The sequence below is a fragment of the Abramis brama genome (genome assembly GCF_963993115.1).
Source record: "Abramis brama genome assembly, chromosome: 4".
Lineage (NCBI taxonomy): Eukaryota > Metazoa > Chordata > Actinopteri > Cypriniformes > Leuciscidae > Abramis > Abramis brama.
This window is the reverse complement of record NC_139966.1, coordinates 31,392,804-31,464,892: the sequence shown is the minus strand read 5'-3', so window position 1 is coordinate 31,464,892 and position 72,089 is coordinate 31,392,804. Positions and strand designations below refer to the sequence as shown.

The following is a 72,089-nucleotide window of genomic DNA, read 5'->3' as shown; positions in this document are numbered from 1 at the left end:
CAAGATGGCCACCATTTCTGTCAGAGCTCAATTTAATGTGTTAAGGAAAGTTTTGTTTAATAGAGTGAACGTCATTACACAACCAGGGAACACTGGTGACTTCACTGCTGTGGAACTCAGCATGGGGTTCAGTGTCAGCTGATCTAGTTTTACTTACACTGTAGTTCTTGACTAGTAGTAATAGTATAGCTAAGTTTAGTGTCCCAAATGCTGCCTAACAGTCCCTCATCAATTAGCTAGTAATAGACGTAGTTAGATAGCTGCATTTGAATTGACAAGTTGTGCCAGCGCGGGAGAGCCGAGCCAAGGGTAGGCGGGGCAATATATGACTTGTTCATGTATGCTTACTTGGAAGGTGTACAGATCACACAGGACTTAAATGGCACTGGATGAATGATCGGGCTAGGTGTAGGTGACCCGTACCTAGTTGTATCCCACATAGATATCCATATAAAGGCTAGATGTCTTAAGGCGGAGTCACTTCCGGCATCACCGGTGGCCATCTTACCACAGGGAAGCTGTGCATTAAGGTGAGTGATCAGCACGCACACAAATCCTCTTATCTCACTGAAATCTTGACGGATTTACAAACGGTTTGGTTTCTTACAAACGTTATTAAAGTGGCTATAATTCTTTCATATGGATTTCATATATAATTATTCATATGTATGCAGTATCATAACTACATCTCTGACGTTTATAACAAACCAAACCGTTTGAAAATCGGTAGAAAATTGAGCAAGTTATGGTTATTTAAAAGTACATGCACCATGTTACGAGTGAGTGAGCACCCTGTGGTAAGATGGCCACCACGTGCGGACATCGACCTCCATTGGCCAGCAGCGCGCACAAGACATCTAGCCTTTATTATATGATATCTATGGTATCCCATACCTGAATGTGTACTATGTCTATGATTGAGGTGGTAAAAGGATAACCCCTCGGCCTTAATCAGACAACAAACCCCCAAAATGGCAAATGAAAATCCCATGTCAGCCAAGAGTCCAACTGATTGGATGAAATGTTGTCTTTGTCAGACAGACACAAAGGAACCCCTCCAATCACCACCTACCCATCATGTTTCTCAACATGATGGCTATAAAATGATTGCCACCAACATTCCACTCTTTCACAAGATGAACAAAATGCCAATGACCCTGGACCTGGAACGACTGGATGAAGGTGGGGGTATAGAAGCTACTTTGAGAAGGAACCAAGCGAAGTATCACCACAATTGTCGACTTCGGTTCAACAACACAAAGTTACTTTGTGCCCAGAAGCAACAATCCGATGCTCAATGTAGTGAGACAGATGAAGGCCAAACAAAGCATCGCAGAACCATGATGCAGAAAAGTCTAGATGATCAGGTTTGCTTTCTTTGTGATAACATATCTCCTGAATCTGACCTACGTAATGACACTGCAACTGAATGACAGACTACATGAATGTGCACAAACACGGAATGATGCTAAATTGTTTCAACTAAGTGGTGCTGATGCCATTGAACAGGAGCTGAAATACCATCATTTGTGTCTCATTCATCTTTACAACAGATAGAAACTCCACCACAGAAGGCTTGAGAAAGAGTCACAGAGTGAAACGATTCAACTAGCTATATTTCCTATGGCTCTTTCTGAACTGGTCGCCTATATTGTTGAAACCAGTCTCAATTCTGATGGTCCTTCCGCCTTCCATCTCGCAGATACAGTGGGGAGAACAAGTATTTGATACACTGCTGATTTTGCAGGTTTTCCCACTTACAAAGCATGTAAAAGTCTGTAATTTTTATCATAGGTACTCTTCAACTGTGAGTGACGGAATCTAAAAAAAAAATCCAGAAAATCACATTGTATGATTTTTAAGTAATTAATTTGCATTTTATTGCAAGACATAAGTATTTGATACATCAGAAAAGCAAAACTTAATATTTGGTACAGAAACCTTTGTTTGCAATTATAGAGAACCTACGTTTCCTGTAGTTCTTGACCAGGTTTGCACACACTGCAGCAGGGATTTTGGCACACTCCTCCATACAGACCTTCTCCAGATCTTTCAGGTTTCGGGGCTGTCGCTGGGCAATACGGACTTTCAGCTCCCTCCAAAGATTTTCTATTGGGTTGAGGTCTGGAGACTGGCTAGGCCACTCCAGGACCTTGAGATGCTTCTTACGAAGCCACTCCTTAGTTGCCCTGGCTGTGTGTTTCGGGTCGTTGTCATGCTGGAAGACCCAGCCACGACCCATCTTCAATGCTCTTACTGAGGGAAGGAGGTTGTTGGCCAAGATCTCGCGATACATGGCCCCATCCATCCTCCCCTCAATGCGGTGCAGTCGTCCTGTACCCTTTGCAGAAAAGCATCCCCAAAGAATGATGTTTCCACCTCCATGCTTCACAGTTGGGATGGTGTTCTTGGGGTTGTACTCATCCTTCTTCTTCCTCCAAACACGGCGAGTGGAGTTAAAGGTCCCGTTGCATGCGATTCCATGTTTCAAAGTTTAGTTAGTGTGTAATGTTGTTTTTAGAGTATAAATAATATCTGTAAAATTATAACGCTCAAAGTTCAATGCCAAGCGAGATATTTTATTTAACAGAAGTTGACTACAAAAAACGGCTCGATTGGACTACACCCCTCTACTTCCTTCATTAGTGACATCACCAGAACCGTGTTTAGACTAACCTCCGCCCACAGGAACACAGGCGTATTGATGGCGAAATGTCAACAGACGGTTGATGTTTATCTATAATCGGATACCGCAAAAGTTTAATTCGAAGTTGTTAGTTTGCTCTGTCCATTTCACCACGGACTGTTTTTCTAACCTGGGATAATATCAAGCAGGCTTCTCTCAGCGTTTCATACTGATGAAGGGGGCAATTTCAACTAAGTTATATTCCAGCAAGCGGTAAGTAGTGATTTAATATGGAAGTAGCGATCAACTTAACATCGTTTCTCTTAGTAGGATGAAAATAATCTTACTTAAACTGTGATTAATATACAGAAAGCGATCAAAGAACAATCCCTTTCCAATCGTCCAAGCTGTCAATCAATCACACAGCGCGAGTTTATCTGGACACTTGCCAAAACTCGTTATGAAATAAATGACGCTGTTACACTGCACAACGAAGCTCTTACTGTATTTATATGCCTCATGTTTGCATTGGTGAAATCATTAGTGAGTGCAGAAACTGCGTTGCAATGATAAGATCTTTTTTCACGCGATCAACAGGCTGTCATCTGCTCAACACTCACTGCAATTTTTTATGTGATTGAAATAGATCTAAATACTTAAAAAACTTCTCACGATTCGTTAATCCCGATAGTTGTAATAGTAAAAACGTATAATAGCTGTAATAGTAAAAGTTTTCCAGATAGTTCCACATGTAATGCCAGATATTTCATATGCAAGCATGTCAGCCAATCACAGCAGAGGGCGTTTACACTGAAGTCTCACAGCAGACACGCCCCTTCAAACAGAGTGTTCAAACCAGGGAATGAAATCAGGCTAGGAAATATGCCTTTTATTTCTAAATTATAACAATTTTTGATCTAAAAAACATACTAACATTATAAGGGCACCCCTGGAAACATGATAAAATAATAAAAATAATCCATGGAATGGGACCTTTAAGACCAAAAAGCTCTATTTTTGTCTCATCAGACCACATGACCTTCTCCCATTTCTCCTCTGGGTCATCCAGATGGTCATTGGCAAACTTCAGACGGGCCTGAACATGCGCTGGCTTGAGCAGAGGGACATTGCGTGCGCTGCAGGATTTTAATCCATGACAGCGTAGTGTGTTACTAATGGTTTTCTTTGAGACTGTGGTCCCAGCTCTTTTCAGGTCATTGACCAGGTCCTGCCGTGTAGTTCTGGGTTGATCCCTCACCTTCCTCATGATCATTGATGCCCCATGAGGTGAGATCTTGCATGGTGCCCCACACCGAGGGAGATTGACCGTCATCTTGAACTTCTTCCATTTTTTAATAATTGCGCCAACAGTTGTTGCCTTCTCACCAAGCTGCTTGCCTATTGTCCTGTAGCCCATCCCAGCCTTGTGCAGGTCTACAATTTTATCCCTGATGTCCATAGCTCTCTGGTCTTGGCCATTGTGGAGAGGTTGGAGTCTGTTTGATTGAGTGCGTGGACAGGTCTTTTATACAGGTAACAAGTTCAAACAGATGCAGTTAATACAGGTAATGAGTGGAGAACAGGAGGGCTTCTTAAAGAAAAACTAACAGGTCTGTGAGAGCCGAAATTCTTACTGGTTGGTAGGTGATCAAATACTTATGTCATGCAATAAAATTCAAATTAATTATTTAAAAATCATACAATGTGATTTTCTGGATTTTTGTTTTAGATTCCGTCTCTCACAGTTGAAATGTACCTATGATAAAAATTACAGACCTCTACATGCTTTGTAATTAGGAAAACCTTCAAAATCAGCAGTGTATCAAATACTTGTTCTCCCCACTGTGCAACCTGTACCAGCAGCGTATCCTTTTTTAACAGTGGCACTTCCTCTCTGTGGACTACACCTTGCCGTGGTGGAGAGGCTTGTGTGCTCCAATGAACCTGAGACCTATGCCGGAGGGGATTTTATATCCCTGGCAAGTTTAACTAAGCTGGACAGGTCAAAGGAGAGGAGGCAGACAAAGCAGACATTATGACTATTTGACAGAAATGGTGGCCATCTTGAAAATGGTGGCCATCCTGAATTTTTTAATGGCACATACCTTTTTCCAAAAGAGTGTTCCTTGAAGAGTATTTCTGCCTAATTTTATGCTTGCATCACCATTTGAACACTTGAAATAATTAATATTCGACAGGAACGGTGGCCATCTTTAAAAATGGCAGCCATCTTGAATTTTTGAGGGACAAGCATCTTTTTCTATTAACTTTCATCTTTTTCTATGTCCTTTAGAGAGTATTTGTATCAAATTTTGAAAAATGGCCGCCATATTGAATTTTTGAGTGGCCAATGTCTTTTTCCAAAATAGTGGCCCTTAGAGAGTATCTGTGCCAAATTTCATGCTTCTATACCAAAGTGAACGATTTTTTTACTAATCTGCTGCACTATCACAAATGTATTTACATTTTAGTACTGTGACTTTGTTAGGCTATTGTAGAACATTCAAATGTTAAATCATGACTTTAAAAAGATTTTTAATTTTATTTGCTTGTTTGGCTGGTTAGCATGGCAAGCATAGCCCCTGCTGGAGTAAATGTCATAAAAAAGAGGTTATCATGGCAGAGTTATTGGATATCTACTCAGTTTATTTCAGACCATTGGACTATATATTACTACATAAACAAACCCAGACAGCGTTTTTAGACAGATTGGGAATAAATGTACTAAACTTAAGTACTGTATGTAAAAAATAATGAATGTGTTTTTAACATTAAAGCCTGTTAACCTATTATATCGCACACAATAAAAAAAATAATGGACTAAATAGCATCATACGACAACTTTAATTTTAGTCAATCAAAAAATTTATTGAGATTCGGGATCCTCTTTGATAGATGTAGATCTAACATTGGTTTCCAGCAGGTCATATGCTGCCTTCACATGATTTTCTACTTTCCCATTTCTGAAATTGTGATTTTGAGCTCGTTGCATTCAAGTGTTTGTTGTCAGAAAGAACAGGAATGGTCACAATTACCAGCTGGGGTGCCCTTGATAGTGTGTAGCAGAAGAGCAGACAAGCTTTGGGATGAATTATCACATCATACAATTGTGTCTGTAACGACCTGCCCTTTGTCGCATCCTGTACATTGATCTGCAGTCGAGGGTCTTTCATGCAGAGACTCTCCTCCTCATATTCATACATTAAGTAATTATTTTTTTTAATCAAAGGTTAAACTTTGATTAGTCACTCAATCCTCTATCTAAACATCTCACCAACGGTCGCGCATATGTAACATGGCTGATGTTTTGTAGTTTTTTAACACTTTTTACTCGTGTTTGTAGTTCCTCCTCCAAAGCGCAATGGGTTGTGGGCAATATTAGCTTTTAGGGTGTGCATGGATCCACACTTCAAAAATCCACCAAAAATTGTAGACCATCCGGGGACTTCTGGTATACTCTTTTCAACATACTATACTTTGGGACACACTTATTTTAATCTCACATACTGTTTAGGATGGATACTATGGACACTGAGACGCAGGGTATGGACTTCAGTCCCCATAATCCTTTGCCCGGACTCATCAGTACATTGCTTTCAGCTGTGTCTCATTTACCTTGTTATCTCACCCTTTATAAGCCTGATCAAATCAATCACACATCAGTAAATACGACTTGTCACGGATAAAAAATATCTCGTCATGGAGACTTGTGCCCGTTTCACACATAATACATTTGCAGTGTGTATGTGGTGCGTATACAGCAGTGCAGCGATCGTTTCCACGCTGAGTCTATTTTTGCTGTGCTGCACGTGGTTCGTGGTCAAAATGAACATCAATTGACATGAAAGAGCGAGAGCGAGCTCATTTCCAGTTTTCAACCAGGAAACTTTTATTTACAATAATGCCGATAGCATGTGAATGCAGCAGGTATACACAATTATGCTATATGTGTCATTGTAATATAACCTGACATAAAAGCCAGTGCTTTTTTTTTATTTATTTTTTTTTACATAATGATAAATTGCATTTTAAGTAACTAACTCATCATGTATATCATCGAGAGAGTGATTCGCGACAACACTCATCAATGTTTTTTATATATTTATAGAGCACATTTAAACACAACCAAGGTTAACCAAAGTGCTTTACAAAGAATAAAAAAACACAATGAACAATAAAACAAGACAAAGAAGAAAAAAAACTAAATAAGTAATTAACAGTATGCAAGTGAAGTCCAGAATAACATACTAAGGAGTGTTAAAAGCCAGGGAGAGTAAATATGTCTTGAGATCATGGAAAGGATATTTTAATAAGAGTGTTTTTGGTGTTTGGTCGGAAATGTGTAGTCCGTGTGTTTCTCTTCGCGAGACACAAATAACTTCTTTTGTAATGAATTCATCAAGTACATGAAGAAAAAGACAACTCTTTAAAACTAACAAGTGTAATTAAGTAGGATTGAGTAATGAGCATTTTAAAATGTTTTAAGGGGCATGATGTTGCATATGTGTTTGTGTCAGTGTGAGCACCTTGCTTAACTGAGTTATCATTTGCTCATGGAAAGCAGATGTGAATAAATTTCATTGGTAATGTATTTGCTCTTGACGTACGTGCATTTCTCATTTTGTGTGGGATTTTTGGAGGGCGAACACCCACCCACAGAAACCTAAATCACCGCCTATGGCTGGAGCTAAACTCTTCAGGTCAATTTTCCAATAATTATAAAATATGCACAAATATTCTTGCTCTGTTGTTACACAGATACATTAATAAAAAAAAAAAAAAACTGGTAACACTTTATTACCAAGGTTCACTTTAGACATTCTACTAATTATATATGTAACCTTGCAATTACATGTCAACTATACCAGTCATTAGAGTATTTGTCTGCTTAACACTTTATCTTGATGCTCCCCCAACAGACATTTGACTGACTATACATAACTTTGCAACTACGTCAACTTATTGGAATTTCCCGACCACTAACACCTAACCTAACAGTCTACTTCAGTCTACCAATACTCGAATGAAATTTACTTGACATGAAGTTGACAAGTTACTTATAGTTAGTAGAATGTCTAAAGTGGACCATCAAAATAAAGTGTAACTTTTTTTCTGTTAATTTCCTGTAGCACTAGAGAATTAAAACTTGCTTGAGTAATCAGAAGCAATAATATGTGATATTAATTGAATTCCTTGCAAGTTGCAAACTTTAGATGGTAGGATCTCCTCACTGTGACTTAGTTTCCCTGGAAGTAACAGACACAATATGTTAGTACACAAGAGACTAACAAGATCCACACACCATAAAGAGTGTTTTATTGGTATACTGTGATAAATAACCAAATGAAAAGCCCACTGCAACCCAATTAAACAGTCTAGCAGTTGGGAAAAGGCTGTAGTGTACAATGAAGCATGTTGTGATTGACATATAAGTAGTTCCTGTATTGTTTTTAATACAGTCTTATCTGCATTTTTTTTAAATACAGGAGTAAATGAGATATGTTCTGTAGCATAACTACATTGTAACAATACAAAATCAAAGATAGTTTATTGAAAATTGTACAGTTTAGACCATTGTAGACCTATAGTTTCAGACCACTGAAGTTAAAGACAGTTTACAATGGAACATATTCTGGTCACTTTATACAGTATTTCCTTTTCATTCTGTTAGCTTTACCTTTGTGGTTGTGGCTTACATAATAACTATTGGTTGTTGGGTTAAAAATATTTAATACCAGCACCATAAATCATTTACCTGGTTTAGTGCCACATTGACCACTGTAGAGTCGGTGTTGCTGGTGGCTTTGCAGGCAAATCCTGAGATACAGATGGAGATGATGAACTGAAGGATGGAGAACACCAGCAATATCCCACTGGTCCCCAGATTATAGCTCTAAAAAATATTCAACATGATCATATGAAAGTAGTTTCACAAATAATATCCCATCAATTATATTAAGTGAGTTTGCATTCAATACTGCATTATACTATAAGGAGGCTTTTGAACACTTGAAACATAGCAGTCACATGGACTACTTTGTAATTTTTATTATACTTTTATGATGCCTTTTGCATTGAATTTTGCAAGCATGAAATTAGTCTAATCTAAAAAAAAAAATGAAAAAAAATCTGGTCATTGTAATAATATGGAAAACAATGACCAGCACAATCTTTATTAGTAGTTAGTAAATGATGACACGTTTGTGTAACTATTCAAATAAAACAGCAATTAAAAAACAAAAACAAAATGTAAACAGATCACATTAATATAATATTGTACATTTAGTACCTTCAAAGTTGAACAGTCATCATAATAATAACTGCAACCTCTATCGCCAATGAGTAGTAATTCTATGGACACCAGAACAATGGCGCCCCCTGCAGTTATGGCACTGATCACATTCATTATAAGAGAGGCTTTCACCTACAGGAAGAAAAAATGACATGTGAAAAGTGACTAGTAGTAATGGTACACACTTAATAAAACACCCTGAACTCAGTTTTAACAATGTAAATTGATAATGATTTGGGTGTCCCTTTAGTCCACATCCATGTAAAAGGAGGAATGTCTCATTGCTCTTAGAAAGCTGAGATTAAGGTGCAAGTTATTAAAACTTGTAACTGTTGAATATCAGATGAGTTAGGCAAAGTCAGTTTTGCACCTGAAGCAGCTTCTAATTAGAGGTCCAGTTTTCTTGGTCCTTTTACCACCATTTAAATGCTTTGCTACAAAATTTTGACAGCTTTTAGTGGTATAATATTGCACATTTGTTTAAAATAAACAGATTTTACTTATAAAATTAAGCATAAACAGCTTACAATATTTTGTAACAACTGTAGCTTTAAATTGAGTTTATGGTTAACTTGTAAAAATGAAGAAACACAACAAGTGATTGTGAGTAAAGTCAGAATCAGAAGAAAGAGCTTGGTATTGAAGCTTTCAAAATACACATAAATATAACAAGACACATTATAAAATTCAAGAATAAAAAATATAAAAAGCATAAAGACAGATTGTTGGTTTAGTCAGAATGAACATTTACTGATAATGAAAATATTTACAGTATTGTGAATAATAATATGATTAAATATAACTCAAAGAATTTACAAAGATATTGCACTAAACATTGTGGTATTGCACTTGGAAGGCATTTAACTGTTGAAGAGAGAAATAGCCTGTGGATAGAAACTGTTCCTGAGCCTAGTCATCTGATGCTGTCATGATTTTACCTGCCCTCTTTCTCTGGAAGAGTACAGGTCCTGGAGGGTGGGCAGAGTACACCCAAAGTCAACATAATCTTGAGTTTAGTCAATTTAGCACAATTTTTTCAGGATTTTACAAAGCATATTACCTCATGATGCATAACTTGATGGATGTTGAATCAAACATTGTTTAAAAAACAAAACAAAACAATGGCTTTTAAAAGATATGTCAGTGCAAGTTGCTTTCATTTAAGACAACTCAAACATGCATTAGGCTTAACATTTATATGCCCTTGCCTGTGAAACCGGGCATATAAATGTTGTGTGAATAGAGTAGAGCTTTTCTCTATCACACACTCTGAAGTTACACATTCCTGGTCTTTTAAACAAGTTTAGTTGGCATCTGGGCAATTTACTAAACATCGAATGTACACTGTTAAAGGGATACTTCACCGATTAGCATTAAGTTTTGTATCAGTAGAAACCCGGTAGTATTTTCGAATGACCGTGCTTCCCTCCCTCATGTCCCCCTATTTTTGCTGTGCTGCACGCGCTGAATTAAAGTGACAGCGCATGGTTCGTGGTCAAAATGAACACCAATTGACATGAAAATATGATTTCGTAGGGCAGTGAAGGAAGGTGCATTCTGGGAGTTGTTGTCTTTCATCCACATGAGCCAAAAATACATTTTCTGGCTTTTCACTAGTTCACACTTACAAATAAGTCAGATAGAATAAATGCGTATTTGGCGTGCTGTCCGAGGAGAGGGCTCCGGGCTCGGTATTCGGCCCGAACCCAGAGTACTCCCCCCGTATTCCTGGCTGTAAAAGATTGAGCCAAGAGTGAGGAGTCGGGGTGGTGGAGGGATGCTGGAAAACTGTCAAGGAATATTAGGTGAGTTGACAGAGTGGATATATATACTTCTTGTCATGCTGATTAGGGTAGACATAATTGTTTGATGACGAGTAGATTGGATTGATTATTTGAACGTGCTCCTCCCGAACTTTGTTTATAAAACATCATTTCTCAGTCTAGAACATACCTGTCAACCCTCCCGTTTTTCCCGGGATTCTCCCGTATTTTACCTTGCTATCCCGTTATCATGCCGTTTAAATATTTTCCCGTATTTCTCCCATATTTTTAATCTTTCTATAAAAAATAAATTAAGAAATCCTGCCCTGCAGCTAATTTCATTGGTTAAGGTTATAATGACGGGTAGGTTTAGGGATCAGTGTTTGGTGTAGGCCAGCGGTTTTCAATAGGTGAGGCGTGCCTCCCCTGGGGGGCGCCAAAGAGCCGCGCAGGGGAGGCACGACACGCAAAGAAAAAATAACTGTATGCAGCTCTATTGATATCGGTAATTGTGTGTGCGAGTATTAGCTTTAAAATGCGTCATTTCCTTGTCCCAAGTCAACAGAAGTCAGCATTAAGGGAGGAGACAGGACCCAGCAAAAAAAACGTAGGAAATATGATCCTGAGTACTTAAAGATAGGTTTCACCTGGTTGGGGTCCGAGGCTGCACCTCTGCCGCAGTGTGTGGTCAGCAAGGAGGTGCTAGCAAATGATAGCATGAGACCATGCAAACTTCGGGCGTCACATTGAAACTAAGCACACAAATTTAGTGAACAAGCCAGTTGAGTTTTTTGAGATGAAACGTGATGATTTGCAGTCCCAAAAAAGCTTAATAAAGTCATTTGGCACTATTAACATGAAGGTGACAGAAGCATCTTATCGTGACGCGCTACGTATAGCGAAGGCAGGCAAACCCCATAACATTGCCGAAACATTGCTACTCCCTGCAGCTAGAGATATCTGTTCAGTGATGCTGGGAGAAGCAGCTGCTGCTAAACTTGACACGATCCCTATCTCTGACAATACCATCCAGTGACGAATATCAGACATGGCTTGTGATGTCAAAGAGCAGGTCCTGGACTGTGTTCGTGAAAGCCCCTTTCACGCCATTCAGCTGGATGAGTCCACTGACGTCGCACACTGTGCTCAATTGATGGTGTACGTTCGGTTTATCAAAGAGCACAGTGTACAGGAAGATTTTTTGTTTTGCGTTCCTCTACCCGCCTGCACAACAGCTGACGAACTTTTCAAGGCCTTGAATTACTTTTACCAGGCTAATTGCCTTGACTGGGGCCGGTGTTGTGGGATATGCACTGATGGGGCAAGAGCAATGACTGGCCATCACAGTGGTCTCGTAAAACAGGTGCAGGCAGTTGCCCCTGCGGCTGTCTGGAAGCACTGCATTATCCATTGCCAGGCTTTAGCAACAAAAAGTATGCCCCAAGAATTGCGTGCCGTTCTTGATGAGGCTGCCAAAATTGTGAACCTAATTAAATCGCGTGCCTTAAACGCCTGTCTGTTCTCAATCCTCTGCAATGAGATGGGCGCTCTCTTCCAGCAGGTGTTCTTGCACTCCGAGGTAGGTGGCTCTCTCGGGGCAAAGTCCTCACCAGGATGTGCGATTTGCGCAAAGAAGTCCTCTTCCTCACCGAGATTAACTCCCCACTGGCAAAACATCTGGCAGACATGAACTGGCGTGCTATGTTAGCCTATCTCTCCGACATCTTCGATAGGATCATCTCCCTCAACACCTCTCTCCAGGGCAAAGAGTGCCATGTCTTTTCGGCACACGACCAAGTGTCTGGGTTCAGGAAAAAGCTGGACTTGTGGTGTGCTTGTGTTGAATGAGGTTCGATGGAAATGTTCCCAACCCTGGAGGATGTTGCGGAGAAGACAGGGCTGCCTCTTAACTCTGTCCAACCGGTCATCACTGCGCATTTGAATGGGTTGCGTGACCAGTTTGGTGAGTATTTCGGAGAGGACGCAATGGGAAATCAGTGGGTGAGAAATCCATTCTCTTCCCCCCCCACACCCCGTGATGGACTGAGCCTGCAGGAGGAGGAGGCCCTGGTCAAGCTCAGCTCGAGTATGGACTTGAAGCAGAGACTGGGAGAAATGCCGATCACACGTTTCTGGTTGTCTGTGGAGAGGGAGTTCCCCCAGATCTCCACTAAGGCTATGAAAGTCCTAATCCCCTTCACCTCTACCTACTTGTGTGAGTGTGGGTTTTCCGCACTGACCCTGATTAAAACAAATACAGATCAAGGCTGCAGGTGGGGGACGACTTGTGTTTATTTCTCTTTGAAGTGCAGCCCTCCATCGAACACCTCTGCGCATCAAAAGCGTGGCCTCATTGTTCCCACTGATATGGACGATTAAATTGAAACTCGTTATTACGGAGCCCGGGAAGTCACCTGTGGGAGGAAAAAAACAATCCATGGCGGCGGTTTTGCAATCCGTCCGCTCAGTTTATTGTAGCGTCTGGACCAATCAGACACACACAAATTATTCATTTATTTAACGAATAATCCAGCAAACTCACTCTCCCAACCAAGGCCTGTGAAACTTTCCCCAAAAACTAACATCCCAAATGAAGCTAACACACTGGCAGGACGCGGTGTCTTGTTACAGGACACACAGAGACTTTACGATCCAAAGGAATGTGGCCACATGCGCAAGAGAGAGACAATGGGAAGACAGAAACATTCCTTAATACAGACTTTGCTGGATATGAACATGCATTCCAGAACATTTTGTGAATGATTTACTGCCCCCTCCTCCCCACTGGAGCCCAAGGGCCCCAGAAGGCCTGAGCATTGTCTACATGCTTTCATGCTCCCAAAGGGAGCTTCAATCCAGGAAACTGCAACTTACCATCACTGAACAAGCGACGATCAACTCTTGGCCTTCTCGACACTTCAGGGTGCCGTGCTGTCCAGCATGGCCTTAGCAGGCCCCGAGGGTGCAAGCTCCGACCCACAACAGCGTCGAAACCACCATGCAAGTCATCATCATCTTCTCCATCAAGCAGAGAAGAAAACGATGGCAACTTGCACCATGACTTTTGACACTCACGGACTCATCAACAAACTCAATTTTCAACCACTTCAAAAATTGTCCACGATTGCAACTGACCATGCAAGTATCAATTTAATGAGGTTCTCTGAAAATGATAATCTGATGGTTCTTTTCATAGTTAAATAGATCTTTTCCATAGTTCTATTTCCTGTTTCCGGTTCCATATCACTCACCCTTTTACCTATGCATGTATGTATGTATGTATGTATGTATGTATGTATGTATGAATGTATGTATGTATGTTTGTTTAGTTTAGTTATGTTTGTGATTTAGTTAATAAAACTTGTGCACAACAGGTATTTGGTTTTGATTCCCTGCTTGCAACAAAGTCCCTTTTACGATCTTGATCTTGTTACATGCTCTAAGCACTGTACATGCTAAGAAATAATTATTTTTCGATGGCCATGAAAGATTTTCTTAGAATAAATGAATAATCAAAGAGTTTGTTGGAACTGATTAATTGATTGTAATATTAATTTAGCTTACCTCAAAGTTAATCTAATTAACTGACACAAATATTAATAATTAATCATAATTGGTAATTATGGATTATTATTAATATTTCCCCTTTGAGCTAATTTGTTACATTATAAACCGTACTCACGAATTTTCAAACTGTTCCCTCGGTTTAACAAATCGTGCCCACGGATTAATAAACCGTATCCACGAGTTTCTAATCCACGCTCTCAGATTTGTAAACTGTGCCTTTGTAGTACTCCCATTAGAAATAAATGAGAGTGAGAGAGACGAAACTGTTATTTCAGTCAGTGGTCATCTCTGTGTTGGTTTTATTACTTAATCATAGTTTTCCATACCATAATTTTCTTAACTCTCAATAAATAAGTAAACAAATATACACACAAAGAAAACAACAAATATAAATATAATAAAGTGCAGGGGGGGGGGGGGGGTATCTGTACTCTTGGGTTCAGGCTTTATTTTGAGCTTAGATCCCTCCCCTCGGACAGCAATCCAAATACGCATTATTTCATTATTTTTAAGTGGGAACTTTTGAATGGGAAAATAAACCAAGATGACCCTGCAGAGCACATACTGAAGACTGTCACCAGAGGGGGCTCTCCAGATGGCAGTCCTTAAATAAAAAATTTAAAAAAATCTTTTTATTATAAAAGAGTTATCTTATCTCTTTCACTCATTTTAATGTACAGCTAATTTGAAGTAAATGACCAGTACCTTTTAATTATTTTAAATTCAAGAACTTAAAATTATTAGTTTAAACAAACTTAAATTTTACAATTGGGTAAGACTTTAAATAACTTTAGTAATAAAAAAATATCTTAAAATACTGTGTTGGACCAAGCAATAAATTTAAGCAAAACTGTTTGTTGTTTAAGCACTGCTAACTAAAGGTTTTTACATAGCTTAAAAATCCATGTGAAATTCACTTGTAAATATACATATTTTTAAATAAATTCATCATGTTATTTTCGTGTGTGAATAATAGTGTATGAATACATTGGGAAATATTTGACAAAAGAAGAGTTATAACCCACAGATTTCTCACATTATATGTACATACCACACACAGGTGAGGTTTATTCCGCGCAGCAACAGACAGAGATCCAGCACTGATGTACTGAGAAAGAAACACAGGACATTTCAAAGTTCATTCTGGAAATTAAAATCAGAGGCAATAAAGCAAAAGTTACAAACTTACAATTAGGGATCCCCAGTAGGTTATGCCACTAATGACAGAAATAAAGTCGTAATGGCGTTTAGTGGTGCGTACGATACCAAACAAGAACCACACCACTCCAATCATTATTTGGACAGTCTAGAGAGGGCAGATATGGGTCAAGTGTTTAAATTTTTGCATTATGACATATTCTTGTTTGGATATACTCACACACAAAGAAGCTATTAATGTTTTATACTCTATAGAGTCTAAAGGTAATCATACCAGCACACATCTATTAACAAAAGGACATATGGCAACAGCTTTTTATTTTCTGTTCATTTCATAACAAAAGAAAATTATATACTAAAAGTATTCCCAAAATCATAATTATAATTCATCATTAAATGCATTACCCCCAATGCACTTGGTTGTGCTTTGAAAAATTCAGCAAGATCCATATTGTGATATACTCCTCTGGTCTGTTGTCCATCATCACAAATAACAGCATTTTGTGCCACCTGTGGATTTACTTGGATGACAACTGTAGCTTTATCAGTAGAGATGACCTTGCTGGTTTCCATTAAGTTTTCACCTGTAATAAATCATTTAAATTCTGCAGTTTCCAACTCACTTAAGTTTGCCATTTTTTGCATTTCATGTACAGTACATGATTTATATGTAAAGTATTAGTTAATGTCCTTGTCCAGAGTGACTTAAAGTAAAAGTAAAAAATTACACAGCTAAAAATGTTGTCACTATCTATCTATCTATCTATCTATCTATCTATCTATCTATCTATCTATCTATCTATCTATCTATCTATCTATCTATCTATCTATCTATCTATCTATCTATCTATCTATCTATCTATCTATCTATTCACAATCATTTGGTTTACTGAGATAAAACAGTTAAATGTATAGAGTATTTTTTTTTTACAAGAATCCCCTTGGGAGTTTCTCTCAAGACCCCAGCCAATAAAATGTGATTTTAAACATATGTAATATCACTCATTGTATTAATGTTTTTACACAAAAAATGTTTTTGCAGTGGCAAAATAGAATACTTTTTTATATTTGTCAAATGAAAACAACTAAATCAGCCCCAACACAGAACACACATACACAGATGTGAAGTAGCAACCCTATAGCACATCCACATCCAGTTTGGTTCTCGACCACCTCGATTAAGCTGGGTTCTACTCACTGTAGTGAACCTCGGGCAGGCTCTGGTAATAGAGCAAGAAGTAAAAACTCTCTTAGGCAAGGAGGTCATAGAACAGGTCCCTCCTCACGACAGACAGTCTGGGTTCTACAGCTGGCACTTTGTTCCAAAGGATGGGGGGTTGTGTCCAATATTAGATCTACGTCATCTGAATCCTTCAGTCAAGAAGCTCAAGTTCAAAAATGTTTGAAGCAGACTGTGACCCAAATCAGATCCAAGGACTGGTTTGACATGGTAGATCTGAAGGATGCATACTTCTACATGTCCATCCTTCCACAACACAGGAAGTTCCTAATGTTGTTGCTTTATCACCCCACACGTTCACAAAATGTGTGGATGCCGCTCTAGCTCAGTTGAGGCTTCAGTGCATTCGCACACTGAACTATATAGACGATTTTCTGAGTCTAGCTCAATCAAAGCAAGTGGCAGTTCGGCATCAAGATGTCGTTCTCGCCCATATGCAAAAGCTGGGGTTGAGGTTAAATGCCAAGAAGAGTGTGCTTTCTCCAGCACAGAGGACCACTTTTCTCGGTGTGGTGTGGGTCTCGTTGACAATGCAGGCTCACTTATCGCCAGCTCGTGTTGCTGCTGTCCTCACAGCCGTAAAATAAATAAAGCTAGGCCAGTCACTCACTGTCAAAGAGTTTCAGAGACTGTTGGGTTTGATGGCAGCTGCGCTCAACATGATACCCTTTGGCCTGCTGTACATGAGACCCTGCAGTGGTGCCTCATGACCAAGGTGTTTTCCCTGAGGGGGAACCCACTCTGCATGATCAAAGTTAAGAGCAGGTGTCTTTCCGCTAGGGGTGTGCGATATTGACAAAAAAATGTATCTCGATATTTTCTGGGATTTTCTCGATAACGATTATTAGACGATATTTTGCGGAGTGTGTTTATTGTGTTGGTACTTTGGCTGGTTTAGGACTGTCTTGGACAGCTGACTTCTAAAGTTTTTGATATTCTTCATACTCTGTGTGATGGTCAGTTCACAGCAGTGACAGAAATAATTTTTTCCAATATGTTTCAATTGATTTTTACCTAATATGGTCATTTTTACCTTTATAAAGCCATTTTAAACCTAATTATATGCATGCATCATCTTTTGTGTCAATTTCATACATTTAATCAAATTAAATTATAAAAATAAGACACAATAGGGCTGTTACCACTCAAATGAAATCAGTATCAACAAAATTCATCTTTGAAATATTGAATATTGATATTTAAAATGATTTAAAACAAGAAAAGATACTTTAAATGTGAAATTGAAACCGCCAGTAGGTGGCAGCAAGTCACTGTTAATGAGCGAATCATTGAAATTCAACCAATTCATTCAAACGGCTGATTCATTCAAGGAAAGAAGCATTTGACAATCCTAATCTATCCTAGTCAACTGATTCGTTCAAAAAGCTGATTCACTCAGTAAGGAAACACTGATGTGTGTGGCTTTGTTTTGAACTATTTTCGTTGGTTAGATCAAAAACAGGCAATATGGTGTCTCTTAATATTAACTTATTGTTTATTAAATTTGTATAAAATCAATATCACATTTGTTATCATGCTGATATTTGGAGAAAAACTGCACTCTTGTGATATTTATTACTAAATTATATAAATAAAGAATAAATCATGTAGTGAAAGTGTGCACTCTAAATGCGCACCCGCACTAGTCTAATCTACAAGAATACATCACGCAGAGTATGCATACACTCTCTGAGATATATATCGCACAACCCTAATTTCTGCCTTGGTTATATCTAGGAAACTTTGGTTCTTGTCCCAAGGTTCTGTGTTAGGAGCTAAATGTCACTTGCAAACATGTAGAGTAAAAACATTTATAAAGTGAGTGATATTGCATTTGTTTAAAAAAAAACAAAAAAAAAAACATAATTGTTACAAAATCACATTTTATTGCCTGGGCTCTCTGGAGACCCCAACATCCTAAGTGAACATTAAAAATTAATAGCGCATAAGGGTTGAATGGAATTTTATGTACCACAGTATGATGAGCAATAGCTTACACTAAAACTATTACTGATCACAAAAGTCAAAAGATAATGCTTACACTGGTCTACAATTGTTTTTAGAGGTTGTCTGTTTTAGAGATAAAATGTGCAAATATTATGTATTTTTGATGTGCGGAATTCAAATCTGACGATTAAAACAACTGATTGGCTACTATTTCCAAGATATTTGAGTTTTTATATTTTACATTTTATTTTACATGTACATTATGTAGATAGTACCTGTCCATGTAACACTTTAAAAAAATAAGCAAAATGGTTATACAAGATGTATTATGAAACAAAAGGCAAAAAACTATTATGTACATAGTTTAGTCCTATTCAGTGTCTACTCTGCGCTTCTTGCCTTGTCTCTTGTATTTATTAAATGGAGCATCCCTTGTCACTGTCTAGCAATAGTCTGCAAGGATTGATGGGCTCCGTTTGGAGTTATCTGCACTCTTCACACAAGTACAAGGCATTCTCTACTCACTTTGTCTAAACAGTTATGTGTGTTTTTGCAAAATCAAACACTGACAAATTAGAGAGCATGATGCTGTATGACAGGAGTGCAAAACTCCATTACCAGCTTCAGATTGCATCAATCATTGTTTTGCCTAAAAAGTGATTAGGTACTGTCCAAATCCAGTCATAGATTTATTCATAGATCCAGTCAAAGAGGTGTTTTAGTCATTTCTGGTTAAATTGAGACCCCTTCCCTTTATTACTCACTTATCCTCCTTCATTCAATGGTCATATATATACTGACCCAACAGCATATCTGTTGATAGCCAATCAACAATTTTAAGCATAATTTTCATTCTTAGTCACCCAGCATTAGTAAAGTTTACCTACATTTATTTCAGAATCATTTTGACTGTAGACCAGTGTTATTTTTAATTTAAGCTTGTCAAAGTGTGTAATAAATGTAGGCATTATAATGCATAGATGTTATGATGCATAAAATATTTTACCTGAAATTAGATGCTGATGTGGATGTCTGATCGCTCTTTTGGCCTATCTTTGTGTTTGTGGACTGTGAAGAACCACTGAGGAGGAGCCTGCTTTAAATGAGTTTGCTTTATACTTATACTATAGGTGTCACAGTTTCCCTTTGTTGTTTGGACTTGTGTTCGTTTTGCACTGTCAACCTGTCGTCATGGACACTAATGTGATTTGTTTTTTAGTTCAGGTGTGTGTCTTTAATTATCCTCATTTACCAGTGTATTTATGTTCCCTTGTTTCAGTTCAGTATTGTCGGGTCTCGTCTGTGTGTAATATGTTGTAACCTTCTCTCTGTGTTGGATTCACCTTTGGAATTATTAAAAGACTGCCTTTTGCCTTCATCGTCATGTTTGTGTGTATTCTACAACACAGCAGTGACAATAGGGTTATGTTGATACCCTTCCCCCTAAAAAATTTTCTATAAATAGATAAAAACTACAAGAAAGCATAAATTATTGTCATTGATTGAGGTCAAAAATATCAGTGCTTAAAGGCACCAGCATATGTGTCTGTGTTCAAAACACTTTTATGGACACTCATGTTAGGAACTCATTTATCTGTTAAAAAATGATGGAGAAATTAATACAGTTATTTATAAATTAAGGGTACATTTACACAACAACGATATGCTTAAAACTGAGAGGTTTTTCCTTTTCCTCGTACAGACGACACCATTGTCAAAACGATCCCCATTCACACGGATCCGCGAATACGACTAAAAACCCTGTATTCTGGTGCCAGGCCATTAGATGGCGATGAAACACTATAGACTGAACACGTAATGCGCATGTGCATGACGTCATCATCTTCAGACATTCGCGTGTTTGTTGTTTACATGGAAACCGTTTTCAAAAACTTGCACTTTGAAACACGTTTTCAAAAGTTTGCGTTTTCAGGCACCCAAAATGGTTGTCGTGTAAACCAATGGCCAAAATACATAAAACTTTTTTATTACATTTTTTAATTTATTTTTTTGTTTTTATTAGCGATGCTAATATCGATAAAAGAACAATCAACACAGTTAAACTAAGCATCATGTTTATAGTCTTGTGGAGTGATTTACTAAGCATAAGATGGAGCGTTATTGTGTCTATGGATCAGCTAATGGTCTACTGTTTGTATTTCTGTAAGTAAATGTTGTCTAAGCTATTGATGAGAAGGTTAAAGTAAAATAAACCTTCACATTCAGCAGGATCACATGTTAGCTGCAAAAAAATATATATGACACGTTCTTTTATTTAAAGGGTAATGTTTTCTTTAGCTATGCTTAACATGTTTATGCAGCGTCAGAGCTCCTGTCATTCATTATCGCTTCTAATGGCTTTTCATTTATCATAAGAGTATAAGGGTTATGTAATCATAATCAAATGACTTATTGTTGATACTTGCTCAGGTAGTACTGGGTTCCTATCTCTATCAGCTGCAATCTTTTGCTCACGAGAACACATAACATTCATTTCTAGTTCTAAGTCGGTCAGCAAGGTAGCCCAGGCACACATAGATAGTAAAACATGCAACCCCATGAAAAAAAAGGCTTTGCATATGTCCATATGTCTTTGCGATAGATCTGCTGTTATGTTTTTTTTGTTTGTTTTTTTATCCCTTCCTCCTTTCTGTCTCCTTTCTGTGTCATCATTGTGCAGATATATGCATATCTGCTGATCCAGCAGCTTGTTTTCTCACTCAACATTCGGTGAACTGCACTATTTTTTAGATTTACCAAAGGAACAAATGCCAGAATGTGTTTGGTAGCTATGAGTGAACTGGATGTTCAACAGAAAACGTAACAATATAAGAATTACTGGTCCCACTTTATAATATGGTGTCTTTAACTATGTACTTATGTCAAAATAATAATAAATATAGCAGTGAGCAGCAATTATCAGGGTTCAAGCACTTTAAGGCCCTTTAAGCGCATTTGTAAAAAGGTATTATGTTTTATTTAGCAAGCATGTAACCACTTAAACCATAGATGGAAAAGACCATTTACAGCATCAAAAATGTAACTTTTTATACCTCACGGTCGCACTAGTAGTGACGTCATAGGCTGTCGTCGGTCAATGCAATGGCAATTGTCACGTTTAAACACCTGCTTCAGACACTGGTCACACTGAGGCCTTCCCCATTAACGTCCTAGGATGCAGTGTGAGTTCCCATTTGAAAGAGAACTAGGCTATCACTGTTCCCATATAGATCCACCTAAAAATACACTTTTTCTGTTGTATTGTTTATTTAATGGCATAATGTACACCTCCTGTAATAATCTAAAATACTGGCTAGTACTGCACAGTAATATGTAAGCACACTTCATCACTGTCGTCTCTGTAATATTTCACTGTAACAGTAAAAAGCTGGAACATTAAGCACTTATATGATAAATAAGATTAATATGAATATGATAAAAATTTTATAATACTACTATTGTTATTTAATTTCATTATTTGATCTTCATTTACAAGTAAAAACTTAACAATTACAGCCTTGCTGATCAATTTAGCAAATTGTAACAACCTAGCCACCAAGTGGTGATTTCACTGGGTTGGATTTAACGCCACGGCGGTAATAAAGCGTTTTAAAATTACAACCTACTGTAATTTGAGAATTGAAAACACTTCAAATGACTTGACTTGAGATGATTGCCTGGAATAAGAATTCTAAGGTCAATGTCCATTAAAACCAGGTTTCTATTCAGTGAACAAGAAGCTGCTCCTATGCATGACAAGATATCGTTTGTGGTGAGTTCATCTTCTGCATCCGTTCTCAATAATTCTGACCAATGTTTTGGTAAACAGAGTAATGTGAAACCTCAAAAGTATAGATATTGATCAAAATGTTGCATCTTGTATGTTGCTGACATTTTCTTATGTTCATTTTAAGATTTTATAGATAAATATCTTGCATTACCTTAAACAGCAAAGGTACAGCTAGGCAACCGCAGATGTGCAGTGGTAAACTTTAACTTGATTGGTGTGAAAACAGGGCAGTTTGCTGTTGTCTGAACTTGCAAAAGGTGACTTGTGTTAGGGTTAGTTCACCCAAAAACTTTTTTAGAAAGTCCTTCTAGGTGTACATGACATTCTTCTTTCAGACGAATACAATCAGAGTTATATTAAAAAATGTCCTGGCTCTTCCAAGCTTTATAATGGGAGTGAATGTCTGGAACAAATCTGAAGAAAAAAAATTACTCCACACGGTTCCAGTGGGTTAAAAAAGCCCTTCTGAAGCAAAGCCATGGGTTTTTGTAAGGAAAATAGGCTACCCATATTTATAACTTTATAATCTAAAATAACTAGCTTCCGCCAGACAACCGTACGCATACTACACAATTCGACTTACGCCACAAGAGTAACCCATGGCGAATGTATGACGTAGGATGTAGGAGTATCGTAAGCTTAGACGCCTCTCGGTTTAAACAAATAAGGCTATGCAACAAACAGAAGCTCCTCTTCTATTATACAGAAATCCTCCGACATTTCTCTTCAAAATTGCTAATTCGTAACCAGGGTTTTGTTTAGCTCTTTCCTCTGAGCTTCCACGTTCGTCGTATTACGTCGTGTGTCGGGTCAGGGGTTAGTCTTCCACCCTAAATCGATGCATACGATCATCTGGCGGAAGCTAGTGATTATAGTTTATAAAGTTTTAAATATAAGTATTTTCCTTACACAAACGCATGGATTCACTTCAGAAGGCCTTTACTAACCCCCTGGATTAGAAGTGGAATACTTTTATCATGGATGGATGCAGTTTTTTGGGCTTCAAATTTTCTCCAGCCATTCACTGCCATTATAAAGCTTAGAAGAGCCAGGACATTTTGTAATATAACTCTGATTGTATTTGTCTGAAAGAAGAATGTCATAAACACCTAGGAGGACTTGAGGGTGAGTAAATCATGGGCTAATTTTCCTTTTTGGGTGAAAAATCCCTTTAAAGACATACATCATTCTTACGAAAATACCTGAGATAGCTTGATGAACAGATATATTATCGCTGTCATCTGTTTGTCTTCATGTTTAATCAGTCAAAACGTCAATATTTGCATGTTATTATATCCATATAAGGCATGTACTGGGCTTCCAGTATGAATGAAACAGATGACATGAGAGTGTTTAGCGCTCCATATCGCTATCATCTCCCCATTTTAGGTAAAAATAGAAAAATAATACTAAAGTACTTTGTAACGTAGTTACTTGAGTAGTTTTTAAGCAAACTACTTATTTACTCTTACTTGAGTCATATTAGTTTTCAGTACTTCTACTTGTACTCAAGTAAATTATTACTTAAGTAGCAATACTTTTACTTAAGTACAATTTGTTAGTACTCTTTCCACCACTGCCTATGAGCACACGGTCTGGGCTACCCTCGTGCATGTCCATGAGTGCCCTGGCCTGATAGACCTGTAGCAGCGTCATGGCACGAAAGAGGAGGTGGTTTGCCCACAGGCTTTATAAGCTCTGCTCATAAGAACGGACGAGAACTCACGGGCCTTAGGGGGGAGACGAGGGGCCCCCGTCCAAAAGGCAACAGCCAGACACAGGTGCACCTGTGTCACGACAGACCGCTCCATTGGAGGGATAGCCTCGCAACCCTTCACCGCTCCTCTGTCAAGGGTAGTGAGGGGGGAAAAGCTATTCGGGTAGTTTCTGGCAGAGAAAGGTGCCATCCACTACCTGGTAAGCTCTCCATGCACTTCAGGAGAGAAAGGCACTGGGGCGACGAGCAAAGAACCAGCGCGGCCTGTCCCAAGATACCAATCATCCAACCAAGACTGTTCGGGACACGGTGGAGGATTGCCCGACAGCCTCGGCGGCCCATTTCAGCATAGCTGATGTTTCTGGATCTGGCTCGGGCAACGTTACACTCCAGAGGGAGAGAACGCAGCTGAGTCATGATTTCCAGAGGTCAGCTCACCCTCCGATGCTGCAATCGACATCCTGTCCTCTGTAGGGGCCCCGAATGAAATGGCTGGTCGGTCCATTACAGAGGGACCAGCGCCCTCAACAAGGGGCTCCACCGGCTGCGATGCAATAGAGGAGTGAGGGGCCCACAGGGATTGGTTACCGGCCGGGGAAGCCTCACTATGATCCTCTGATCACCCATCCCACACGGTGCCATAGCGGGGCGTGGTAATGGGGACTCCACCTTCACGCATGAAGGCGAGTCTCAATCTCAACACTGCGATAGTCATATTCTCGCAATGAGAACATGAACTGTCCACAAAAGCTGCCTCAACGTGCTGTGTGTATATATGTATATATGTGTATATATGGGACCTGTCACCAGTGCCGAAGCACACAGGGGAATGACCGCGGCAACACTGAACAGTGAACTGAAACAGTGAAGCACTCACTTTTCCGCCCTCTAACCAGCTGTCAACAAACGGTTTAGAGCTCAAAGCTCACGATCACCGCTGCACTCGCGCTGTAGAACCATCAGCACTGGGTGAGTCTTCCTAGAAGAACATCGACACACTCGCTTGTTGTAAACAACAGCACTCTTAGAGACATCGACACCGATCGGCTCCAAAGCAAAAAGCAAGTGGTGCGTGTATGCACGGAGTGCGAGATGCAGTTCACGCAAGCCAATGTACATCGGCTCGTTTTAACAATACTCGAAGATGACAGGCTCCTAAAGTGTATTCCCAATCAGTCGTAACGTACGACTACGTCGAACGTGAGTGCCTGAAAGGGAACTGTAACAGAGTACGTGCTCTCCCTTCCATTTCTGCCGTGATCAGTAACGTTAGGCCTATCGCTCCAGAGTCTGTTAGCAGTCTTCATTTACTTAATTTACTGTACCAACTGTTCGTGATCCAGCTATGTTCATTCTTACATTTAACAACAAAACGCCTCAGTCGCTTAGGAGACATTCTTGAATGGTGAAATAATGGCGAACTGTGTGTGTGTGTACAGCTCACTCAAGGCGGGTCTATGATAAAACTGCAGTGTCAGTCAACAGTCGTGGGAGGGGCTTGTGCAAAAGTACGTCACATTGCCCCAAATCTGAGAATGGCTTGTTCTGAGACGCTGCGTATGATTTATGGGGATTTTAAAAAAAGCACTGGGTGGATTTGTATCATTATAGGGTGGTTGTGAATCCACACTGCCAACACACATGTATGTTCAAACACCATGTAAAAGTGAATTTTGCATAATAGGTGCCCTTTAAGGATGATTCCTAGATCTGAACTGAGCAAAAATCTAATATTATAGAGATCAAAGAGTAGAGCATGGCACATCCGTGTTAAAGTCATGGGTTCAATTTCCTGGGAATGCGGGGACCTGTTTTATGTCTACTTTAACATAAGTAACTTTTTTTGCAAGTTCAGACAACAGCAAACTGCCCTATTTTCACACAAATTAAAGGAAGTTTATCATTGCCCATTTGTGGTTGCCTTATAATTCCTTTTCAGTCTGCTAGCTGTACCTTTGCTGTTTTAAGTAATGTGAGATATTTATCTTTAAAATCTTAACTTGAGCATACGAACATGTCAGCAACATACACGAAGCAACATTTTGATCAATATCTATACTTTTAAGGTTTCACATTACTCTGTTTACCAAAACATTTGTCAGAATTATTGAGAACGGATGCAGAAGATGAACTCACCACAAACCACAAAGACTAATAACGTTATCTTGTCATGTATAGGAACAACTTGTTCACTGAATATAAACCTAGTTTTAATGGACATTAACCTTAGAATTCTTATTCCAGGCGATCATCTCAAATATGCCTGGACTTCAAGTAAACGTTGTAAATGAACCAAAGATTAAGTGCAAAACCTTATAATTAACCTTAGCGTATCTTCATTATGTTTTTGTTTTTTTAATGTTACCAAACAAGAATAAAAAAGTAAAAACTCTTATGTGTTTTCAATTCTCAAATTACAGTAGGTAGTCATCGAAAGTGCCTAAATTTTTACTTGAAAATTTTTTAAATTAAATAATAATAGTAATATTATATCATTATAACATTTAATCTTGGCTAATTGTTTATCATAAAAGTGCTTAATGTTCCAGCCATTTACTGTTACAGTGAAATATTACAGATGTGAACTCACACTGCATCCTAGAACGCTAATGAGGAAGGCCTCAGTGTGACCAGTGTCTGAAGCAGGTTTAAACGACCAGCTTCAGGTTTGTGACGTTATTACTAGTGCAACCGTGAGGTGTGAAAGGGGATAACAGCAGATCTATCGCAAAGACATATGTCAGGGGTTCTCAAAGTCTACATTCAAGGGTCCAAATCAATCAAATGTCAAAGATCCGGAACTATTGGTTATTACAAAACTTGTTTTTAATAAACATGCATAACAAATCTACACTCATTTTATGAAAAAAATAAGGTGCCTTTTGCATTCAAAATACATTAATAACAAGTGCAAAATTGGCAAAACAATTCATTTAAGTGTCAACGTTTTTTCTTAACAAAACACAACAATAGGTAGGCCAAAAGTAACATTGTGCAAAATACAGAGCAGTCTAATGTGAGAAATGGCACTGTCTGTCTCCCATCAGCTGCCGAAACCGTGGCACAAAAGGTGTGGTTGCTAGATGGAGACACTGGCCTAAATGTTTATTAGTCAAGCTGCTGCGGTATGAGTTCTTTACAGCATTCATTGCTGAGAATGCAGACTCACACTGATAGGTCAACCCAAACATGGTAAAAACACAGATGGCTACTTTCTGTAGATTGGGGAAATTTTCAGCTGTGACCATTTTAGTCCAAAAGGTAACAGTGTCACAGTCCACTTCCTGAAAAGCTACATTTTCCTGTAAGTCAATGAGTTCAGTCTGCAGAGATGCCATGCTTGCCCATGGGAAGATGCTCTTGGTTTCTTTTGAAAACTCCTCAACATTCTTGACCAGGAATGGAGATGGAATGCAGAGCAGCACTTGTCTGCCTACATTGAAGCCCTCAAAGCACATCCTGAAATTTTCAGCTAGCGAAAATGGTGACGATGGTGATTGCCATGAGTCTGCTGGAGATGAGTTGGAAAGTGGATATGTGGCCCTGTGATGTCACACTTAAAGATCTCCAGCCGCTTTTCAAAGGAGCGTACTGCTGCCATCGGATCACACACTGTGTTGCCTTGGCCCTGGAGCTTCAGATTCAGTTCATTTAGATGAGATGTTATGCCAACTAAAAAGGCCACAAGCTCCATGCTGTCATCATCCCTCAGAAAATCCAAGTAATGCCTGGCTTTGACATTCGTCTGCTGGGACAAAAACATCTCCAAATTTTTCCTGATGGCCCAAAACCTTTCCAAAACTCTTCCCTTACTCAGCCACCTAACATTGTTATAGAAGAGTAAGTCGTCATAAGCAGCATTTACCTGGTAAGAGAAAGAAAAAAGATAAAAATAAATAAATACATGAACTTTTTATGTTGCATAAATATTCATAAAGTGAACACAAACACCTTTGTAAATGCTGTAAATGTAAATGGTTTAAGTCTGTTGTAAGTAGATTTTGATGACAACCTTTAATACTTCCAAATGCATATAATTACATTTTCTCCTACATTTTATTAACAATTAAAAATGATTATATCAATAAAAAACATCTGTGAAATAAGGATTGACTTATCATCAGTCAACGGGGAGATATTCAGCATTTCCTTAATTATGCCTTAGTTTCCCATTGTTAAAAGATATAAATGCTTTGGCTCTGAAGCAATATTTTTATGTGTGCAGTCTCTATGTGTCAAAACAGTGTCTCTAAGACAGTGCTGAAGGGCAGAGGATGCTCTCAGGTAGTTCACAAGCTTCATAATAGTTTCCATGACGTCTTAATATTCTTTTCCAAGGTTAGCACACAGCACGGACTGGTGTATTATACAGTGGTATGTCATCAGGTCAGAGTGCTCCTCTTTCAGATGTTGAACAGCTCCCTTCTCCTTCCCTATCATGGCTGGAGCACCATCTGAAGTGATGGACACAATATTCTTGACATCAGTTCCCTGTTCATTAAGCATCTGCATGATAGCTTCATAGATGTCCTCTCCTCTAGTGTGAAAGAGTGGAGTAAGGCCCAGTAAGTCTTAACAGAATGTCCACTTTGCCTTGCTGAAGTATCTGACAAACACACATAGCTGGGCTTGGTCTGTGGCATCTGTTAACTCATCCACCGTGAGTGAAAGGCAGGGTGCATCTTTGATATCATCAGTTAACTGCTTAACTAAGTCATGGGCAAGTACCTCTGTCCTCCTGGTTGAAGTGTCATTGGACAGTGGAATTTTCTTTAATTTCTCTGACATCTCCTGTCTCTCCTTTCCCTCAAACAAAGCATCTGCTATCTCCACTAAACACTCATTAACTATCTCTGATTCAGAGAATGGCTTCTTGTTTTTGCCAACCTGACCTCACAGAAATACGTGAAATGAACACGACCGCTTAACCCCAATTTACGTGGTGGTGGCACGTAATGTGTTCAAATTACGTGTCGGCACCACGAAAACAACACCCATACAAAGTCAGTGAGGCTCATTTATCGTGGTGGACACACGGATTCCCTGGTTCAACAACTTCACACAGTCGGCGGTAAATGTCGTTTTCTAGTTTACGAAACGTCCTCCTTTTATCATTTATTATAGTGTATTAGTTTAGATTGTTGTTGTCTAAATAACAGTAAATTGTTTGTGATATAACTATCAATTTATAGATGGAGTAGTTTTAAAGAATGGCCCGAGGCTGTGTTAAATAAATTGTTCCCTTTACGTTATTAAACCCTTTATGATATTTTATTCTTTTCAAATGTATTTTCTGTCATAGCAGTGAATATTATTAATAATTATTATTATGAATCAGAAGACTTTCAGTCGTTACCACGGCAACGATACGATGCGATACGTCACGCCACCTGACTACAGTAAGTATCTCAACCCAAGGGGTGTGTGTTTGTTAAAAAGCACGCAAAACCTTTGCTGTTATTTATTTAGTTGTAGCCTGATCTGTGTAGCGTTTCATCAAAAAATATACTGTGGACTTGTTTGTTCATTCTGCAACCATCCACAAACCCAACACGTAAGACTCCAAAAAAAAGCTGGAGAAATTTCAAAGTCAGCAGAAGCAGTGGTTGTCATCCATGAAAAAAAATAACATAAAGTCCCACGTTCTTGATGATGCTACCATTCTGGTATGTAGTTTTCCGATCATCTCATTCACCAAAAGTGTTTTATTATTTTGACATAAGCAAATAAATTAACTGGTATAATATATTGCCTCACATCCACACTATTAATAAGAATATAATTCATGTTTACTGTTTTTTACAAACTAGTATGTCTAGGGAGTTCATACAAATCCTCTAAACTCATACAAATCCTCACATTTATCTATCCAGAAAATTATGTAAAATTCATTGTTTGATTGTTTGTAGATGTTTTCTAGCTTTGATGTAACTTCAGATCAAGCTTGAGGACAAATTCAGCTGTAAACTACAGTTTTGTTTATATATCTAATTGATCTCTCTTCCTCTCTGTTCCAGCTTGAGAAGTTGTATGCCCTTGGCATGAAGTCCCTGCTGCTGATTGCACATCCTCCTAAGGTGGTAACAGGGACATGCCAAATTCAACAAATGCTGCCACTGCATGCCCACCTTAGCACATCCGCTAAGACATGCCTTGACAATGTGGATGCCATCTACAAATTGATGGTTAAAGGTGAGATTGCATTTATTTAACCTTGAAATGCATACACATGCATATATTCACTATCCGTTGTACAATTGTCGGTGTTGTCCTGTACATTTCCAAACAGCAAAGACTAGAAATTCTGATCTGGCTGTAGCTTAGCTGCAACCTAGAGTCATTTTAAAGAGCTGGTATTGTGGAAAACAAGAACAAAAATTGCTTTGGGATGATGGCAGGAGTCACCTGTGCTTTAAAATACCTCACTTCTATCTCCTTGGTAGTTTTAAGTTATTGGAACTTTTGAAATCCGCAGCTAAAGTGGGAGCGCCGTTGAGGCTGAACTTTTTAATGAGTCACACTCACTGTCAAATCAAATATGCTGGAAGCTTTAGCACAGGCAGACTACCAGCAGACTTATGTAGTCACAGTTTGCATTTCAGCAAGATGACAAGCAAAGCAGGACCCTGGAAGTGTGCTAAATCTTAATTAGTGACCTCCAGCTAAATCTGATCAATAAAAATGTCAGTACTTGGATTATGTAAATTGATGCAGCTGTATGTCGATAAGCTTTTGCAGGGTTTTTCCTGCATAGAGGCTGCATTGTTTTGACTGGGCCTAAACACTCAGCTGGGAAGCTAGCGCAAATGGGAAACAGGACTTCCTGCGGTTTCTCATAAAATAAAAGCCGGGACTCTGACTCTATAGTAACGTAGCAACCAGGTTACATTGCTGTCTCCATCTCTCTCCTCTGTGTTCTGTCTCTGTCATGCAGGTCTGTGTGCTACACCCACACTTATAGCAGACCTATATTAAAGGCTGACGGTGGCTTCGGCTGTATTCACACAAAATCTGCCAATGTGGCTCCTTCCAACAGGGTTCTGTGGAGGTGGGGTCATGTTTATTTGTGCTTTAGAATGTAACCGAAGTGAAACAATCAGAAGACCTTTTATTTCTCTGATTCACTGCTTTGTTCTTGCTAACACTGCTCACTCTATTCAATCGCTTTGGAGCTCGCTCAATCGCCGCTCTCTCTGCATCTGGGGCCAACTTTGAATCATGTGTTTACAAACAGCAAGAGACAATCCTACTAATTTTGCCCTTAAAGACTAACTTGTGTTAATGTTAATGTATTTTTTAAAAACAATGGGAGTCAAAGTAAATCTACTACTTGTGCCACTGCGAATAGAGATTGGATGTGCAAAAAAGTACCTAACGGCATGAAAGTCACTGAGACCACAACCAGTGTTGGGCAAGTTACTCAGGAATTGTTACCCCTCCTGTAAAAGTCATAATATTACTTATTACAGGGAATTAAAAATTACTAGTTACGTTACTCTTCACGTTACTATATTACTTTTACTATCCCGCGCCCCGCCCCTTTCTAAAAAGTGACAGATAACCTGTTTAGTCCGCTTATTTTAGAAATGAATCCACTTTACTGGAACAATAATTAACATTAGGAGTCAACAGTCAGCCAAACTTTACACATTGCTGCCTCTCCGACCAGGTGATGCTATACAGAGAAGCAATGTGCATATTTAAAAATAATAAACAGTCTCTCCCAACTAATACCTATCTAATGCTATTTAACTAATAGCATATTGATAAGATTGATAAGAGGTTTTTTTACAAAACATATAACGTTTCCTAACATCACTGACTGAAATAAAAAATAAAGCAAGTCAACCCCGATTTTTGAACTAATGTATTTATAAGAGCAGTATTCAGTGTTTTTACAGAAGATTCAACTTTGCTTAACCCTTTGATCAATATAACATGAAACCAATTCATTTCAAAATGAAAATATTCCATAAGGACTGGAGGCAGGGAAACTAAGCAAAAATTATTAAAACACAACACAAATAAGGATTATCAGTCGCATGCTCTTAAACTACTGTATCTTATATATTAGTGAGAACATTTTCCACAAACATTGCAACACCATTTTGTCAAAGTGGTATCTGACTCTAATTTTAGAATACGTGTAACCACCAAAACACTATTTAATGAATTATCTTTATTCTTAGATACAGTAATCATGTTTTAGTAAAGAACAAACCTGATACAGGACAGTGTGTTTCCCGACGTTTCTCATGCCTGCCTGTGACCAGTGGATTAGTGAGGCATCTCTTCCTGCTTTTCCTCGTTTTTCTTTGAGGAAAGGCAGGGTTTTCCATGGCCATGGCAGCCTATATATTTGCAGAGCACTTATATCAGCAGCACTTATAATTGAGCATTATTCAGTAGTTGCATAAAAGGGTCTTACTAACCCTTTACATCACATCTATAAACAGCAATAGCAATTAGTATTTTCAGACTTAGGTATTTGCTTATCATGACAAGCCTTACCCTGGCATCATGGAGATGAGCATTATTAATTAATGCTGCCATGTGGATCCTGGCATCATTGGGATCATCAAAGACCCTCACGTCAGAATTGAGGGACATCACATACAAATACAAACAATACAGACACAATATAAAAACAATACACAAAATGAAGAAAGAGAGAAAGAGTGATCGAAAGAGACACATGAGAGAGAGAGTGGGTCTTAAAAGTGCTGTGTTTTGATTTGTGTGTGTATATGTGTGTTGGTGGAGTCAAAGTGTTGCAATAAAGCTGTAAAACATGAAAAAGCAAAAGATTATTAGAATAGCCTTTGTAGTAAATGAGGATTTCTTAATTGTTAGGACAGAGTAATTGTAATTATTAATTCAATATTTATCAATCACAACCACTACGTACAATAAAAAATCAATCCTTACTGTACAAATATCAGATTTGTACCACATTCACTTGACACAAGCAAGTACCTACACAAATTTTTATTTAGGCCTACAAATAATGGAAACAGTGGTCTTCTTCTGTCCTGTTGCGTAAAATGCTTCTCATAATATCCACTGCTCTCTCTAAACTGCCACTGCTCTCTCTAAAAGTAACAATTACCTTTTAATTGTCTTCTAAAATGCCAAAGTCTTACAAAAGTATGGCACCATAGTGTTACAGGATATTATATCTATAAGTTAGTGGTGGGTTGTCTCTCTATTTAATTATATCAGGTATGAACGGTCATTGACAATGAGTCGCACTGAGCAGTCAAATCCTCTGGAAAGACTCCAGGTCCACTGTTTTATTAAATATTGATGGACTTTATCCCAGTCCATCCCTGATTGCGATAATTCTCCTTAGTTGTGTCACGGAGTGACGAAAAGGCAGGGCGGAAGGGGGTGTTTTTTTTTGAGGGGGTGTTTCCCCGTCGGAGCATTTCCGGTGAGACACCGGGCCAGTTCCGGTTTTACATGTGATGGCCGATCGCGGGGTAATGAAGGAAGAAACGAGTGTCAGCTGCGAGAGATGAGGGAGGCGATCAGCGATTGGGACACGTGTCTTAATAATGGATATAAAAAGGCATTTTGGTGTGAGGAAAACAAAAAAAAGGAAGGAGTGGGAACAGGACAGATGACTGCAGTCTTGGTGGATTCTATAAAGGAGAACATTCATGGACTGAAGAATTAAAGTGCATCGATCATTCCTGGGACAGTTAAGTACCATGATCACGTTTATGATGATCTCTGAAGCCCTCTGATATTACCTGTATGTCTCAGCCTGAAAGTTGAATCCAGTGTTGTTGTGATCTTTCGAGGCTCGTTGTATCTGCTGACATCTATCTCCCATGCTGCCCTTAAGTTATAGTTCCCTGGGAACGGAGGAATCTGGACGAATACTGGAGCAAAGGCCTTAATTCATTGTGAGGGTGAGAATTGCAGTGTTTATGGTGATATAAGCACGCTTGAAGTCTTGAGTGTTTTGCTGAATACACGTGTGTGGGAAGAACAGTTCTGTCTTTAACCATGACTTCGACCAGTTGACTTGCTACCCCCCAAGGAACGCTGGGCCTTATTAACTGTTATGTGTGGAGTGTGTATTAAGCAGGAAAGAGCCATCTATCTCTCCGCTGTGCTGACGTGATCTGTGAAATTCCTTACCTAAGTGCTGTGGACTCGCCGTTTCTTATCTGAGTGCTGTTCACTGTCCGTCCTGAGGATTTACTGTGGAGTTCCTTACCACTGTCCATGTCAAAGAGAGTCTCCTACTTCTCAGCCATCTCAACCTGTCTTGAAGATCTGCTGTGAAATTCCTCACCTGAGTGCTGCCCACTGTCCTTCCTGAAGATCCGCTGTGAAATTCCTCACCTGAGTGCTGTCCACCGTCCTTCCTGCAGACCCGATGTGAAGTTTCTTACCTGAGTACTGTTCACTGCCAGCCCAGAGGATTCGTTGCCATTGTCTACGCCAGCGAGGGCCCTTCTTTCCGCAGCCGTCATATCCTTTGCCCTTGGAAGACGAAGAAGAGATCGATTAATGGATGCCCTGTTCTGAGAAAGTATTTTAATCTAATAAAGCAATACAACTTTGTATCTTATTACGTTGTCTTGTCTGTGGTGTTCTCTGGTCAGGCTCCTCAGGGTGGTACACTTTAAAAGGGGCGGCGTGCAAGGTCGGGTTGTCGCCCCGGCCTGTGACAGTTGCACTTCTGACATTTACTTTGCACTTTGAATAAAACTTTAACCACTACAACACGTTGTTAATTGTTGTCTTCACAACACATGGACAAATACATGAGTTTAAACTGATTTTGGTAGCTGGCAGTGCCACAATCCAACTGCGCCGGGGACAGCTGTCATTTGGCTGGCTAGCTAACTACTTTGGCGGGTAGCCGTGTAAATGATAATGCAACACTAACAAATTCAACCTAATCTCCAGGGATGAAACGCTACACAGATCTGGCTACAACTAAAGAAATAACCGCAAAGGTTTTGTGTGCTTTTTAACAAACAAACACCCCTTGGGTTGAGATACTTACTGTAGTCAGGTGGCGGGTGAAATTAGTGGTAAAAGCGCAGTGATTATGGGTAAGAAGCATGCGTGACATATCGTTGCTGTGGTAACGAGTGAAAGTCTTCTGATTCATAATAATAATTATAATAATATTTGCTGCTATGACGGAAAATACATTTGAAAAGAATAAAATATCGTAAAGGGTTTATTAACATAAAGGGAACAATCTATTTAACACAGCCTCGGGCCATTCTTTAAAACTACTCCATCTATAAATTGATAGTTATATCACAAACAATTTACTTTACACTATATACAGGAACTAATACACTATAATAAATGATAAAAGGAGGACGTTTCGTAAACTAGAAAACAAAATTTACCGCCGCCCACTGTGTGACGTTGTTGAACCAGGAAATCTGTGTCTCCACCACGACAAATGAGCCTCACTGACTTTGTATGGGTGTTGTTTTCGTGGTGCCGACGCGTAATTTTAACACATTATGTGCCACCACCACGTAAATCGGGGTTAAGGGGTCGTGTTCATTTCACGTATTTCTGTGAGATCAGGTTGAACTAGAACCTTCAGGGGCATCTCGACATTAACAACTTCAAGCAACACTATGATCAATCCAATTGCTCAAAGTAAAGTGTTTCCTTCTGGTCAAGAACCAAAAGTCACAGAAGACCTTGACATCCAGACTATAAAACTGATTTCAAAAACACAGGGGGCAAAAATCCAAATCAACAAGCTGTTGTAAACTCAGAATCGAAGACCAGGAGACTTGGTTGTTTCTTCAGCAGGATTGTTTATTGAAAACACAAGCTGTCGGTAGCTGCAGTCACCAAGTCTGAATAAGTGAAATGTTCTCTTACAGTTTATATACATTTAGGGGCCGGAACCAAAAAGACAGGTTTAGGAACCAGTTCTAGACTGAGAGTGCTGCCCACCCTAATTCACTCAGCATATCTATTCAAATGCTGAGACCCGAGGACAGGACTGGCAGGACTCTCTTGTTAAAACAAAATCCGAGAGCCATTAAGAGTTTCAGTAAAACAGGACTGAATTTATACCTAACCTTAACATGCTAAATTCAATGTAAACCTAAATTAAACATTTTAATAAATTTGGAATCCCACAAAGCTTTGTCCAAAATGTCATCAGTCACAGCATGACTTATAAATAAACTTTATTTTTATATAGCGCCTTTAAAAAAAATCTCAATGCGCTTCACACAACATAAAACCTACAATAGAACAAATAATGCATTAATAAAATAAAACAATGAAATGTATGATAAATAACAATAATATATCAATTATAAACAGTTATATAAAAGCTACCCTAAACAAATAAGTTTTCAGGGAAGATTTAAAAACACTAAGAGATTCAGCTTGCCTAATCTCCATAGGCAAGGAATTCCAAAGTTTTGGAGCATTCGCCGAAAAGGCCCTATCACCCATGGATTTAAGTCTAGTATTCGGGACAATTAAAAGGCCGGCTTCTGAGGAGCGAAGATCACGTACTGGTGTGTAAGGAGTTAAAATTTCAGTGATATAAAGAGGTGTCAGACCATGCAAGGCCTTATAAGTAAGCATTAGAATTTTAAAATCAACACGGAATCTGATAGGCAGCCAGTGTAAGGATTCCAGTACAGGAGTAATGTGATCCCCTGTTCTGTTACCAGATAGAATTCGAGCGGCTGCATTCTGTACCAACTGCAGTTTGTTAAGGGTAGCTTTTGAGACCCCGGCCAGCAAGGCATTACAGTAATCAATTCTAGAGAATACAAAGATGTTAATTAGCTTTTCAGCCACAGGTAGTGACAACATGGGACGCAATTTGGCTATTTTTTTAAGATGAAAAAATGATTTCAATCCAAAACAGCAATTGCGTAGATGCCCCACATGTAAAGTTCTCAGACAAATAAACAATTACCTAACAAAGTGCTCTGGAATCATTGAAGTCGATCAGGAAATGATCATCGAAAATGATCAGGTCCTTTATCTTAAAATATCAAATTCTGTTTTGTCCAAATTCATTCGAGCTGAAATGGACTTGTCAACAACTGATGCACAAGACATTGTGGAAATGCTTTTGTCAAGTGACAACCTTTTGTTTACGTACACCGACACCCTTGAAATAATTGAACTACAAAAAGCTCCAACAGGCAGTAATGATGAACTTCTGGACATTACCTTTGATGCCGACTTAGGCTGCATCTCATTTCTCTGTCTTACCCCTTACTCTTACCCCTTACTCTTACCCCTTCCCCTCAGTTTTGCGCGTTCATGTGAGGGGAAGTGGTGTCCCAATTCTCATTTTGATTAAGGGCTAGGGCCAGACGTAGGGCTACATAGCCCTTGAAACGAAGTTTGCGGACGACTACACTTGAAAGAGAGGGGTAGGAATTTCCCAGAAGTGAGTCGCACAAATGTAAGTATTTTCAGCAGTTTAAAGAATGTAGATGAGGAATCTCCAAACGAGATGAATGTGATCGAACACAGACCGAGTCAGCCAGTAGCTAACACTGATGCTAACTGGTGCTCAAGGCCGAGCAAACAGCGGCACTCAGCTCAGAGTGTAGCCGAGCACAGGACTCTGATAGTGGGTGATTCCACTAATGTGACATATATTGATATGTGTATCTCTTGTGTGTATCTCCTGTGTATTATGTTGATATTGTGCTTGTTTTTATATATCTTTTGGCCTTGTTAAGCACTTTGGTCAACGCCAGTTGTTTTTAAATGTGCTATACAAATAAAATTGTATTGTATTTTATTGTATTGGTTAAGCCAGTCTGTCTGCTTCCTGACCTGGGCCCCAATTTGTCATTTTTTATCTCTAAGACTATGAGCCAAATTACTAGAGAGAAGAGCAGCACCATCCCAGGATGGATGAATACCATCTCTTTTCAACAGGTCAGGTCTGCCCCAAAAACTTTTCCAATTGTCTATGAATTCTATATTATTAAGTGGACACCAATTAGACAGCCAGCCATTGAGTGAACACAATCTACTAACTATCTCATCACTCCTGCGAACAGGAACGGGGCCAGAGCAAATTACAGTGCTTGACATCATACTTGCGAGTTCACACACCTCTTTAATATTAATTTTGGTGAGTCGGAGACGAACATCATTAGTGCCGACGTGAATACTGATCTTAGAGAATTTACGATTAGCATTAGCCAGCACAGATGTCAGGCGCTCTGGCTCCCGGCAAACATGTGACTATGGTGGCTGGTGTCTCTATTTTCACGTTCCCTGTGATCGAATCACCAATTACTAGGGCACAATCAACAGAATTCTCAGTGGGTGTTTCACTGAGGGGGCAAATCGATTTGTTATGGTAATCGGAACGGAAGAGTGTTTGTTTTTTTTAAATCTGTGACTAGAGCGATCCCTCACTGTCACCCATTTGCCTTGCTGCGCAGGCACTAATTCAGCTGGAACCAACTCATGTAAAGAGTTCACTATGCTAGGCGCATCCAAAATAGTATCTAAAGCTCTAGAACTCTTACTATCCTCAATTTAAGTTTGGATGCGTGTCTCTAGTTCTGAAATCTTTTCCGTCAGCCTGACTGTCTCCTTGCATTTATCACATATAAATCCTATATTGCCGACATAGAAGGCTATGCTAAACATGTGACATGAAGTGCAGGTGACAATAACAGGACAGGACATTACTCACCGTGTTTGTTGACTGATTCTTACCCACCTGGGCTTTTTATGAACTCAAAGGCGCGAACGTGCGCGAGAAAATAAATAGAAAATAACAGCGCACGGGTGGCGCGTTAACAGGCTAGCGAATTACTAGCGTGTTGTGCTAATAATAACGGAAGCTAGCGATGTCAGGTTAATCTGAGATGTTGGGTAAGCTGTATTTAGTAGTATAAACAACTAGAAATGATAGTAAATGATGGTTCAAAACAGAAAGAAATACAAGGCTAAGACGGAGCTTACAGCACCGAAGCAAACACACTCACAGCAGGCAGCGAGGCAGACAGGAGCAATCGATCAGCGATCCAGAGATGAAAGCTGAAAGTCCGTATTGCCCAGCGACAGCCCCGAAATCTGAAGGATCTGGAGAGGGTCTGTATGGAGGAGTGGGCCAAAATCCCTGCTGCAGTGTGTGCAAACCTGGTAAGAACTACAGGAAACGTATAATCTCTGTAATTGCAATGCAATTACAAATGTTTCTGTACCAAATATTAAGTTCTGCTTTTCTGATGTATCAAATACTTATGTCATGCAATAAAATGCTAATTAATTACTTAAAAATCATACAATGTGATTTTCTGGATTTTGTTTTAGATTCCGTCACTCACAGTTGAAGAGTATTTTATGATAAAAAATTACAGACTTCTACATGCTTTGTAAGTGAGAAAACCTGCAAAATCGGCAGTGTATCAAATAATTGTTCTCCCCACTGTATATATATATATACAATCCTAAAGGATTATTAGGAACACCTGTTCAATTTTCTCATTAATGCAATTATCTAATCAACCAATCACATGGCAGTTGCTTCAATGCATTTAGGGGTGTGGTCCTGGTTAAGACAATCTCCTGAACTCCAAACTGAATGTCAGAATGGGAAAGAAAGGTGATTTAACCAAATTTTGAGTGTGGCATGGTTGTTGGTGCCAGACGGGCCGGTCTGAGTATTTCACAATCTGCTCAGTTACTGGGATTTTCACGCACAACCATTTCTAGGGTTTACAAAGAATAGTGTGAAAAGGGAAAAACATCCAGTATGCGGCAGTCCTGTGGGCGAAAATGCCTTGTTGATGCTAGAGGTCAGAGGAGAATGGGCCGACTGATTCAAGCTGATAGAAGAGCAACGTTGACTGAAATAACCACTCGTTACAACCGAGGTATGCAGCAAAGCATTAGTGAAGCCACAACACGCACAACCATGAGGCGGATGGGCTACAACAGCAGAAGACCCCACCGGGTACCACTCATCTCCACTACAAATAGGAAAAAGAGGCTACAATTTGCACGAGCTCACCAAAATTGAACAGTTGAAGACTGGAAAAAATGTTGCCTGGTCTGATGAGTCTCGATTTCTGTTGAGACATTCAGATGGTAGAGTCAGAATTTGGCGGAAACAGAATGAGAACATGGATCCAACATGCCTTGTTACCACTGTGCAGGCTGGTGGTGGTGGTGTAATGGTGTGGGGGATGTTTTCTTGGCACACTTTAGGCCTCTTAGTGCCAATTGGGCATCGTTTAAATGCCACGGCCTACCTGAGCATTGTTTCTGACCATGTCCATCCCTTTATGACCACCATGTACCCATCCTCTGATGGCTACATCCAGCAGGATAATGCACCATGTCACAAAGCTCGAATCATTTCAAATTGGTTTCTTGAACATGACAATGAGTTCACTGTACTAAAATGGCCCCCACAGTCACCAGATCTCAACCCAATAGAGCATCTTTGGGATGTGGTGGAACGGGAGCTTCGTGCCCTGGATGTGCATCCCACAAATCTCCATCAACTGCAAGATGCTATCCTATCAATATGGGCCAACATTTCTAAAGAATGCTTTCAGCACCTTGTTGAATCAATGCCACGTAGAATTAAGGCAGTTCTGAAGGCGAAAGGGGGTCAAACACAGTATTAGTATGGTGTTCCTAATAATCATTTAGGTGAGTGTATATATGCTGGTCCAAATAAACTGGATACTGACCCATCTTTCAAGCGCAAGCGTTTTGCGAATCCGATGTTGAACTCTGAGATTTGAGAAGCTGTCATCAGTAAAATTACATGTTGTGGGTGGGCAGACAGCGTACAACATATGCAGGCATTATGCAAATTTGACATAGTGACATATAAATGTAATGTAGTGGGATTTGAATTACAACGGGTTTAGGTGGTTCAGAGTCGATCCTTTCTTTTGGGAGACAATAACTTTGTTTATCGTGCACTTTAGACCTTACAACTTTGTAGAACTCTTACATTCACAAACAGCTATATGACACACCACATGCAAGGGAATATTTGAGAAACCATAATAGGGTCACTTTAATGGCATCAGAATGGCCTAAAATCCCTGAATCGAGGTGTGCAAACCTCACATCACACCCAAAAAGACTTAAGGCTGCAATCATTGTAAATGACACAGTCTCACAGTTAATAAAAAATATTTTTTTTTTTCAAGTGTATTTTGGTGTGTTTAGTCATTCTGAATGGATCCATATAGTAGCTAAATGCAGTCAAGTCAATACAGCAGGTTTAGTTGTCTTTTGGCATCATCATTTGGTCCTGTATGGAATCACACCTTGTACTTGTTTGTATAATAGAGCTCTAAACAAATTTTTCTAAACAGTTTTCAGTGTTAGTCTGAGCACATACATTGTAAATTATTATTATTATTTTTTTTACAAATTAAAATTACATTCTTGAATGTCTTCATTTGCATAGTAGGTCTGAGTTATATGGACTGAAATTATTCGAATTTCCAGGGTCCTAAAGACCACAAGTGTTTTTAAAGGACTCCTGCATTTACCTTTAAAAAAACAGTTATGGGACTGTCATACTCTAACTTAATACAGGACTTATTAAAAAATGTTGCAGTCAAATCAAATCAAGTTTCAGACAGGACCAGCGGTGACACGCAGCTGGAATCAGCTTACAAATTCCATCAGATGAGGTCCAAAGCTAACCATATTCAAGTCCAAATTGACAATAATGTTTACCTGTGCATTTAAAACCTTTAACAAAAATTAAAATAACAGTGCAATGTTCATGGTTTCATTAAGTTTGTCCTTTTATTTATACTTGTTCATGTATATTAGGTATGTTTACATGCACAAAATATCAATACAAATGAATCCAATCCATTTTCAGATTCTAAAAGTTGTTTATCCGTTTCCTAAACTCTGCCATTCAATTTACATATTCATGTTACATGTGAAGGAAAAAAAGAGAGCAGAAAATCATCTGGTCCACATTCAGTTGTGGTGTGAAAGTAGCCTTGATTTAACACAGATACGCATTTTCTGGTGACATTTTAAACTTCTGAGCCATTTAAATCTTTTTCCACACAAAGAACACAAATAGGGTCTGACATCTGCATGACTTTTCAGGTGTATTTGTAAGTGTGACAGCAAAACAAACTTTTTGTTACACTTATCGCAATTAAATAGCCTTTTTCCAGAGTGAATGCTCAGGTGATTTTTGAAAATGCTCCTTTTTCTAAACCTCTTGCCACACAGCAGTTTCTTTCCAGAATGAGTTTGCAAATGATGTTTCAGGTCTCTTTGACACGTAAAATTCTTTTTACACTGTAGACACTTGAAAGGACTGTCTCTAGTGTGAAGTCTCATGTGAGTGTCAAGATTTCCTTTAAATCTGAAACTCTTTCCACAGTGATGGCACACGTAAGGCTTCTCTCCAGTGTGAATTCTCATGTGAGTCTTAAGGTTTCCTTTAAGTGTGAAACCCTTTCCACACTGATCGCACATGAAAGGCTTCTCCCCTATGTGAGTTATTACATGCTTCTTAAGGTGATTTCTATCTGTGAAACTACTTCCACACCGATTGCATTTAAAAGAGTTCTCTCTTGAGTGAATTCTCATGTGCTTATTAAGGGTCACTTTATGTCTGAAACTCTTTCCACACTGACAACATGCAAATGGCTTCTCTCCAGTGTGAATTCTCATGTGATACTTAAGATTTCCTTTTTGTGAGAAGCTCTTCCCACACAGTTTGCAGATGTAAGGGCTCTCTCCAGTATGACCTCTCATGTGGATATCAAGGGATTCTCTATATGTAAAATTCATTCCGCAGTGGGTGCAGGTGAAAGGCTTCTCTCCAGTGTGAATTCTCATGTGAGACTTGAGGCTTACTTTATGACTGAAACTCTTTCCACAGTGAGAGCACGTGAAAGGCTTTTCTCCAGTGTGAATTCGCATATGATATTTAAGATTTCCTTTTTGTGAGAAGCTCTTCCCACACAGTTTGCAGACGTAAGGGCTCTCTCCCGTGTGACTTTTGATGTGGGCATTAAGAGTTGGTTTATATGTGAAATTCATTCCACACTGAGGGCATGTGTAAGGTTTCTCTCCAGTGTGAACTCTCGTATGATTCTTGAGACTTGCTTTATGACAGAAACCCTTTCCACAGTGATGGCATGTAAAAGGCTTCACTTCAGTATGCATTCTCATGTGATTCTTAAGGTATTTATTAAACCGGAAACTCCTTTCACACTGTTTACATTTGAAAGGCTTCTCTTCAGAGTGAATAATTTCATGGCTGTTAGTCTTTTCAGTCTGTGAGAAATGAAAAGATTTTTCTCCAGTTATGAAATCATGATCTTCCTCTTCCATTTCATTCAGTTCTTGACTCTCCTCTTTCAGCGCCATCAGGTCTACAGCAGAAAAAGACAAATACAAGTTAACCCCAGTTTAATGGCACAAAGCAACAGACACCAAGACATTTCAGTGTTTCCCATTCACTAACTAGATTGTGGCGGCCCGCCATAGTCTAATCTGTCCCGCCTCAGTTTCATAATGAACCGAAAATATATTTAAACTTCTCTCATAAAAGGTCTTTAACATTGTGTTTTGATCAGAAATATGGCTTTATCCTCTAATCAAATAGCAAAAGGCTGAGACTAAATAAGTCTGTTCACGCTGCACATTTCAAAGCGAAGTGCACACTTTGTCCCATTTAAGGCGAGACACGGCAGGCAAAAACATCGTTTTTTTTTCCACTGGTCAATTTTGAGATTTTGGGCTATATGTCTTCAATAACATTTTTCTTTCATGTCTTCTTTCAGACTTGTGCTGAAAAAGTCCAAAATGTTCAAAATGTCGAAAGATATGCATGTAAAATTCTCTCAGAAAAACCGAAAACAGTTGTCATTAGCAAGAAGTCACAAGGGATTACCAGCGAAGACAGAAGATGAAGAAATGCCATCACATAGTGCGTTGATGTGTAAACTGTCGTTTGGAAACCAGGAGTGTTCAGACAGCGGAGGTAATCAAAGCGCCACACAGCAGTGGCTGATAGTTGCGCATTTGAATGAACTGATCAGTGGTTTAATTTGTCCTAATTGCGCAGGGACAGGGCTGAAAGTTAACATCGATCCGAAGAATCATGGGTTCTGTAGTAGTTTAGTACTGCAGTGCAGTCTCTGCAAAGAAGATAGGTACAGGCAAAGTGTCTATACATCTACGTGTATTCCTGGTCTTCATGTTAAAACGTATCAGAGACACCAAATTGATTCTATAATTTAGGGTACACTGCATGTCCACTGATGTTAAATATACTTATACAATCAAATTTCTTCAAACAAATTGCATTTTATGTGTAAACTTTAAATAACAATTGTATGTGTGGCAGAAATAGACTCAAGAGCCTTCTAAATTGCATTTAATTTCAAGTGCAAGACTGAATTGAATGGTTTTTATAACACCCGTAACAGTTGACAAACTCTGAAGTAAAAACATGTTTTTAATTTAAAAAAATGTAAAAACAGTTCATGTTTAAGCTCTGCAGATAACAGATATGTAACACTGAATTAATATACTATATTGAGACACTTAATGCTCCACTGAGAAAGGACAGTGCTCTTGTGCTTTTTTGCTGACATGTACCCTAAATTAGAGAATGAGTTACTTAAAAGGTATAGAAAAACTCTCTCTCTCTGTGTGTGTCAAAGCAGTTTACAGAAATTCATAGCTACACGTCATATATTAAATATATAGGTGTCACATATATACTATACTTTACACACTTATATATACAAAACAATTACATTACACAACATTTCAGTTTTTGTATAATATAATTACTATCTGTACAAATATGTAATTGTGGGATCCTAAAGTGGTTGTGAGTCCCTCAGGCAGACACATATCTAGATCTCAGTGGAGCTGCTGTCCCCTCTCCTAGGAGAACTTCCAGTTAACTTTGGGAAGTTTTATTCTTTTAGCTATTTTTCCAAGGTGTAAATCTCTTAGTAAAGATACTTTTTCCCAGAATGGAAAAACTTATTTTTGCTGTAATGGGAAACGTTTCATCTCTTGTCTTACATCTAGTCTTACATCTAGTCTCTCTCTCTCTCTCTCTCTCTCTCTCTCTCTCTAACATGTGTGGCATTATAGATAATGGCCTCCATCTATTTGTGTTTTATAATATAGATGAACAGTTAGTAATAAGCTATAAATTTAATTTCAGTTGCTGAAATTGAGAGAGGCTTGGAGTCACTGCAGAGAACCAGGGATCAGATGCCAGAGGATGCCATGATAAATATCAGTGTGTCTTTTGATGGCATTTGGGGCTATTCTAAACAATCAAGGGTCACTGGATCAAATGAAGGCAGAAATATGGGCAGGTCTTCACCACTCCATGTCTAGTGATGAAAGTCCTACACACACACTAGGTGTAATCCATCCTGGTGTTGGTACAGGAGAACAGAGGAGGATGGAAAAAAGCCAGAGAGCCATAGTCTTCACACAGGGAACTTTTTATCATGGGAGGTGGGTCAGAAGCTCATCCCTGTCTATCACCGGATGTCCAGTGACAGCCTGCTCAAGCGCATGCAGCATGGAGGCACTCAGAATGCCAACGGATGCCTCAACTCGGTCATATGGGCCCGATGTCCAAAAACAGTCTTTGTGGGGAAAAGCAGAGTTGAGGCTGCAGCCAGTATGGCTATTTCTATATTTAATGAGGGTGCCTCTGCCATGCTGGCTGTGATGGAGAAACTGTGGCTTCAGAGCACAGTCGTAACTGTCAATGCAATGAAGGATGACGACATGGTTAAGATTTCAAAAGCCAATAGTGTCCATTCCGCTAGTGCAAAACGGAGACGTAAAAGTGTAAACACAGCCAAAAAAGTGAAAAGACACCAGCAGGAGATGGAGGAGGGCCCTACATATGGTGCTGGCATGGATATGTAGACTGTAAATGAACTTGGGGGAACTAGGTGTAAAAGTTGTGAAGTTTGTGATCATTTTGAAGTTTGTGATGTAATGGGCTTCAGTTGAAGGCCATGTTGATGTGTTAATCCAAACAAGTTCATTTAGCCTACTATTTGTATTTATAAGTGATTCTTTCTTATACGACAGGTTTAAAGTTTGTTGTCATACCTTGACAGTTTCGACTGCTGACTCTGCAGTCATCTTCAGAAGCGTCATGCGATGTTGCTGTGGGTGTGATATATTTCGTTTTTGTCACACCTGTGTGATGGACTGTTGATGTGTTGTGTTGTTTTGATGTGTTGTTTTGGATGTTATGATCAGTGATGGATGAAGCAATAATGAGTTTTGGATGTTATACAGTGTGATACATGGATTTTACTTGGACCTAAAGCATATTTTGTCTGTAATTCATGGCTGGCTGACCAGACTGGCTCTGGATCAGCCGCGCAGGCATCAGGCTCTGGATAAGCCGCGCAGGCGACTGGCTCTGGATGAGCCGCGCAGGCGTCTCAGCCACGCAGGCGTCTGGCTCTGGATCAGCCGCGCAGGCGTCAGGCTCTGGATCAGCCGCGCAGGCGTCAGGCTCTGGATCAGCCGCGCAGGCGACTGCCTCTGGATCAGTTGGGCCGATGAGAGGAGGGAGATTGGAGAAGTCATCATCCCTGGAGATAAGCTCGGTTGTGCAGATGCCTGGCTCAGGTTCTGGCTTTACTGGGCAGGCGACTAGAGGCTTGACTGGGAGATCCAACGGGATGTGGAGATCGGGCTGGACGAGAGGGTCAGGCTGGATGAAAGGATCGTCCACGACTCCCACTGTGAGGGAAGAGCCACACACCCACAGGGTGTGGTCGATGAACTCAGTGAAGGGGAGATGAAGATCATCCAACAGCAACATCTGTTCAAGTGGACTGCTCAACCCGCTCCAAAACGCCATCTTTAGAATTTCAAGATCTTTACTCACATCTTGATAGTAGACGAGGAATTTATCCACATACTCCTCCAAAGACAACTTCCCTTGCTCTGTTTAGTTTTTAAGGTTGGGTCATTCTGTCAGGGTATTGCAGGTTGAAAACGAGGAGACAGGATTTCAATGCAGCTGGTTTATTCAAAAACTCAGATTACAGGAATACTCAGGAATTTAGGAAAACTCTCTTACACAGGCTTAGCGACAATGAAGACAATACAATGACCCAACAAAGACTCAAAGAAAACACATGGCTAAAATACACTGGGAAACAGATCAGAGAGATAAGACACAGCTGGGGCAAAATTAACGAGATAATAAATGGGGTGATTAACAGGGCACAGGTGAGACAGATGAACTAATGGAACAGACAGGGGAAAACTAAATCACAGAACTAAACTCAAACAGAGACGTGACAGCACCTGAGTGGAACTTCGATTAAGGGTGGAAAAGGAAAACAGTGGTTAAGGTTAGACATTAAGAAACAACTTGGTTAAGGTTGGCAATTTACACATCTTGGTTATATTTAGGAAAGTAAAACAACTTTTGTTATGTTATGTTTGTATTTATATGTAAGAGAAAAATGCCTAAGTCATGGCATATTCTGCCTAAGTCACTTTTATTTGTTAGGCAATTGATGATGGGTCTTTTTCTTTTTGCATACTTGTTCACACATCTGGTTGAATGTACTGTTATAATATCAATAAAAATAACAATGTGATTTCTAAAAATTAATTTTTTTCTTGTTTTCCAAAAACATTGAAATATGACTTAGGCAATTATGCTATGAGGCTAACGATATGCAAATTAGCGCATATTTAATTAGATATAGCCTGATTATCATATTTAAACATAAAATTACAGAGAACTTGCAATACATTTTTTTCTCCTATTCATGCAAGTAATCAACTGGTAAAGTTTCATGGTGATAACTCTAAGTTAAATTTTTTTACCCTATTCACCTGTAGTGTCTCGCCTTAAAGTTCAGGTACAAGTCAATTCAAGTAAAGTCAATTCACAATTTTTCTTTGTTAAATTTGCACACTGAATGCATGTGATGGCGATGTGATGATATTTTGCTTGATATAAGGACGGTAATGATATAATGTATATCTTAAATGATTAAAAAAATAAATGAATAAATAAATGGATAAATGAAATGATGGTGATAATAGTGATCTAAATATCTAAAAATATAAAATTATAACCAAATCAAATCAACACCTAACACACACCACACATGATTTTAATGCACCAAATGCTGATTTGAATGCACTTCACCTTCTTTTAATGCACCACCTCAGCTAAGGCATACATACAAATAGTAACTGTACTGTGAATGAGAATTAGAAAAAGAGGAAGGAAAGAGAAAAAAAAGGAGAAAAAGAGGAAAGAGAAAAAAAGGAGAAAAAGAGGAAAAAGAAAAAAAAAGGGAAAGAGGGGAAAAGAAGAAAAGGGGAAAAAAGAAAGGGGAAAAGAAAGAAAAAAAGGGAAAAAAGGACATGTCAGTGTGGTATGAACAGAAACTAGGAGAGGTGTGGTATGTGTTAGGTGTGGGGTATTGTTATTGTTATTATTATTATTACTACTACTGTAATTATTATTGATATCACTGTCACCGTCATCGCAAAATGTTATCATCATCGCCATCTTTAGCATTACTATTTTTTTTAATTATTATTATTTTTTATTACTATTGTTGTTTATTATTATTATATTATTATTGATATAACTATTGCAATTGTACTGTCAATACAAAATATTATCATCGCCATATTTAGTATTACTATTATTACTGTTATTACTGTTGCTATTATTATTGATATAAATGTTGTTATTATTATTATTATTATTGATTTTATTTAATTTTTTTGTTAGTGTGAGTACCACTACTGTTATTGTTACCATTATTATCACTATTATCAATGTTATATATTATTATTATTATTGATATTACTATTGCCGTCAACACAACGTATCACCATCCTTAGTAACATTATTGTATTATTACAGTTATTATTATTACTGATATTACTGTTACCGTCACCACAAAATATTATCATTATTATTATACATGTTATTACTATTTAAATACTTCTACTATTACTATTATTATTTGTCATTGCTGGGGTTTTTTTTTGTTGCTGTTATTATTACTGCTGTTTTATTGTTGTTTTTGTGTTTTGTTGTTGTGTTCTGTGTTCACCTTATGTTGTAAGTTTTGCACTCCTAATAATAAAATAAAATTAAAAAAAATTTTGCACACTGAACTTAAACTGTTCTTGAGGAGGGACCAAGGTCCACCCACCACAGTCTCACAAAATCTTGTGGGAAACACTTATTTAGATAAAGCATCAAAACCATCTGTATGCTGGATCCCATACCCACTAAACTGCTGAAAGAGTTGTTTAATGTAATCCCTAAATCTCCTCAACATTGTCAACTCTTTGCTTTCTGTAGTACATGTCTCAATAGCTGTTTCCATCACCCTGTTTTTATGCACATTTTGAAGTATCACATAAAAAAATGGGAGATGGAAACACCAAATTTCGAAAGAAAAGTTTTTAAGCTCGCTTGAGGTGGTTTTTGACCTGTGTGAAAAAGTTAATGTGAATAATGGGAGATGGAATCACATTTGCAAGACTTATCAATGAACATTAAACGTGGATATTTTTTCATTCAAGAACTTGTTCAATAGCAAATAAAAAGTTGTTGTTTTAAGTATAACCTGTGATTTATTGTTTCTTGCTCCTTTCTCTACTTTCTCATGTCAACCAAGTTTCTGTATGGTCAACTGTGTAACTGCTGTTTTTAATTTAAAAAAATACTCAGTTGCCGACTGTACAACATGTTTAGTGTTCCCACAAGATATTTTTCTTCCCAAACAGCATATAATTTTTTTTTACTTGTTTGAGAAACTGTGAGGATCATTTAACAACTTTTATATCTCTAAATATTTTTCTGTAAAGTCTCAATGATTACAATTTTTATTTAGGTAAGTGGATACATAATTGTCAATCAAGTGGCTATTTAAATTCTAGGCAATTTTTCCAAGCAATGAACAAATACTTATTTTAGTTGACTAAACATCATGACTATATCTAACATCTGCTTTTTGGAGAGAGAAAAAAAATCCAAAACCCTGAGTTTGGCTAATAGAATAAGTACTTGATTTTAAGGGTTTTATGCAAGGTCCTGTTTGTGTTTTGGAAAGTAAACTTGTTTTCTTCACATTTCCAAAAAATACCCCTAATTACAGAATGATCCAAGATACTTGTATGACATTCTTTAAAAAAATATCATTCATTTCTGTAAAGCTCAACATTTAAAAGGCCCAATGAAGTGCCTTGAAACACGGAGCATTATTCAATGTGTTGACGTAATTTCCACTGAAACAGGAAGACAGGGCGGGACATATCGAACAGCCACTCTATTTTTTTTAAATAGCTATTAGCGTTTCGTTTATATCACAGCTCGCCAGAGCCGTTGAGCTCGATAAAGCCACAGTTTCCTCCTTATCTCTAACCGTTTGTGCAGAATTCAAAAAGGTCCAATACGTTTTGTGGTCTGCGCAGACTCGCGGATATGATCCGCTCTGGATCATAGTCACTATCCTGTATCTAGACCATCTGGATTGTGAAACCAAACTTCATTCGCCCCCATGGAAAGCATATTTACGCTGTCTGAATCATTCCTTATCCCCTATATAGGCTAGTGCACTATGTCATTCACCATGTAGTAACAAGTGACCGATTTCAGCCGCAGCTTCTGTTTATAATGTAGGGGGCGGGACACTTCAGATTCTAGAGAATATTTGATTGGACATGAAAATCTGATGAGAAGCTGAAGTGCAGAGTGATGTCATCAAAATCATTTATCCAAATTGGTGGAAGTGAGAGACTTTAAGTTTTGAATGCTTAGGCTATATCTTCTAAATGCGAATTTTGTAAAAGAATTTGGAGCAGACTGGCTTATAGATAACAGTAAGGCTAACATATTCACACTAAAAGCCAAAAAACTTCCATTTTGATATCACTTGGACTTTAATAAGAATCGAATGACTGAGTTCAGCTTTAAGAATGAAACCAACCTGTTTGTTCCTCAGTATCTTCTTGTTTCACACTGAATGTTTCTTCAATCTTCATGTCTTCCCTCTCCTCTTTAATAAACGCCATCTTTATAATAGCGTGTCACGTGGATTGTTGCTTCACCAGGAGTTTTTCTGTGTGTTTAGAGTGACATATCGTCATGTTTAAGATGAGAATAATTAAGAAAGACAAATAAACCCTTGCTAAATCTCAATCGGCTACCTAGTTCAGCGCACTGGTAAGAGAGTAAGTCAGAGTTAATGCTCAGTGAATCTCGAAAGCCCCGTTGCTCTCATGACCGAATTCGTGTTTACAATAAACCGATTCGCTACATAGAGAGCGAAGTGAGACGCACATTTTCTGTTACTCATGTGAGGATGCACTTTACTGACAAAAATAACTATCATTTAAATCAACTCCAGGAGGTGGTTTCTCTTCAGCAATCGGATATCTATCTGATCAGTAAAAACGCATTAAGTGACCAGGGGTAAACTATTAGTTAAACCATTACAATGTTATCTTTAATAATAAATAATTAACTTTGCATCACTTGTAAGAATTATACAATTGATTGGACAGTTTGAATCTTCTTCTTCAGTTTTTTGGCGCTTTGCATCCGGTGTGCATATAGTCATCTACTTTTGCTGTTGTGCAGTCATGATTTACTTATATTCATTTCTTCCAATCCGTTTACAATCTTTCTATTCTTTATCACATATACCTATTCATATCTTCCTCCTTTAATAACTACTCGATGCTCCATCCTATTCCATCTTTTGGGGTCAGTAAGATTTTTAATGTTTTTAAAAGAAGTCTCTTCTGCTCACCAAGGCTGCATTTATTTGATTAAAAATACAAACAAAAACAGTAATATTGTGAAATATTATTCCAACTTAAAACAGCTGTTTTATGTGAATATACAGTAAAGTGTAATTTATTCCTGTGATCAAAGCTGAATTTTCAGCATCATTACTCCAGTCTTCAGTGTCACATGATCCTTCAGAAATCATTCTAATATGATGATTTGATGCTCAAGAAACATTTATGATTATTATCAATGTTGAAAACTGTTATTTACATTTTTATTTAATGATGCTATGATGAATAGAAAGTTCAAAAGAACAGCATTTATCTGAAATCTAAAGCTTTTGTAACATTAAACACTACTGTTCAAAAGTTTGGGGTCAGTAAGAATTGTAATTTTATTTTTGGGGGAAAGAAATAAAATAAATCAATACTTTTATTCATCAAGGATGAGTTAAACTGATCAAAAGTTACAGTAAAGACTGTAAAAAAAAAATTGTGCACAACTGTTTTCAACATTGATAATAATAATGAATGCTTCTTGAGCATCAAATCATCATATTAGAATGATTTCTGAAGGATCATGTGACACTGAAGACAGCTTTGATCACAGGAATAAATTACAGTTTAAAATATATTAAAATAGAAAACAGTAATTTTAAATTGTCATAATATTTCACAATATTACTGTTTTTTTTTATTGTTTTATATCAAATAAATGCAGCCTTGGTGAGCAGAAGAGACTTCTTTTAAAAACATTAAAAAATCTTACTGACCCCAAACTTTTGAACGGTATATGAATTTTATTAATATTCTGTATCCTTCTCTATCTCTATTAAAATCATATCCTAATAAATATTTCAAATCCTTATTTACCTTACCTTTTTTGTTTAAATATGCAATTAATTATTTTCTTTCTTGATCATACCTTTTACAGTCATATATTATATGCTCCACTGTTTCCTTCTCCCTACAATTCTCACACAGACCAGTCTCATCATGTACTCCAGTTATGAAAAGAGAAGCGTTCAGTCTAAATCTCATCCTATTAATTATGACCTCTTCTTTCCTATTTCAACCACTTATACTTCTTCGTTAATGATATTTTAAAATCGGGAATATATATTCCTACTCCTGTAAAGCCTGTTTTTCAGGCTCTAGATCCATCAATATAATGTGTATACCTGCATAGAATTTCCTGTACGTGCTTACATAATATTTATCCTGACTCATTTCCTCCCATTCCCTTTATCTAATACCTCTAAATCAATTGTAACACCAGGAATTATTCATGTTGGGACCTCTCACCATACAGGTGACACACTATATTCTATGTTTTCAGTCTGATATTTCTTTGCTAATTAGTTCATATTCCATCCATATCCACTCTCCCTTTATTTAAGTATTCCCAGCAATTATTTAAAACATCTTTAGCTATATGATTTCCAGTAACTCTTTAAAGATAGAATGACAATTTATCTCTCCTCAAACTCAATGGCATTTAATTAGCCTCTACTATTAGTGCATTGACTGATGCTGTTTTAGTCCTAAGCATATTCTAAGAGCTCTATACTACATCCTATCTAGACTCCTTAATAATGTTTCTGGTACTATATGGTTATCCGGACCACACGTGACCACACGTAGCCTAAATAACCCCCCCCCCACAACTAATCCTAAACCTACCAATACTAAGGGGGTAAATGTCCTAATGTTTAAAAAAAATTCCTAATTTGTTTAAAAAATTCAGAAATAGGTGTGGTTTTTGAATAAACTTTGTTAAAAAAATTCAGAAATAGGTGTGGTCCGGATAACCGTATTGAACCCTGTTTCTGATGCTGAACTATAAATCATGCATCCATAATCAATAATAGACCTTAGCAATGCTTGATATATTGTTAACATTGATATCTTTCTGCTCCCCATTCTTTCCCAGCTATTGCCCTCATTACATTTAAAATCGCCCTGCATTTTTATCTATTTCCTCAATATGTTTCTTCCAGGTTGGACGGTTCGATTTAAACAACTAAATTGTTTTAAAACACAAACCTTTCTTCAGCCGAATCACAACAGATGCAGGACAGCGGCGCAAACTTATGACGTCACATCGCCAGACCAAAATAAAAGTCCTGTAAACACGCAAAAATGACAAGAGTGCATGCATACTACCGTTCAAAATGTGGCATTTATACCAGATATACTTTTATTGAAATGCAAATAGTGACAAATGTGATAAAAAAAATAAAATAACAGAGTTTATAATACAGTACATGTCAAAAGTTTTTTTTATTTTTATTATTATGTTTTGGAAAGAAATCTCTTCTGCTCACCAAGGCTGCATTTATTTGATCAAAAATACAGTAAAAGCTGTAATATTGCAAAACATTATTAAAATTTGAAACAATTGTTTACTAGTTTAATATATTTTAAAATTTCATTTATTCCTATGATCAAAGCTCATAGGATTCAGCATCATTACTCCAGTCTTCAGTGTCACACGATCCTTTAGAAATAATTCTAACATGATCATTTGATGCTCAGGAATTTTTTTTAATTATTATTATCAATGTTGAAAACAGTTTTTTTCTGCTTAACATTTTTGTGGAAATGATTTGAACACAAATATAAAATTTTCACTTCAATCAGTGGACAATAATCCTTTATATTGCAAAAAGTATTTTAACAAAATTGCTCACATAAAAGAACATTTTCAATAAGATCAAAGACAGACCAAATTATCATTTCAATCCCAATCCTTGTAGAAGACAGATTTATTTTTCAGTATGTATCTTTTATTATGGGGAGTAAAATTATGTTTGTAAATCCATTTCCAACAAAGGAAACCTAGGAAACGCACATGACATGCAAGAAAAAAAAAGTAAACATTTCCTCGATTTACTAAATCGTGTGGATGATTTACTAATTTGTCCCTTGAATTATAAATCGTGCGCACAATTTACTATTCATTCCCTTGATTTACAAAATTGTGCGCACAATTTACTATTTCGTTCCCTCAATTTGCTAGATTGTGCGAACAAATAGGTTCTGCTACTCTGTAAACGACAGAGTATTAAGTTATTTCCTAGCCTCACTACGTCAGACTTCGTACTTCCGCTCAATTTCATTTCGCTTCTGTACTCAGTCTGAGACAGCGTAATAGCTTTCCGCTTTCCTCCGGCCTGAAAACAGCCGGCCAATCAACGAACAGAGGGCGGGCTGAGAGCCGTGACGACGTAGACACTGATTGTACCGTGGATGCGTAGATTTACTTCACATAATCTGCAAAAGTCGTTCACAGCCATGTTCACTCCGGTATTTCGCTCGATGGTTTTGTTTTCGCATCATACATGTGTTTACAGTGGAAGTTAGATGCGGCTGAGCATGCGCATAACACACGCCATAACCAAACGTTATGTGATTGGCTTACGGGTAACCAATGATTTTAAACTTCAGACAAGCGCCCCCTGCGAGAAAGAAAACGCTTTTCAATTATGCCATGCAAGACTCTTTCTACGAAGCAAAGCGAAGTATGGAAACTTTGGACGGAATGAGAGATGTGCAAACCCAACGTCGGTACAGTTTCAGTTTCGATTAAAATAAATTTGTTTAGACTTGGCTTTTAAAATGGGCTAAATATTGTTTGAAATAAAGGGCACATAGGCTATTTTTATAGGCTACTACTGTATGTATATTTTTTATTATAGCCTACATGTCTGCTTATTTTTCATTCTTGTTGTTTTCTGAATACCATTCATTTAAGGATTTGTCATACAGTAAGGGGAAATAAAACATGCATAGCCTATGTTAATAGTGTTTGGGTTAGGGTTGCATTTTATTTACCGGTATTTTACACTATTTCTGAATAGGCTAATAATAAAATGTATTTTTTACAACGATTTCTCTCAACATGATAATGTGACGTGACTTACACTCAGATAAGCTACATGCATTAAATTTACATTTATTAATTTAGCAGACGCTTTTATCCAAAAGCGACTTACAAATGAGAACAATAGAAGCAGTTAAACTAACAATAGGACAACAATATGCAAGTGCTATGGCCCTTCTCAGTTTAATCTAATGCAGTACGTTAATTTATTATTATTATTATTATTTAAATAATAGAATAGAAAAGAAGAGAAAGTGTTAGTATTACTGGATCAAGTGCTGTCGAAAAAGAAGCGTCTTCAGCCGTTTCTTGAAAGTGGCTATGGACTCAGCAGCTCTGGTTGAGTTAGGCAGATCATTCCACCAGCAGGGAACAGTCATGGTAAAGGTCAGAGAAAGAGATTTTGTGCCTCTTTGAGATGGTATCACAAGACGTTGTTCGCTAGCAGAGCGCAAGTTTCTGGATGGCACATAAGTCTGAAGTAATGAGTTTAAGTAAAAGGGAGCAGAGTCAGTGGTTGTTCTGTAGGCAAACGTCAGTGACATGAATTTGATGCGAGCGGCAACTGGCAACCAGTGCAATTTTGTGAGGAGAGGAGTGACGTGCTCTCTTCGACTCGTTAAAGACCACTCTGGCTGCAGCATTCGACATGCGACTTATTTTCTGGCAAATACAGTCAATTATAACATTTTTCTGTATTACTACAAAATGCATAGAGTGGAGACCATTTGGGCAAAAAAAAAAACCATCATTACTCCCACCCACATTAAATTTGGGCTTAATCACTGTTATTATTAGGGGGTCTATGGAAATTTATTTTGGTGTCGACAAATTCACTTATGGCTTATTTAACATGTAAGAGAAATATAGGCTAGGCTATTATAAGTGTTTATTTCATAAATATGAATGTACCTCGCATCTCCCGGACACTATCGTTAGTCTACTACTTTGGCATATTTTGCTTAGCTGGCCAACTCTCAAAATCTGTGTGGAAGAGCTGCAGGACGCACTGGGCAGTGCGGAGAGAACGCACAATGACTTTACTATGGAAGTTTAGTTGGCAGAGAAAATAACACAGAACGTTTTGTTTGACATCAATTGATACTCAATATTAATCAAATAAATACATTTAATGCCAGAGAATGTTGACCCTCTACTCTTCCCTGTGGATGATCTGTGACCTACTTTCTGTACAATCTGAATTTCCGTGTTTTTTTTGTTTTGTTTTTTTGTTTTAACTGGATATTTGCAGTCTTTTTCAAAAAAAAAAAAAAAAAAACAGCTGTTTGAAAATACATGTCTATAAAATTCAGCCATAAAAACAATTCATTAAATTTCAAATGTTCAATATTCGTTTAAAGAATTCAATTTCAGAACTATTTAAAATTCCACATAATATTCAATTTTGTTAGATTACACTTGTTAATAATTCAAATTTACACAATTCAAATTCAAATAATTTTGTCATATTATAAGCTCCATAAAACAGTCTGCTTGCTACAACAAATTAAATTTTTATCAACAAATTCTTAGTTTGTAGTATATTCAAAGCTCTTTCTAATCCTATCTAATATGAAGACCATTAAGAGATGTTATCCTTGACTGGAAATATCACAAATGCTCTGTGATTATGAATTAGCATGTTCACACTCAAAAAAAACTCAGTGGTATTGGTTGCTTTGGGAAAGGATGAAAAATAATTTGAATATATTGTTTTCTGTGTTCAATTCCTACGATTTTAGTGTGTGGAAGACTTTTATTTTGGTATGATGACATGACGTCATAAGGCTGCACCGGGTCGCGTTTCTGCGTCTGTGATTCAAATGAAGAAAGGTTTGTTTTATATTTGAAGTGTTTAAATCGATATAAACCTTGTAGACAGTTTTACAGAGAAATTAATTACTTATTATTAAGTCCAACATGCTTTAACATTAATGAACGTTATTTTTTATATGAGTAGCTGCTAAAGCTTAACAGAAAAGGTGCATTAAATTTCGCTCCCTATATAACTGTTAGTCAATGTATTGGCACTGGGCAAGTATTAATGGAGAAACGGAGCTTTGCAAAGTTATTCACTGTTTCAAAGCGCTTGAATCATTGACGCTGACGACACATGCTGGTCAAAACTGTGTAAATGCAACGAGAAACACAAACAACTGCAATGTTAATGAAAGTGTAGACTGTTAAATGTAATATACAGATCATTATTAAATAATTAAAAATAAAGTGTCTTTGTAATTCGATTCTTTGTAATTTGTGTTCTTTTATTAATTTGTAGTGTTAGTTTTGAGAGTTTTTTTTTTTTTAGTAATTTAAGTCCATAAACTCTCACTCTGACTGACTCTCTTACCAGTGCAATGAACTAACTTACTGAAATAGAGCTGATATGCACACAGAGCTTGAATTTATTTTTCTTTCTGTTAATTATTCTCATCTTAATTGTCAAAACACACAGAAAAACTCCTGGTGAAGCAACTGAGATCCACGTGACACTATTATAAAGATGGCATTTCTTAAAGAGGAGAGTGAAGACATCAGGATTGAAGAAGTATTCAGAGTGAAACAAGAAGATACTGAGGAACAAACAAAGATGGCGTTTATTAAAGAAGAGAGTGAAGATATGAATATTGAAGAAACATTCAGAGTGAAACCTGAAGATACTGAGGAACAAACAGGTTGGTTTCATTCTCAAAGCTGCATGATTTCTGCTTCATTTAAAGGGGTCATGCATCTGTTTGTTTTTTTTCCCTTTAACATGCTCATATGATGTGAGCAGAATTTTTACATCAAAACAGCTGTGGCTCATTTGTAAGGGCAGTGACAGGGTTTTTTTCAGGGGTGGCCCGGTAAGACAGTGATTTCTTTGGGGTGGCAAAAATTCTGCTTAAATAAAAAAAATCCTACTTAAAATCTGAAGAAACTCATTTAATATGCATCTAACTGTGATTGTGTAAAGCCTGCGTCGAATACCTTCAAACGAATGTCGAATGGAACACTTCATGTAATTATACCTCAACAAACACTGCCTAAAAACTGGATCATTTTTCTTATGTAATTTTATGAATTTTTGCATGGCATAAATTCTCTTCCATAAACAATGAGTCTCAAACACATATTTCATGTATTTTGGGAGAAGTGGACGAATTTACTTTAAATCCGACAGATACGATTCTCTGAATTGCGGTACGAACTAACATGGTGGCGCCCATCGCGTGTTGTAGATTTACTAACGTGATCATTATAAAGACGTTCAAGATGCCACTGTGTTTGATTCAGTCATTCATCATGTTTTTATTTCCAATCAAGCGAAGATTTTAGACATGAGACTAAACACTCAAATCACTTTTATGCAAGCCGTGATGGCCAGTTTATTATAGGCATGGTTGCTCTGACCATAATGTGACACCACACTGCATTTTGCTATAAACATACATGGCGAAACCTTGAACTTACCTTCAGGGCCGTAGCTAGAGGATTCAGGGCCCCCTGAAAAAATATTGATGTGGGCCCCCACCACCCTCCACCAATATCATATACTGTACAATAGATGAGCATGGAGGCCCACATATAACAGAAGAAGGTGATGTTGTTGTAAAACCTTTATTTTAAAAGTTAAATTTATATAAAAATTACAACTAATAAAAATAAATTGTTAAATAATAATAAAACCAATTTTTTTTAAAAGTAACAGCAAAATAATGTTTTTTTCCCCATCAGTGTTATAATTCATAAATCAGAAAGTAAACATTTATAAATTGACAAGCCCTAACCCTAACCCTAACTCTAACCCTAAATTTAAAAAATAAAGTCATTTATTGTCTTATTTTTTAATAAAGATAATATTATTAAATAAAGCTAAAATGTATTCATTCAAGTGCAGTGTGTACTCATGTTTTATTGATGTAATAAATACATCAAATACAACATCTGTTCAAGTTATTGTAACCTGTTACAATGTGTCTCTTTTGCATTGTCCCTGATAAATAAACATAAATAAAATAAATCATCAGCCGGCAGGTCAGGTGCGTAATGCAATGCGTCGTGACTCGTGTCAATTTTTTAACTCTATTTACAATAGTGTAAAAAGACAGGAATTTTGACCATGTAATCATTCGGTCGATTGTGGAGCGCACCGATAATGATGAGTGACAGGACCCGGCAGGCTGTAGACGGTAGTTTTCTTATTCCCAGCGAAATAACAATACAACCTGTCTTTAAGAACGTCTTGATCGACTGAGATACAACAACTCTCCTGGCCTCCCTCTCATTCTTTTCAAGGCGTTTCTGGCGCCCTGATTTCCCAATAGTATTATAGCACACTATTCCCCGACATTTTGTCAGTCAATCTCCTGCTCTTCCACCAAGTTCATCGTTAACTTCAGGCACTGCCGCCTCAACTCTGATTGGTTCTGTTCACGAGCTGGGGTGGGACTTACTATTTTATTGGGTCCATCTGATGTTTGTCACTGACTGAATAATTAATAAATACTTTAGATCAGACTAAACCATTAATAGGGAGGTAAGAGAATATTTTACAATTACATGTTTTTGTGGTTTTCATTTAAATCTCAGGCATACAACTAATATAAATATTAGAATTATTCATACAACAGGGGCCTATATAGTATAACTGTAGATTTTGTGGGCAGCGGGGGCCCCTATAATTGTCACCACCTTTCACCCCACTAGCGACGGCCCTGCTTACCTTTCCACTTATTGATGATCTTGTTGATAATACTGCCACCATTACAAAGGCAATCGGTGCGTGACACCCGCGCTAAATGGCAATGTGAACAAACATAACTGGTTATTACTTTAGCCCTCTCTTACCCTAGATAATAACAATATCAATTTAAAATATATATTCATGAATTGTAATGATTACATTTAATGTTATTTAATTTAATGTTAATTGAAATGTATTAAAAATTTGAATTTAAATTACATTTTTACCTCAGCCATGTCAAGTCATATTTATTTATATAGCACTTTTTACAATACAGATTGTTTCTAAGCAGCTTTACAGAGATAACAGGAAAATAATGCAATAAAGTTTGTTTCCAGAAGAAAATAGCGTCACAGTCCATCTTAAGTAAGTTCAGTGATGTTTCATTTTTGTTGTAAAAAAGTTATTAATTTAGTTAATTTATATATATAGCCGCTCTGGAGTAAACAGTGATGTCATCCTCCTGCTCAGTTCAGTTCTCATGTAATGGTGTCAATGCAGACAGATCAATAATATTGTTGAATATTAAATTAAAGGTTAAATTTAGAGAAGTCAGCGCTACTTTCACCTCAGTTCAGTCAGACTCGCGTCAACACATTGACGGTGCAATTACCAGAGGAAATATATTTGACCCAAAATTTCTGTCAAAATGTTTAGGACTAAAACGGACAGATGAGATCAGGGAAATAATTTTTAATTCTGATTAAGAGGTAGATTTTGACAGCAAGGCGAGTGAGAAACCTCCAGACTCTTGGAAAGGGTGATGATGTTGGTCTGTTTGCCACAACTGGTACCCAGGTAGAGAAACGTCCAATTTAGCAGAGTAGGTGAGCTCTAACTGGACAGATACCAGTAAGTTTACCCCTCCTGGACCGGGTCTCACCTTTGACAGCTTGAATCCTGGAGTGCAAAACCCTCCTGCATCTCCCATTAAGGTCCAGAGCTTCAAGATGTTTTTTCAAGCTTGTTGGAGGAAACAAACTGGTTTGCCTCAGAACTCCAGGAGAAGATGATACCAGGAGTGCAGGGAAAGATGGCAAGGTGGGTGTCAACTACCATCAAAGAAATGTACTCGTTCCTGGTGGCAATTCTTCTGATGGGAGTTCTCAGAAAACCATCTCTCCGGGATTACTGGAGCACTGACCCGTTACTGCAGAACAGGAGAGGAATGCCAGTTTTCCTTGGAAAAATGACGAAAGGGCAAGTTGAGTGCAGACAGAACGGAACACAGCTAGATGTAAAATGTTCTAATACTGGTGAGAGGAAGGTCAAGCCTCACTGTGTCCTTGAATACAACAAAAAGACAGTCAACAGGGCTGACATGGTAAAAGGCTTTCTTGAGTGGAAAACAACAAAGTGGTACAAGAAGATCTTCTTTTACCTACTTGACACTGCTGTGCTGAACAGCCACATTGTTCACCGCCAACTGTCAGGTTAGAATTTTACACAGCCATCTAAAATAACCATATCTTATATTTCATGCACATATTTACAATGCACATTAAAGTGTTGTGTTCAAGTCCACAACCATACTGTCATATACTTACACTCTACATTCTTTCTAACTCCCCACAAATGTAATTTACTATCAACAGGAGAGGTCATCTCTTCCCTGGAGTTCAGGACAAACCTGATGCTGCTGGAGGAGTTTGACAAGGGCCCACCCAAAGGGGGCCGTCCTGCTCTGGACACTCCTCTGCGGTTAACAGCGAGGCATTTCCCCACCAAAGTCCCGCAGACCATCGCTCAGGGCAGCAGGACCAGACGCCACTGCAAGGTCTGCCTCTCCAGCTCTCGGAAGACCAAGAAGAGGCGTCTCACAAAGTACATGTGTGTGCCATGCAACAAACCGTTGTGTGTTACTCCATGTTTCGAGGAGTACCACACTCTAAAAAATTACTGAAAGAAAAAAAAAAAACACACCAATGACAGTCCTAAAAAATACATGTAAATAATTATCATAATTTTCAATAAGTTTTAAGGGAAAGGGAAAACATTTTTTTTACTCGATCATTCCTGTTAAAATATTTGCATTGATATTGTTTTTATATGTAAATACTTTGTCATTCATCAATCATTTAGTTTTTTTTTACAAATAGTTTTGTTCCCCATGTTAAAATAGTTGACATTAAATGAATATGGTCACCATTTCATGCATTGTGCTTTTCTCTTTTCAGTATCTGTAATACAACTGAATATAATATATTATGCTTGTTACTAACAAAGCAAAGCCACCCCACAGTGTATATTTGATATCATGTACACTCTTTCCCTTTATTTGAATGCATTTGAGCAGCTAATAGTGAATAAGTAAAAGATACAACTTGTATTATGCTTCATGCTACAACAATTGGTGAAACCTGAAACTGTGCACACGAAAAATTAACAATTAACTGACGTCCATAGCAATGTGTTGATCAGATTCGCCAAAATAGTACAAAAGCACACTATTGCAATATTAAATTAGTACATCAACTCTGATGTCAGTGAATTACAATTACGTTTTGTTAATGCATTTTTATAGTCTATGCATGTCTACAAATAATTTGGGCAGATTAAATCTAAACTTAAACATTTACTCACCAACTAGTCCTCGTGTGCTCATGTAATGCAGGGCAAGTAAAACTGAAATAAAACGTCTGCATAAAGTGTTGATTGATGTGTTTTTATAGTTTATAAATGTTTGCAGTTAAATTTTGTGTGGTTTTAAATAGAGGTCAGGCCGATTTCTGGCATACTTTTATTAATCGGCATCGGCCGATTGTGCTGCAAATTAGGCTTATTAATAGGCAGGCGCATCTGCAAGCAGATAAGCGTTGTTGTGGAACACGTCAAAAAAAAAAAAATCTGGTAACAAGCCCAGTGGCTAAATTATTTTAGTAGCCTGCGTATATTAGCTCCGATGTTATCAATTCTGTTTCTGTACCGGAGAATTTCTGTCCCTCTGAGGCTGCGTGTGAGACGGAGCAACTCATCCTATGCAGCCGTGCCTTATTCACTATTTTTAGCGTGTTTTTGCAGTGGTGAACAATGTAGCCAATCACAGACATAGTTGTTGATTTCTTGAACGCAATGGTCAGTCAGAGGCGTTTAAGTTAGTCAGAGTCTAACCGCTCAAAACGCCGGAGCATTCAGTGTTAAGCAGGCTCGCGAAACCTCTCATTAACAAACAAATGGTGCATCCCAATTCGCATACTTATGCACTATTCAATAATGTTTTTAAGTGTAAATAGTGAGAGTAGTGTGTTCACACTAAAAATTCCCAAAAGAAAAAGTGCACTTTAAATATCTGGATGATGCACTAAATTAACGGGAAAAAAAGTGTTGGAATGTTTGATACTTCACGCACTCAAATGTTGCAGCTTTAATTACGTAGCCGAGGGGGAGGGGCATCAGACTCCGATGTTGAGTGACAAAATAACCTTATAAAATTCATACACTACACAGATTCGTACATAGCGCATAGTGCGTCATTTGGGACGCAGCTAAAGTGTAGACATGATGTAAGTAAGAGATTTATTGTGCATTGTTGGCAGCTTCACTGATCATAACGGAACTTTATGAGATTGTGTTAAACTGACAAAGCGACAGCGTTGTAGTGATTGTAAAGGGAGCGCTCTTGGCACTGATTGGAGAGGCTTGTGTTGTTCAATAAATGTTTAATTTAAGCAGTTTTCTGTATCATGTCTTATTACTTAACTTTTAGATTTTATGAGATGAAAAAAAAAAAAAAAATCTGCCAAACATATCATCCCAAAAAAAAATTCATTGTATATCGTCCATCAGCTGCCCTGATTTCTAAACATCGGCATCGGCCAGAGAAAAACCCATATCAGTCGACCTCAATTTGTAAGTGAAAACAGAGCTAAATGTCCTAAATTACCTACATGCTCTCCTCCAGGCCCTCCAACGGTGAAGCAGGGTGTCCGCGGGGTTGTAAAAAGTATTAAAAGGTAGTAAATGAAATTAGCCAAAATTAAAGGCAGGGTAGGCAGGTTTTTTCTAAAAATCTTTTTCCCAAATTTGTTTAAACTGTCTTTATATACCAATACATAATTAAAATGTAAGTACTCTGAAAAAGAGAGTATAAAAATCGAGTGTCTGTAGTCCTCGCAGGGCTGCAATAAACACAGCTACTTATTTCCATTCGGAACGAATGAAATGATTGGCTGGGCGACTGTCACTCTCCCTCGCTACCATGGCTACCACCCCTGCTGCTACAGGAGCTGCCCACATGCGCGCACACGCAGGTCCTCTTGTCCAAGACTAAGCGCTCCTTGCCCTGCACTTCGACCACCCCGTCTTCGGCCTCTACTTCCTCGGACCCTGGTTGCCCGCCCTCTTGCACGACCTCCTCTGCTTCGCTCTCGACCTCGGACCTGTCCTTGAGCCGACGATGCGGTACTTGTCTCCGGAGTGTAGTCCTCATCAGAGCCAACAGTGCTTTCATCGTGGGAAGCTCTTACATGCAAAACACCGTATATGTTATGAATCTTACACGAAATTCACCTTCATCACAGTTTAACTGATGGTAATGGAAAACGTGTATCAATGCAACCTGTTTTTAGCTTTGCCTTATGTTACTAGCTCGTTACCGAATCAAACTCAATATATTTTAAACTTTACCAGTATCGATATGCTAGCTTGATAGTGAGTACTAACAGCCATGTTAGTTGTTTATATTCATAATGATAAAGTTAGGTATTTTATTACATGTGATTCTGACATGCACTCTCCGCTCAGCGCTGGCAAAAGCGTCCTCCAGCTGAGCGGTCAGCATTACGCGTTCATGTGTTTTGGGGGCGTGGCTTTGGAAGGAGCCCAGAAGGGAGGGGGTGGGAATGAATGGAATAAGTAGCTGTGTTTATTGCAGCCCTGAGAGGACTACAGACACTCGATTTTTATACTCTCTTTTTCAGAGTACTTAGATTTTAATTATGTATTGGTATATAAAGACAGTTTAAACAAATTTGGGAAAAAGTTTTTTTTAGAAAAAACCTGCCTACCCTGCCTTTAAGGACATTAAAAAGTAATAAACGTCATCTGTCGAGGTATTACATTCTCGAACCCCCATCCAACTAGGCCTATTAGTTTCAATTTGTGTTAAGTGCAGGCATTTCTTCTAAAATTCGCGTTGATTTATTTATATGTTGCGAGTAGAACCTGAGCGATATCGTGACGTGGTTTTCGTTCGTTCGCGCGCTGAAACAAACTGGTACCCGGCTGGCTTGCTGCCTAACCTGTTCGCCAGTTCGCTTCTATTTCAGTCATTTAAGAGACATCAGGGTTTTTCCTGCATTTAAATTTTTTTGGCAGCCGCCAAAACCTTATTTGATCGGTGAGTAGCCTAATGTAGATGACTGCAGCGCTCGTGCCAGGGTGCATGTTAACTGAAAGAACGAGCAGAGAGAAAGCCCCGGTCGCGCTCTCTCCACTCTTGCTCTCTCTCATATTAATCAAAATCTATTGACACGATGGTAAAAGGTCAGAAGACCGAAGTTTCAGTGGCGCATCCGGGGATTTATTTCTTGAATTACCGCTGGGTGTGAATTGTGCTAAAATACATTGCCTTATCTTCTCTGAAAAGCGTTCCGCACATTCAGCCGACATAAACCACACTTTCAATAAACAAAAAAACCTATCCAGTGATGAAATGTTTTCTGTGTTTGACACAAATCTTGTGCGATGTCCTAAACTGCTGGGATAATCACACAACACGTACACGTCCGCTAATGACACATCGCATAATTCGCGAACTAATGACTCCTTTGAACCGATTCACTTTAATGAATGGTTACAACAACTGATATGTCCAACACTGAACTCACGAGACGTCTGAATCGGTGTGTAACAAATCGGTAACATTTTACAATATGGTTCCATTTATTAAACTCTAGTCAACTACATTAGTTAACATTAACTATTAATAAACTGCACTTCTACAGCTTTTATTAATCTTTCTTAATGCTAATTTCACCATTTACTAGTAGCCTACATTATTGAAATCAGAAGTTGTATTTGTTAACATTAGTTAATGCACTGTTAAGTAACATGAACAAACAATTCATCTATTCATGTATGTAAACTACGTAGTATTTTCAGGTTATTTATATCATAATGTATAGAAACATTACCTAAAAAAAATAATTTAGTTTAGACTGGAGTGAGGTGAAACCAGAAAAAAAAGTGCAAAGCAAGTTATCTGGCAGCTAATTTTATTCAATTGTACAGTTTATGGTAGAAAATTAGACTATTAGTTAAAATAAACTTTTTAATGCTACTTTTTGATATTGATAAGACTATAGACCAAAATAATTATCAGGTCTAGCAAAGAAGGATTTTATCTTACAAAGCTATGAAATCAAGTGGTAAAATCAAAGCTTTAAAAAAAAAAAAAAAGAGGGCAAGAAAGGATAGGCCACCAATCTCTATCTGTCTCTGGGTTTTGAGTCCAGGGTTGAAGTTAAGTTATAATCACCTCATTAAATTGTGATGAAATGTTTTATTATTTTTGGAAAGATATTTCATTACTTTACTTTTCTCTTTACACCGCTACAGTTGCATCTTGAAGTCGTGCTGGTATTAAAAAATATTGTGAAGGTATTAAAAAAGGTATTAAAAGGTAAAAATTCAACTTAAGAATTTCTGTATATACCCTGTGAAGTATCAAATGACTGCGGAGTCATGTGACAGGCTCACTGCTTATTCTGTGGAATCATTAGTGGATTGAAATAACGCTACAAAAAAAAAAACTACGCTGGGGAACCATACAGCAAATTTGGAACTTACATGTGAAAGGGTTAATGCAAGGGGCTGAGGCGGAGTTAGACAACGTTATGCAGAGCACTGTGCAGAGAAAGAGCGAGAGTGCATCGGTGGAGCTGGCCATTGCTCTTGGCACTCATATCACTGACAGTTATACAGCCGTAACCCTTTTTGGTTGAGGGCAAACAGACAGACTTTGGCATGTTTGTTCATTACAGGAGGGCATCAATGAGATGCAATAATTATAGAAGGAAAATGTTATCCTCACTGGAATTCTGCAGGTGAGCAGCATTGGGGATCATCCTCTGGAAAGGCAATTCAACGATGAGCTGTAGATGGCTTCATGAAGACAACGCACTCCTGAAGTATCAACTCCTTCCCTTCTACCTCTACAGATAAAATGTTGTCAAAATAATTACAGTTCACATGGTTACGTGAAAGCGATAAATAATTCTGTATTATAAATTAAGGCCAGTCAAGTCATTTGTTGAGGTCAGTTTGTAAAGAAAGACTACACGCCTGCGCACATATATTCAAACGCGAATACCTATAGACTAAACACGTAATACACGTGCACGCCGTCAACGTTTTCACAGGTTTGCGTTTTTGAAGTTTGCGCAGACATAATTTTTTCCTTTTTTTTTTTTTTCTTCTTTTTTTCCCAAGGTTTGCGTTCTCGAGCCTCCAGGCACTGTTGTAGTGCGGATGAGTGGGCTGGAGCACGTTAAGGGGTTTCTGTTAGAACGGTGTCATGTTAGGGCCCCCTAAGTTAATAACTAATGATCTTTGCAATGGAAGTGAATAAATCAAAACTAACTTTAGCTGGACAAACACTTTATTCTAGAGCTGCTGTAAAGCCAAAACAATCTCTGTTACTTTAATTTCCTATTATTTCCTATTCCTATTACTGTAAAGCTGCTTTGAAACAATCTATATTGTTAAAAGCGCTATATAAATGAAGGTGATTTGACTTTACTTGACAACGTAGCTGTCTGAAGGAGAAAGATTCTAAGAGAATGACGTTTAGCACCACCTTATATAATGGAGTATCCCGCCTTGGAGTAAGGAGTTTCTGCATAGCTTCAGCTACTGAAACAATGTTGAGTGAAAAAATAAAGCTCTGCCAGATTTTGGAATGACACTAGTCGACATTCTGGATTATCCAGAACAGTCATCATTCTCTCTTTCGGCATGCTCTTTGGTAGACGGTATCCCATGCTCGTGATATTTAGTGAGGTTTCGGTTGAAGGACAGGTCCAACTTCTCAATTTTCGCACACATATCTCCGCGGTATGCTGCTGCCCGAGCCGCTGTGGATGGAACATGACTGGGACGGTACAGCTCAATGAAATCTTTGAAGTTCCACAGGGCCTTCTGGGTCCGTTCCTCGAGGAAGAACTTGAATTTGGCTAACCCGAGCTCCAAGCAATGGAGCAAGCAACGTCACCATCTCTGCTGCCCTCCTGAAAGTGTGGGGGTAGCAGAACGCTTTACGCTCGCACACTTCCCTGGTATCTCCCCAACCGGACGACATGACACAGACCTAAGCCATTTTCTTTATGTCTGAAGGGAATGAGCATCGGGACGGTTTCCAAGAGATGCTAGATAATTCGAAAGGGAACTAATAGTATTAGAAGAGAGATGTAATTTTAATTATTTCTTTTTCGTTTCTGTGCTACAATGGGGTTTAAATCAAGACTGAAATTGTTCCCAAATACTGTAACTCTGCAAAACATATTTTAGACATAAAAAAGCTTGACTCAGGAGAACCGGTTTAAAGGGGGTTTGATAACTGCCAGCTTAAAGTAATTGGAACATCTCCTAAAGCTGGGGTGTCCAAACTTGGTCCTGGAGGGCCACTGTCCTGCAGAGGTAGCTACAACTTGCCTCAACTCACTAGCCTGGACATTTCTAGTATGTCTAGTAAGACCCTGATTAGCTGGTTCAGGTGTGTTTAATTGGGGATGGAGCTAAACTTTGCAGGACAGTGGCCCTCCATAAGCAGGATTGCACACCCATGTCCTAAAGAAAGCAAAGAGTTAACAATATTAACAAGATGTTCTGAGATAACATGTAACACCACTTTCAGGATCTTATTCTGGGTACACGCGGCAAGATTTTAGCCCCAATTTTCACTCATTGAAAGTTTTGTTAAAATCACTGACAAATGCCCCAGATCTGAGGCAAACCGGCGCTTGTTCAAGTGACTGAAAATCGCATAATGTGTACGATCAAAGACGATCTGACGCTGATTCCCGTGAAATATTTAGCATGCTAATAAATATCTGGGTCTTTCTACAACTCAGAGTCCTGCAGTATGAAATGTATTTTGACTGGAAATGACGACCTACAGCCAATAATGGCTCGTTTCCGCTGAGTGCTACATTACAGTTCAGTGCAGTACAGTACAATTTGGGACGGTAAATCCTGATCCAGCTTGTGTTTCCAACACCAACAGTACCTTTACTTGATAGGCGTGGTGTAGTGATCGACGTCATTCTCATGCGAAGAAGAAAGCGACACAGTAAACAACAATGGAGGACATACAGCAGATCTTGTTCTTGCTTCTCGGCATGTGGCTGTTTGTCACAAGAAGAAGACTGTTGCAATGGCATTGTGTTTCAACTGTATAGTAAAAAATGGCGCCTCTTGTGTTGTCATTCCCCTTGTAGCACGCACAAGTGACAATTCTCTGTAAACCAATCAACGGGTCCCAAAAAAGTGGTACGGTTCGGTATGTTGGTACCATTCACAAATTCTGACAGTCGAAACGGAAATAATTGCGTACTGTACTGTACCGTACCGCTTGGTGGAAACGAGCCATAAGAGAGCAAGATACAGGGCAAGGGAATGTTCATGGGGAGGAGAGTCATAGACCTGCAAAAGAACATCAGCAAGCATGGCTTCTGCAAGCATCCATTCTCTCCTTCTTATTCTTTTTTCTTTTTCGCGGCATATCAGCGCACAGACAACTTTGGATCGCAAGTTTCTTGAGGGCTACCTTTTTTAACAGGAAGAAATCCAATCTCTTGATCTTCCGTTATTTCCTGTATCACTATCACTCCTGTATCATGTGTGTTTGGTTGTGAAACGTACTTTGTAGACCAGACAGAGCTGTCGACGATTCTTCCTATTGAAATTTTGTCTAGTGTGTCACCCCTTTTCACCGATGTAGTTTGTTCTTGGCTGTAGTTGGTAGGATCTAGCCTATATGTTTTTTGTGTTGATGTTTTACATGTCTAATTGTTTTTAATGTCTGTTGCTTGGTGCTATTAAACTGGTGTTAACTTGCATTGGTCTCTTTTTGCCGTAGACCTGATGGCGATGAAAGAGGAGAGTCCAGAACTGAATGAAATGGAAGAGAAAGATCATTATGAGAAACATCATGATTTAATAACTGGAGACTTTAGTTGCTCACAGACTGAAAAAACTTCCTCACAAAAAAGAGCTCAACAGACAGGAGCTACAAGTCATTTCACCTGCCAACAGTGTGGAAAGAGTTTTATTCGAAACAAAAACCTTAGAGTCCACATGAGAATTCACACTGGAGAGAGGCCATTCATTTGCACTCAGTGTGGAACGAGTTTTGTTCAAAAAGGAACCCTTAAAAGGCACATGAGACTTCATACTGGAGAGAAGCCTTTCACATGTGATCAGTGTGGAAAAAGTTTTATTCAAAAAGGTAGCCTTAACAGGCACATGAGAATTCACACTGGAGAAAAGCCTTTCATATGCCCTCATTGTGGAAAAGGTTTTGATCAAAATAGAAACCTTATAGTCCACATAAGAGTTCACACTGGAGAGAAGCCTTTCACCTGCCAACAGTGTGATAAGAGTTTCACTAAAAAAGGAAACCTTGAAGTCCATATGAGAGTTCACACTGGAGAAAAGCCATTCATATGCCCTCAATGTGGAAAGAGTTTTGATCAACAAGGAAATCTTGTAGTTCACATGAGAATTCATACGGGAGATAAGCCTTTCACCTGCCAACAATGTGAAAAAAGTTTCACTAAAAAAGGAAGCCTTGAGAGCCACATGAGAATACATACTGGAGAGAAACCTTACACATGCTCTCAGTGTGGAAAGAGTTTTTCTCAAAAAGGAAGCTTTAACAGGCACATGAGTATTCACATTTGAGAGAAGCCTTAAACCTGTCATCACTGAGGAAAGAGTTTTAGGTTTCACTCGCCCTCCTGTTGTTCTAAACCCGTAAGACTTTATTTAAAAGATATTTTAATGAAATCTGCAAGATTTCTGTTTCAATAATCTTTACTTTTTTGATAAGACTTTATTTTACTTTTTTTCCCCTACTGAAAGTCTCAGCTTTCATATTCTGTCATGTTCATCATAAAATTCATTGATACTTGTGTATTATTTTGTTTTATGCCTGTGGTAATTTTGAGTGAAATAAAGTGAATTGCACCTATTGAGTCATCAGATTAAATTATTGTTACACAATAAAATATATACTTACACTATTACATATATAGGGTCGCTAGCAAGAGTCAGTCTGTTTTTTTTTTTTTGTATTGTTTAATTGAGCTTTCCTGTTTATTTATTTATTTCAGGTTTATTTGACAGGGACAATGCACATCAATTATACATAAATGTACAATTTGCACCGCTATTGTACATCTACAGTCCTGGACTGGTGGTAAAATTGTCACCCTCAAAATATAAAAGAAAGACATGCATTATATTGCATTGCATATAATGTGTGCTGGTCAACTAGTCTAAAATTAAGAAACCCCTAGAAAACAGTAAAAAAAAACAAAAAAAACCACAGGAACATTGTGTGTACATCT

At 38.2% G+C, this 72,089-nt stretch overlaps 2 protein-coding genes across 4 annotated transcripts; one reads left to right on the top strand and one right to left on the bottom strand.

Annotated features, from left to right (window-relative positions):
- Positions 1–41,863: 41,863 nt before the first annotated feature.
- Positions 41,864–54,011, bottom strand: LOC311081267 (uncharacterized protein). The gene is made up of 3 exons (XM_084111725.1): positions 53,954–54,011; positions 51,103–51,234; positions 41,864–43,488 (listed from the first exon to the last, which is right to left on the bottom strand). Exons 2-3 carry the CDS (start codon positions 51,185–51,187, stop codon positions 42,071–42,073), a joined length of 1,503 nt encoding a protein of 500 aa, XP_083967851.1. The 5' UTR covers positions 51,188–51,234; positions 53,954–54,011; the 3' UTR covers positions 41,864–42,070.
- Positions 54,012–57,556: 3,545 nt separating this feature from the next.
- LOC311080812 (piggyBac transposable element-derived protein 4-like) lies at positions 57,557–71,709 on the top strand. Of its 3 annotated transcripts, none has more exons than XM_084110950.1 (3): positions 57,557–57,626; positions 58,249–58,468; positions 70,598–71,709. In XM_084110950.1, exons 2-3 carry the CDS (start codon positions 58,297–58,299, stop codon positions 71,419–71,421), a joined length of 996 nt encoding a protein of 331 aa, XP_083967076.1. In that variant the 5' UTR covers positions 57,557–57,626; positions 58,249–58,296; the 3' UTR covers positions 71,422–71,709. The 3 variants fall into 3 exon arrangements, with proteins under 3 accessions (XP_083967076.1, XP_083967078.1, XP_083967077.1); XM_084110952.1 differs by lacking the exon at positions 70,598–71,709 and adding an exon at positions 62,115–64,191 and having other exon boundaries at positions 57,560–57,626; XM_084110951.1 differs by lacking the exons at positions 57,557–57,626; positions 58,249–58,468; positions 70,598–71,709 and adding exons at positions 61,065–61,952; positions 62,115–63,346.
- The last annotated feature ends 380 nt before the right edge of the window (positions 71,710–72,089 follow it).

What these genes read in the sequence shown, in the direction of transcription:
- LOC311081267 (XM_084111725.1), bottom strand. Translation starts at nt 51,187, where the DNA reads ATGGCGTTTATTAAAGAGGAGAGGGAAGACATGAAGATTGAAGAAACA. An exon ending in AGATACTGAGGAACAAACAG is followed by an intron (nt 43,489 to 51,102) that starts GTTGGTTTCATT and finishes TTTCTGCTGTAG; the next exon opens with ACCTGATGGCGCTGAAAGAG.
- LOC311080812 (XM_084110950.1), top strand. Translation starts at nt 58,297, where the DNA reads ATGGCATTTCTTAAAGAGGAGAGTGAAGACATCAGGATTGAAGAAGTA. An exon ending in AGATACTGAGGAACAAACAG is followed by an intron (nt 58,469 to 70,597) that starts GTTGGTTTCATT and finishes TTTTTGCCGTAG; the next exon opens with ACCTGATGGCGATGAAAGAG.